Below are 72,089 nucleotides of genomic sequence, written 5' to 3' on the forward strand. Positions count from 1 at the left end.
CATCCTTATCTTGTTCCTTTGATCTTCGAGGGAAAGCATTCTATATTTTATATTAAGTGTGATGTTAGCAGTAGGTTTTTCATATATGTCCTTTGTCGGTTTGTAGAAATTCTCTTCTATTTCCAGTCTGCTGAGAATTTCTTTCAGGAATGAATACTGGACTTTTATAAATTTTTTTCAAACCTGTTGAGATGATCACGGGACTTTATTTATATAGTTTAATATGGTGAATTACACTGATTGATTTTTGTATGTTAAACCAACCCTGTATTCCTGGAATAAACCCATTTGATAAGAATGTATCATACTTCCATAAATATTGTTGGATTGATTTAATAAAACTTTAACAGTTTTTACTCTATGTTCATGAAGATATCAGTCTATTGTTACCTTTTCTTGAAGTGTTTGTCTGATTTTAGTATTAGTATGAGAGTAATGCTGGCTGCCTAGAATTAGTTGAGAAACCTTTTCAGTTCAGTTCAGTTGCTCAGTTGTGTCTGACTCTTTGCGACCCCATGGACTGCAGCACGCCAGGCCTCCCTGTCCATCACCAACTCCCAGAGTTTATTCAAACTCATGTCCATTGAGTCAGTGATGCCATCCAAACATCTCACAATGAAGAAACCTTTTAGTCTCTTCAATTTTCTGGAAGAGTTTGTGTAGAATTTGTATTGTTTCTCCCTTAAATGTTTGGTAGAATTCACCAATTAAGTCATCTGGGCCTGGAGTTTACAGTGAGGGAAGGTTTTTAACAAAATTTTAATTTCTTTAGCAGAAATAGAGTTATTCAGGTAGCTTATTTATTTATTTTGAGTGAGCTTTGCTAGTTTGTACCTTTCAAGGAATTGGTCCATTTCATGTCAGTTTTCAAATTTATTAGTAAATACTGTCCACAGTATTATCGGTAAATTTTTATTATCTATATATTCTATAATGATATTCCTTCTCTTTTTCCTGATGTTAGTAATTTGTATATTCTCTTTTCTAATAAGTCTAACCAGAAGTTTATCAGTTTTGATTTCTCAAAGATCCAGTTTTTCGTTCTTTTTTTGTTTTATTTTGCTATTTTTCTTCAGTTTTATATTGATTTCTGTGTTGATCTTCTGTTTACTCTCTTTATTCTGCTTCTTTATCTAGTTTCTTAAGGTGGAAACTGAAGTTGTTTTGAGATCTTTCTTTTTCTCCAATATAAGCATTTCATGCTATAAGTTTCCTCTTAAGATCTGCTTTGTCAGCATCCCATAAATTTTTATATGTTGTTTTCTTTTTAATTAAAATCAAAATAACTTAAAATTTTTCTTTTTAAAACTTTTTCTTTCATCCATGGTTTATTTACTAGTATGTTACTTGGCTACTCCATATTTGGTATTTTTCCAGATATCTGTCTGTTTTTAATTTCTAATTTAATTCTATTATGGTCAGAGAATATATTTTGTATGACTTGAAACTTTTTAAATTTATTGAGACTTGTAGTTTGTGCCAGAATACAGTCCATCTTGGTGAATATGCAGTGTACATTTGATTATCTTTTTGTTAACTTCTAGTTTAATTCCACTGTGACCTGAGAGGAGGCATTGTATGATTTCTATTCTTTTAAGTATGTTAAGGTGTGTCCTATGGCCCAGAATGTGATCTATCTTGGTGAATGTTCCATGTGAGCTTGAGAATAATGTGTATCCTGCTATTGTTGGAGGAAGTAGTCAACAGATGTCAACTATAGCCAGTTGATGGATGGTGCTTTTGAGTACAACTATGTCCTTACTGATTCTCTGCCTACTGGATCTGTCCATTTTGTTAAAGGGGTACTGAGTTCTCCAACTATAACAGTGGAGTCATCCTATTTTTTTCTTGCAGTTCTATGTTTTGCTTCACACGTTTTGATACACACACACTAAGGATTATTATGACTTCTTGGAGAATTGACCCCTTTATCATATGCTATACCCTTTTCTATCCCTGATAACTTTTTTTGCTCTAAATTCTGCTCTGTCTGAAATGTAACTACTCTCACTTTCTTTTGGTTAGTGTTAACAAGGTGTGGGGTTCCCAGGTGGCACTAGTTGTAAAGAACTTCCTGCCAATGCAGGAGACATAAGAGACATGGGTTCGATCCCTGGATTGGGAAGATCCCCTGGAGGAGGGTACAGCAACCCACTCAAGCATCCTCACCTGCAGAATCCCATGGACAGAGGAACCTGGTGGGCTACAGTCCATAGAGTCACAAAGAGTCGGACATGACTGAAGCAATGCAGCAGCAGCAGCAGCAGCAAGGTGTATCTTTCTCCATACTTTTAATCTATATGTGTCGTTATATACAATATAAAGAGGGGTTTCTTATAGGCCCCATATAGTTGTGTCTTGCTTTTTAATCTACTCGGACCATCTCTGTCTTTATTTAGTATATTTAAATCATTGCCATTTAAAGTATTTATTGATATTGCTGGATTAATAACAACCACATTTGTTAGCATTTTCTATTTGTTGCCCTTGTTCTCTGCTCCTATTTTTGGCTTCCAGTCTTTTTCTGCCTTTAATGGTTTTAATTGAACATTTTATATGTTTCCATTTTCTTTCTAAACATACAAGTTATATGTCTTTTTCTAGTGGCTGCCTTAGAGTTTGCAATATATAGTTACAACTAATCTAAATCCACTTTAAAATAACACCACACAACTTCATAGGTAGTGTGAGTACATTATAGTAACAAAGATACTTCTTCCCATTCTTTGTATCACAGCCATCATTCACTTCACTTATACATTAAGTATATATAAATAACTCCATAATCATATATAATCTACTATATTGTTGCTTTATTTTGAACAAACTGTTACCTGTTAGATCAATTAAGAATAAGAAAAAGGAAAGATTTTCTTTTACCTTCACTTACTCTTTCTCCAGTGCTCTTCCTTTCTTTATGTAGATCTAAGCTTCTGACCTAATTCATTTTACTTCTCTAAAGAACTTCTTTTAACATTTCTTGCAAGGCAAGTCTACTGGCAACAAATTCCCTCAATTTTTGTTTTTCTGAAAAAGTCCTTATTTGCCTTCATTTTTGAAGGATAATTTTTCAGGATACAAAATTCTAGATTTATGTATTTTTCTTTTCCTCTTAATACAAATATGTCACTGCACTCTGTTTGTTTGTTTGCACGGTTTCTGATGAGAAGTCTGCTGTAATTTTTATCTTTGCCTTTCCATTGGTAAGGTGTTTTTTCTCTGGCTTCATTCAAGACTTATCTTCAGTTTCTGCAATTTGTATATGAAATACTTCAGTGTTAATTGTTGGAATTTATCCTGCTTGGTGTTTTATGAGCTTCTTAGATCTGTGGTTTGGTGTCTGACATTAATCTGGGAGAAATGCTTAGTCATTGTTGCTTCACATGTTTCTTGTACTCCTTTCTTTTTCTTGTCCTTCTGGTATTCCTGTGACACGTATGTTACATGATTTGTAGTTTCTCCATAGTTCTTGGATAGTCTGTTCTGGTTTGTTTTTTGTTTTGGGGGTTTTTTTGGTCTCTCTTTTCTCCTTACTTTTCCATTCTGCAAGTTTCTATTGACATATTCTCAAGTGTAGAGACTCTTTCCTCAGCCATGATAAACCCAGTCTACTTAGTCATCAAAGGCATTCTTCATTTTTGTCACAGATTTTTGATCTCTGGTATTTCTTTATGATTTTTTCTTACAATTTCCCATCAATTCTTCCATGCTGCCTACTTATCTATCAAAGGCCTCAACATGTTAATCGTTGATGTTTTAAATTCCTCTTCTAACAGTTCCAACATTTCTGCTATATCTGATTCTGGTTCTGATGCATGTATTGGCTCATCAAACTTTTTTCCTCTTTAGCATATTTTGTCATTTTTTATTGATAGACATGATACACTGAGTAAAGTGAATTGTTGTAAATAGGCCTTTAGTAATGTGGTGGTGAGGTGTGGAGGGAGAGGAAGGGTTCTAGAGTCCTGTGATTAGGGATTGGTCTCTAAGTGAGCCTGTGCCTCTGTGAACTTTACATGTACTTACTAGTTTCTCCTCTACACCATTAGGTGTGGCAGGATGGCTAGCAGGAAGTGTTAGCAGGAGTTCCATATTTTCGTTCCCCCAGATCATCTGATAAAACCCTAGCAGGTTCAGTTCAGTTCAGTCGCTCAGTCATGTCCGAACCTTTACGACCCCATGAATTGCAGCAGGCCAGGCCTCCCTGTTCATCACCAACTCCAACTCCCGGAGTTCACTCAGACTCACGTCCATCGAGTCAGTGATACCATCCAGCCATCTCATTCTCTGTCGTCCCCTTCTCCTCCTGCCCCCAATCCCACCTAGCATCAGAGTCTTTTCCAATAAGTCAACTCTTCGCATGAGGTGGCCAAAGTATTGGAGTTTGATCTTTAGCATCATTCCTTCCAAAGAACACCCAGGACTGATCTCCTTTAGAATGTGGTTAGGTTCTGATAAAATAGTTTCTCTTGAGCTCAGGCCTCATAATGAAAACAGTGGGACTTCCCTAGTGGTTCAGTGGTTAAGAATCTGTGTGCCAATGCAGGGGGCCCAGGGCAACTAAGCCCATGCATCACAACAGTCATAGCCCACGTGCCCTAGAACCTGTGCCCAGCAACAAAAGAAGCCACCACAATGAGAAGCTCATGCACTACAACTGGAGAGTAGCTCCCACTCACCATAGAAAGGCCACAGAAAGCAACCACAGAAAGGCCAAGTACAGGAATGAAGACCCAGTGCAACCATAAAGAAACAAATAATTAAATTTTAAAAACTAAAGAACAGTGTTCTGGTAGATTTCAAAATGGTTACTTTCCCCATACCCATGAAGGAAGCAGGTGGGGATTTTTCTCTGATATTTATTGTGAGAATGTAACACAGAATAACAACTCTGACTCCATATCAGATCTATTTCATTAGCGCCTACCTTTGTGCTCTCTTGCCTGGGCTTAGTCTGCTGGTTCCGCACCTTTGTAAAGGAAAGTTGATTATAGCCTGAAACACATAGGACAGTCCCTTCTCAAGGCTCCACCTTCCAGGATTGACCTTTAAAAGAATAACACTTCTCATTCATACAGAGATAAAAAGTTGCAGGTTTGAGAATAACATTTTTCTTGTTGGAAGTTTACACGAACCCAACGAACAGATCTATGTGGACATCTGCGAGAACAAAGGATTATCACATCCTCTCTGAGTCTGGCTGACATCAAGGAGTCTACAACAACCAGCCGCACCCCTCCCATTTTAGTACAAAACAAACCTGAATTCTAACTCAGGTAAGATTGTTCAGTGGGGCACGTGTCTACCACCTTGTCAATCTGCTGGGTTTCCTGAAAAAGTCACTATTCCTTGTCCCAACACCCCATCTCTTGATTCATGGTGAGCAGTATGAGCTTGGACTCATAACAAGAACCTGGTCCAACTGCTGGAGGTAAAACTCATGGAAGTCTGAAGGTCATCCTATGATTCTGTCCACCTAGAGTTTTTAACCCTCATGCTTGTCCACACTGAACCTCCAGACATTTTTCTGACATCTGTGTAGGTTCCTACAGAAGCTGTGATTCTATGTATCCACCCGTCTCTCCAATTTGGGGGTAGCAGTTTGCCCTGTAACCTCACTTCTCTGACATACCTAAGAAGATCTGCTGATTTTCAGTTTGTTCGGCCTTTTAATTGTTAGGATAGAGTAATGACTTCCAAACTCCTCACACACTAGACCAGAAACCTGTTAGGCTTTATTTTATCTAAACTGTTCATGATCTTTCTTTTCTGCTTTTTTCCAAAGTAATAATTTTTTAATGATCCACTTTATATCCCTTGTTGGCTTATCATATTTTTATTTTACCAGTTGTTTTGGGGTAGTATATATCTATTACACAGCACATTTGTGTGATGTTACCTCAGAATATATTTGTTTTCTCACCTCCAGTATTTATGCTATTCTAGCATATATTTTATGTATATATCTACATATATTTTACATATAATGCATGGTTACTATTTTTCTTTAAATTTTAATACTTTATTTTGAAAGCATTTTTAGGTTTATAGAAAAACTGTACTAGAAAGTACAGAATTCCCATATACCCTCTCTGGACTCCCACCACCAGTTTCCCCTATTATTAACATTTTACGTACGCCATTAATGAACCAATCTTGATACATTTTTAAAAAGCTAATGCTCACAGTTTACTTTAAGGCTCACACTTTGAGTTGAAAATTCTATGGGTTTTGACAAATGCATGTTACACATCCACCATTACAGCATCATTTAGAATAGTTTCACTGACAAAAATGTTCTGTGCTCCACCTCTCCTCCTCCTCCCCCTAACCCTTAACAAACAATGCAGTTTTCACGGTTTTAGACTGGCTTCTTTCACTTAGTAATACTCATTTAACATCCCTCCGTGTCTTTTTGTGGTTTGATAGCTCATTTCTTACCACTGAAAAATAATTCTATTGCATGGATGCACCATAGTTTTGTTTATCCATTCACCTATTTAAAAACATCTTAGTGAAGTCGCTCAGTCGTGTCCAACTCTTTGCGACCCCCATGGACTGCAGCCTCCCAGGCTCCTCCGTCCATGGGATTTTCCAGGCAAGAGTACTGGAGTGGGTTGCCATTTCCTTCTCCAGGCGATCTTCCCAACTCAGGGATTGAAGCCAGGTCTCCCGGGATTGCAGGGGGACGCTTTACCCTCTAAGCCACCAGGGAAGCCCTAAAGACATCTTAATTGCTTCCAATCAAGGCTTCCGATATTAACATTCATTTCCACATTTTTGTGTGAACATAAACTTCAACTACTTAGGTAAATAGGAAAATGATTGCTGAATAGTATGGTGAGAATATATTTAGTTTAATAACAAACCACCAAACTCTCTTAGAGTGTCTATACCATTTTTCATTCCCAACAATTATCTTTTAAATATATTTAAGTAGTAAGAATATATAGATATATACACATATACCCATACATGCCGTTTCTAGCGCTCTTCATTTGTTTGTGGATATCCAGATTTTCATCTGGCCAGTAGGAGGTGCTCTGGGTTCCGGTCCAGCGCCCAGCTCTGCAGGATGAAGGGATGCATGTTATCCCAGGATGACACTAGGTGGCGCTGTGGGACTGCTGTCGGGATCCAAGCCCCAGGAGATTGGTCTTCCCAGGCGACACAGCCCTGGAGGAATCCTTTCCCACCTGGTCCTCTGGGAAGCCAGGGCGGCCCCTCTCCCTGTTTCGCTTCTCTCGGAATGATGTAGCTCATGTCTTCCCTTTTCATGCAGCTTCTTTGTTCCTTTTCCACCGGCCCTGCAGGCAGAGAATCGCCACCCTCCCTCCTTCCCGCAAAGACATGAGGTCTCTGAGGATGGAGGAGACAGTGGGAGCAGACAGGAGCAGCGGTTCTGGAAAAGCCAGAGACACATCTACTTCCTAAATGCCCAAAGCCCACATCCAGGCATAAGAACCCTCTTTCTAATTCTGGAGGCTTGGTGATTAATTTCTGCAACCCTGTCTTTGGGGAGACTTGCTTTTCTAAAAGGGTCTGTTCTGAGGAGCCAGAGGGCCACCTCCTCCCACCTGGCATCAAGGAACCCTACTTCCACCCACAAGGTTGGCTGTGGAGCTTTCAGTGTGGATTAACAGAGAGTGGGGGTTGGGGAACGTCAGCCCTGGAAGCAAGTGCAGCCTCCACAAAGCGGGTCATTTAGAATCAGTCAGCATGACGACTCCTCTGAGGCTCCTGTGCAGAGCTGGGAGAGGAAGCCCTGTGCTGGAGGGCTGCAGTGAGGAGTGAGGGTGTCTCCTGGACTGCTCTGTCTGCTGGGAAACTCCGGACACCTATGTGATGTGGTCATCACAAAACAGTAATGAATTTGGACAGCCCTGAGACATGAACAAAGTGGCTGGTGAGGGCAGCTGAGGGCCAGGGAGGCCACAGAAGGGTGGAAGGGAGAGGTGGGTCTTAAGCCAGGCAGTCAGGATGAAGGGGCTGGGGGTGAGTTCCCAGTAGCAGGGGGATTGCAATGTGTACGGTGAGTGGGGCTTGGTCCATAGGCTGGAAGGGGAGGACAGAGCCTGAGATGGGGCCTGAGTGCCTGGCTGCTGAATCTGAACCATCAGAGAACTTGCACCCAAGAAGGGCAGCCCTTGGAAAGAGCCGTCTGACAGCAGTGGAGTGAGGGATGGGAAGGCGGCCTGGAGGCTATGGTGACTGGTGCACTTTTACTCTTCTTAATTGTGATTTTGGAGACACTGTCCCTCCTCTAACCTTTCCTGACTACGGAAACAGGCTGGAGAGTCGAGGCCTGCTGGGCTTCTCTGTCTCTGGGGGACAGGACTGGCCAGGAGGCGCCAGATGACCCAGGGCTGTTCACGCACATGTTCCCATCTGCACTGACTCACGGACAGTATCTCTAAGGCTTCAGCCCTGCGTCCCAGCAAGGCAGGGAGCCCAGCTGAGGCCTGTCTGGGTTGTCTCAGGAGACAGGCTGGTTATGGAACCCATGACAGTGTAGCCCAACACACACACCCCAAACACACACACACACACACACACACACACACACTTGATGAAATTGGGCTATTTCTGCCCTGAGGGAAAGCCATACAAACCACAGGGCCACATGATGTGCCCTGGGTTTCACCTCTTCTGCCACCTACCAGAAGGCACTGCAGCCACTGGCCCCTCCTGCGCAGTGTGGCAGGACAGCCTTCCTTGGTATCTCCTCCACAGCAGTCTTATTGCTGAGCCTTGGAACTATTGGCCACGAGACCTTGGCTGGCCAGAGGTCTGGGGCAGTGGGCTCTTCCCCTGGGGAGGCAAAGGAGGCACCTGAAATTGCTTGCCTTTCCCAGCCCGTGGCTGATAATTTTTCTGAAAGACCAGCATTCCCATCACTGTTGGTGATAAAATGTCCCTTGAATGTTAACTCTGAACCCCAGCAACTCTGACCACAGGAGGAGGGGCTGGGCTGGCCTGAGGATATATTTGAGAGCTACCTCCCTGGAGGAAACCTCAAATTTGTTTCTTTCTGTGCATCCTGGGCCTGTCTCCTTCATGGAGAAGACAGGAAGGTGGCAGACTCAGGATGATGGGAGACTTGATTGGTTGGGTTCTGGCTTAGTGAGATTTAGGTTCTGAGCTCTGGGAGCAACTCTTGGTGTCATGTGACTTTGCCTCCCCAAGGGAGGCAGGCAAGACCAGAAATGAGGCAGAGAAGCCTGTGTGTGCACGGGACAGCCCCCTACAAGCCCTGTGCTCAATTTCCCCGTCTGTAATATGGGGACGACAGCACACAAAGGCACTTCATGGGGTCATCGTGGGGATTAATCAGTAGATGTAAAATAATTTGGAAAAGTGCAATGCACCATTAAGTGAAGGTAGTATTTATGTTTTCCAGTGGAAAAAAGCAACAGTATCTTCTCACTGCAGAGAAGTAAAACCTCAGTCTTCAGAGCCAAGTGAGTCCAAGAAATGAAGCCAAAAGCAAACCTGGAAGGCAGTGGCTGGAGTTCTCCGTGAGGAGGCCTTTGAAGTGAGAGCTGTCCCTCCCTCCAAGGGCTCCGGCAGCTCCCCGCTCCACGCTTGATGAAAGGGGAGATGGGCTCTGTTGTGGTTTGACACATGCCCCAGATGTCAGGTTGCGACTCCACTTGGCAGTTAGCTCCCCGAGGTGGCAGCTGTGTGGAGAGGAAAGGCCTGGGTTTGGAATCAGGGTGCATGTGCCAACGCCAGCCGTGCCCCACGCAACTTCTCTGTGCTGCCTTCTTTTGTGAATAAAATGGGTGTGATACCTGCTCAGGCCACCTCAATAGGGCTGCCAGGTTTAGCAAATGCAAATCAAGGATACCCAGATCAATGTGAATTTCAGATAATATATAATCTGAACATATAATCTTTCAGTACAAGCATGTCCCATGCAATACTTGAGATATACTAACACTAAAAAAATTATTTGATGTGTACCTGAAATTCAAACGTTCCTGTATTTTATTTGGCAACTCTAATCCCTTGGGAGACTTTACTGGGGGTCACCTGGGTGAAAGTGCTTCAAACTGTAAATGCTTTGAAAGTACATGCTGGGAGGTATTCTGAAAAGAGGGTGGACAGTTAACTTTGGTAACCAAAATGGCCTTTTCTCTTGAAATTCCTAGGGCCTCCTTCCTGCAACCACAGCCAGCCCCACTGCAGGGGAATCTCTTGCTCTCTAAAGGGCTCTCCCGCCCTTCTAACCCCTGCTGTCCTCTGCTCTCATGTCTCCTTCGTCCCCACCCACTGGAGAGGTTCCTTGGGTTCGTGGAGGCTGAAGTCATTTTCTGCTCTGAGTCCTGCCCACTGGGCTCAATCCACCTTGGGTTTGCTGTGACTTTGACTTCCATGGAGTGTGTGATGCAGTGAGAGGCTCCTGGGTCCATTCTACAGCCCTGGCTGGAGCGTGCACTCTGCTGTGGAAGCAGACTGTGGACAAGGTGCTTCTGTCTCAGCTTCAGAGTCCTCATCGATACAATGGGAGGATGCTAGCCCGAGCTCGTCTTAAGGCAGGAAAAGAAGATGACAGCAGAGCACCTAGGATGGAGCCAGGCCCCCCACGGGCACACAGCAGGCTAGTTACCACCTCCACCTGTTCACTCTGCCCTCCACCATGCCAGGCTGGCCTACTGGCAGTCCCCCAAGTGTTCCATTTGAGGCAAGGCTCTCACTCACCTCCCCTTATAAGTTTTCCCACTCTCAAGGGGTCCAAGCCATCAGCTTTGCCAGCTTCTGTATCCCCAGTGCCCATCTGTCTGCCTTCCCCACACTGCACTGGACACGCTCACTTATGATGGGAATCTGGTCACTGTTGTTGTCCCACACATGCAGCAGAGAAACAGACAAACTCGGCTGACATTGCCTCAGCCACACCACCAAGACTATTCCCTTCCCTGCCCACCCAAGACCTTTCAGCAGTTCAGTCACCTCAGGGAAGCAGGGCAGGGGCCCGAGGTGGAGATGGGGCTCTCTGCCGCTTCCCTGTGGGACCTCAAGTGGCTTTCAGGATGAAGTGCATCTGGAATGGGTAAAGGATGATGACAAGAAGGAGGATTCAGGGTCTCCTGCCTCTGCTCTTTCAGCCCCAAGTGCTGTGCTAGGCTAAGTCATTTCAGTCATGTCTGACTCTGCAACCCTGTGGATGGTAGCCTGCCAGGCTCCTCTGTCCATGGGATTCTCCAGGCAAGACTACTGGAATGGGTTGCCATTTCTTCCTCCAGGAGATCTTCCTGACCCAGGGATCCAACCCGAGTCTCTTAAGTCTCCTGAAGTTGGGGCCAAGTATCCACTAGAAAGGGCAGGGTGAAGGTTTAGGAGCCCTGGCCTGTCCTTCACCCCCACTGGGCTGCAGCATCTCCACACACATGCACTATCCTCCAGAACTGTTCACTCTTTCACCCAACACACAAACTTCTGGTGGGACTGGGGCACATGGAGGGGAAGGACACGTCACTGCTGTGGTGGGACCTCCAGGCCCCAGCGAGAGAGAGGGACGGAAATGAGGCAGATGCGATGCATGTGGGAAGAACCAGGATGGAGGGAGGCTCGGGTCCCTCAGGATAGTGTCGGGAGGATGGTGAGGCTCCCAACGGTATACAGACCAATGGGTGTGCAGAATAATAGAGAAGCTACATACGCATCGATCAGTTGACAAAACTGTTAAAGTTGGCCATCACAAATGCTAGTAAAGATGTGGAGCAATAGGAATGCTCACACCTTGCCAGTCAGAGGCTAGTTTAATAGAACTACACAAAAACCACAGGAGATGCCCATTCCCAGGACAGCAGGAGAAATTGCACTCCCAGGTCTGTGCCCCAAGCCAGCTGCATCAGGCCTCCCCTGGCCATACAGTGCACCATAGCCTGAGATCCAAACGGCCACCAGTGCCATCAGCGCTAGTCACGTGTGGCAGGGTCAAATGACTGAAGGCTGCACAGCTATGAAGATGCAGAGGAGTTAACAACCACATGCAGTAGCAGGGACGAACGTCACAACAGACACAAAACGGGACACGCGTGATTCCATTTCGACCAGATTTTAGCACAAGCAAAACAAAACCATGTTGTTTCAAGGATGCACATATGGGTGTTACAACCCTACACATCGAAGCTGTGACTATCCCTAGTCAGAACGGTAGCTTCCTCCGGGGCAGAGGTTTTGCACTGGGGTGAATTTGCCCTCACCTGCCCACAGAAGTATCTGAATTTCATGCGGGATGGGGGAGTGTGCTACTGGTCAGAGATGCTGCTAAACATAGGATGCACAGGACAGCCTGTCCCGCCAAACACACATCCCCATAGAATTATCCTGCCCAAATCTCACCTTTCTGCTCTGGAGACACCCTGATCTAGGGGACCAGGGTGGCGGTGGGGGAAGAAGGGGCTCACCCAGGATTCTAAAATCCTGCCAATGTACAAGGGTGGTCATTTTATATATAACCCAGGTGGTGCTAGTGGTAAAGAACATGTCTGCCAAGACAGGAGACTTAGGAGATGTGAGTTCGATCCCTGGATCGGGAAGATCCCCTGGAGGACATGGCAACCCACCCCAGTATTCTTGCCTGGGAAATCCCATGAACAGAGGAGCCTGATGGGCTATAGCCCATGGGCTTACAAAGAGTCAGACACTCAGTTCAGTTCAGTCACTCAGTCATGTTCGACTCTTTGCAACCTCATGGACCGCAGCAAGCCAGGCTTCCCTGTCCATCACCAACTCCTGGAGCTTACTCAAACTCATGTCCATGGACTCGGTGATGCCATTGAACTATCTTATCCTCTGTCGTCCCCTTCTCCTCCTGCCTTCTAACTTTCCCAGCATCAGGGTCTTTTCCAATGAATCGGTTTTTCACATCCGCTGGCCAAAGTATTAGAATTTCAGCTTTAGCATTAGTCCTGCCAATGGCTCAGATGGTAAAGCATCTGTCTGCAATGCAGGAGACCTGGGTTCAATCCCTGGGTTGGGAAGATCCCCTGGAGAAGGAAATAGCAGCCCACTCCAGTATTCTTGCCTAGAAAATCCCATGGACAGCGGAGCCTGGTAGGCTACTGTCCATGGGGTTGCAAAGAGTCGGACACGACTGAGCGACTTCACTTCAGTTCCTTTAGGATTGACTGGTTGGATCTCCTTGCAGTCCAAGAGAGTCTCAAAAGTCTCTCCAATGCCACAGTTCAAAAGCATCAATTCTTTGGTGCTTGGCTTTCTTTATAGTCCAACTCTCACACTCATACATGACTATTGGAAAAACCATACCTTTGACTAGACGGACCTTTGTTGGGAAAGTAATGTCACTGCTTTTTAATATGCTGTCTAGGTTGGTCATAGCTTTTCTTCCAAGGAGCAAGTGTCTTTTAGTTTCATGGCTGCAGTCACCATCTGCAGTGATTTTGGAGTCCCCCAAAATAGTCTGTCACTGTTTCCATTGTTTCTCTATCTATTTGCCATGAAATGATGGGACCAGAAGCCATGATCTTAGTTTTCTGAATGTTGAGTGCCAACTTTTTCACTTTCTTATTTCACTTTCATTAAGAGGCTCTTTAGTTCTTTGCTTTCTGCCATAAGGATGGTGTTATCTGCATATCTAAGGTTATTAACATTTCTCCCAGCAATCTTGATGCCAGCTTGTGTTTAATCCAGCTAGGCATTTTGCATGGTGTACTCTGCATATAAGTTAAATAAGCAGGGTGACAATATACAGCCTTGACATACTCCTTTACCAATTTGGAACCAGTCTGTTGTTCCATGCTGCTGCTAAGTCACTTCAGTCATGTCTGACTCTGTGCGACCCCATAGATGGCAGCCCACCAGGCTCTCCCGTCCCTGAGATTCTCCAGGCAAGAACACTGGAGTGGGTTGCCATTTCCTTCTCCAATACAGGAAAGTGAAAAATGAAAGTGAAGTCGCTCAGTCGTGTCTGACTCTTAGCGACCCCATGGACTGCAGCCCACCAGGCTCCTCTGTCCATGGGATTTTCCAGGCAAGAGCACTGGAGTGGGGTACCATTGTGTTGCTTCCTGACCTGCATACAGATTTCTCAGGAGTCAGGTCAGGTGGTCTGGTATTCCCATCTTTTTAAGAATTTTCCACAGTTTGTTGTGATCCACACAATCAAATGCTTTGGTGTAGTCAATAAAGCAGAAGTAGATGTTTTTCTGGAACTCTTGCTTTTTTGATGATCCAGTGGATGTTGGCAATTTGATCTCTGGTTCCTCTGGCTTTTCTAAATCCAGCTTGAGCCTCTGGAAGTTCACGGTTCATGTACTATTGAAGCCTGGCTTGGAGAATTCTGAGCATTACTTTGCTAGCTTGTGAAATGAGTACAATTGTGCAGTAGTTTGAACATTCCTTAGCATTGCCTTTTTTTTTGGGATACTGAGTGACTAACATGTTCATAAACTCTACATAATGGTTTATACCTTTAAAAGAAGCACTTCCTGTAAACAATCTGCCTGCAATGCAGAAGTGAAGCGAAGTGAAGTTGCTCAGCTGTGTCCGACTCTTTGCAACCCCATGGACTATAGATTGCAAGGCTCCTCCATCCATGGGATTTTCAAGGCAAGAGTACTGGAGTGAGTTGCCATTTCCTTCTCCAGGGGATCTTCCCGACCGAGGGATAGAACCCAGGTCTCCCACATGTGGGCAGACTCTACCGTCTGAGCCACAGGGGAAGCCACAGAAGACCTGGGTCTAATTCCCAGGTCAGGGAGATACCCTGGAGTAGGAAACAGCAATCCACTCCAGTAGGCTGCTGCTGCTAGACTGGACAATTTCATGGACAGAGGAGCCTGGCAGGCTATAGTCCATGGGGTTGCAAAGAGTCAGACACGACTGAGTGACTAACACAATAACAATGGTTTATACAAGCCAAGAATACTTCCAGAGCATGCAGTTGGGCACTTGCAGGATGAGTGGGGAGGTCCATGAAATGAGGTCAGCCTTGTTCTCCAGGTGAAACAGGAGGCCAGGGGCCAGTACTATTGCTGCGACACCCTTCGGAAGGCATTTCGAAGACCTAGGCAGTCTGACATGTGTCCTCAACACTCCTCCAAAAAACCAGTACACAGAGGGGCTCCCCATGCTGAGGATGAGCACCCTGCCCAGTGAGGTGGGTTCTCTGGGCTCCACTGCACTGTGGGGTACAGCAGGGGCAACAGGGGGCCAGGTGGACAGATGGCCTAGCCAGCTGCCTTCTCTCTGCTCAGGACGGTCTGAGTTTCCTGGGCTTCATCAAGGCATTTGGGGGGCTTTCAGGAAGTAGATCTTTGTGGTCCTTGGATTCCCCCAGACAAGGTCTGAATGTTTACAAGCCCAGATTAGTGAGGAAGGCAGCAGTAAAGTGTGCTGGAATTCAGACTCAGACCTGGGTTTGAATCTGTGCTTGCCAGTTATAAGTGTGATGACCTTGGGCAAGCTACTTGATTTTGTTGAAATTCAGTTTTATCTTGTATAAACAATGGAAAAAGAGGTGATTTAGTCATAGTGTTGGCAGAGAAAAAGATGAAATAACATAGGTAAGAAGCCCAGGTCATTGGAAAAGATCCTGATACTGGGAAAGATGGAAGGTAAAAGGAGAAGAGGGCGGCAGAGGATGAGATGGTTAGATAGCATCACCAACTCAATGGACATGAATGTGGGCAAACTCTGGGAGATAGTGAAGGACAGAGAAGCCTGGTGTGCTGCAGTCCGTGGGGTCACAAAGAGTTGGACACAACTTAGCAACTGAACAACAATAACAAAGATGGCCAGACTAACTTCAAGGGCCCAAGTAGCAGCTGTTAAGTGGTAGCCATCACTCTGGCAGCTGGGAACCACTGCTGCCATATTGAGTAGCACACAGGTGATGGCTGTTTTGGGCTCCACCAACCTGCTCTGTGTCAACTGCCATAGTCAGGCCTGTTTTCCTGCTAACATCCCCTTGTATTGACTAATTTAAAAACCACTAGCCCCATTAAGGAACCAAGGAAGGAATATGGCTCCAAGCCTGAGCCAAGGCTTTGGAAGAAGACTGGGAGCCAATTCCAATGGGTGGTGGCATAAGATCACACATTAATGGGAACTTTAGGGCCCCCTGGTTCTGCTTCCACCACCTTCACCTGCTCTCCAGACTCTAGCCAGTGTGAGAGCCTCTGTTTTGTTTTTACTAAAAAGATCTTGTGTTCTATTAGTTAAGATCCCAGCAGGCAAGATATGAAACACTCAAATTAAGATGATTTGAATGGACCATTCCAATAGACCATTCGAACATCAAACATCATGCACAGGTGTAGGGCCAACACAGAGACAGTGCAGACTCTGAAAGTGGGAGTATGGAATGGTCACCAGAACCTGGAAGGGAGGCCCAGACAGGACTGCCTTGAAGAACCTGTGACCTAAGTCCAAAGGTACCCATAGCGTGCAGCAACCCTACAGGATCTGCCAAAGAAAGAAATACTTCCACTAACCTTCCTCCTCCTTTTAATCTTCTGCTGGTGCCTGGCATTGGCCAAATCTAATAGGAAGACGACTGGCAAGGGTATGTCCATGCAGCTCATTCTAGGCAGCCTCCTGGATGGGGAAGACAGTACCCAGAGATATCCAGCACAGGGGTGTGAGGGGCTGTACTTGGGGACTCTAGTGATGGGTCTCTGCCTCATATGTAGATCTTAGGAAGACTTTGTTTCAAGTCTGAATGATATCTTTAAAATCAACTTTCTAAAGGTATAATAGAGACACAATAAAATGATCTCATCCATGTTAAGTAATACATTGTGATAATAATGTATATCCATTTATATACCCATATAACCATTGCCATGATCAACATACAGAACATTATCATCACTTTAAAGTATTCTGTGCCTGTTCCCAGTGAATGCTCCCTTCCACTTTGGCTCTAAGCAATTGATGGTCTGCTTTCTATCATTACAAAAATTAGATTCATCTTTTTTAGAGATTCATAAATGGAAGAATACACTGTAATTTCCTGTGTCTGATTTCTTTCCCTCTGTGTTATTTTGAGATTCATCCATGTTACTGTGTATACCAGCTATTTGTCAGTGTCATTCCTAAATTGGTATTCCATGTACTAATACGTCACAATTTATTCCTTCACCTGTTGATGGCCACTGAGGAAAAAGCAAGAGAGTTCCAGAAAAACATCTATTTCTGCTTCTTTGACTATGCCAAAGCTTTTGACTGTGTGGATCACAAGAAACTGTGGAAAATTCTGAAAGAGATGGGAATACCAGACCACCTGACCTGCCTCTTGAGAAACCTGAATGCAGGTCAGGAAGCAACAGTTAGAACTGGACATGGAACAACAGACTGGTTCCAAATAGGAAAAGGAGTACGTCAAGGCTGTACATTGTCACCCTGCTTATTTAACTTATATGCAGAGTACATCATGAGAAATGCTGGGCTGGAAGAAACACAAGCTGGAATCAAGATTGCAGGGAGAAATATCAAACACCTCAGATATGCAGATGACATCACCCTTATGGCAGAAAGTGAAGAGGAGCTAAAAAACCTCTTGATGAAAGTGAAAGAGGAGAGGGAAAAAATTGGCGTAAAGCTCAAATTTCAGAAAACTAAGATCATGGCATCTGGTCCCATCACTTCATGGGAAATAGATGAGGAAACAGTGGAAACAGTGTCAGACTTTATTTTTTGGGGGGGGGGGGGGCCCCAAAATTACTGCAGATGGTGATTGAAGCCATGAAATTAAAAGAAGCTTACTCCTTGGAAGGAAAGTTATGACCAACCTAGATAGCATATTGAAAAGCAGAGATATTATTTTGCTGACTAAGGTCCGTCTAGTCAAGGCTATGGTTTCTCCATTGGTCATGTATGGATGTGAGAGTTGGACTGTGAAGAAAGCTGAGAACCGAAGAATTGATGCTTTTGAACGGTGGTGTTGGAGAAGACTCTTGAGAGTCCCTTGGACTGCAAGGAGATCCAACCAGTCCATCCTAAAGGAGATCAGCCCTGGGTGTTTATTGGAAGGACTGATGCTGAAGCTGAAACTCCAATACTTTGGCCACCTCATGCGAACAGTTGACTCATTGGAAAAGACGCTGATGCTGGGAGGTATTGGGGGCAGGAGGAAAAGGGGATGACAGAGGATGAGATGGCTGGACGGCATCACCAACTTGATGCACATGAGTTTGGATGAACTCTGGGAGTTGGTGATGGACAGGGAGGCCTAGCATGCTGCGATTCATGGGGTCACAAAGAGTCGGGCATGACTGAGTGACTAAACTGAACTGAAGTTGTTATTGTGTGTACGCTAAGTTGCTTCAGTCGTGTCCAACTCTGTGCAACCTATGGACTGTAGCCTGCCAGGCTCCTCTGTCCATGGGATTCTCCAGGCAAGAATATGGAGTGGATTGCCATGTCCTTCTTCAGAGGAGGTTGTTTTTAGGTTTTTACTATTGTGAATAAAGCTTCTATGAACATTTGCATACATGAGAGACAGATATTTTCATTTCTCTCAGGTAAATACCTGTGAGTAGGATTGCTGGATCATTTTGTAAGTATTGTTAAACTTTATAGAAACTGTCAAACCGTCTGCTAAAGTGGCTGTACCTTTTTGCAGACCACCAGCAAAGCAGGAGCATTCCAGTTGTTCCACAGCCTCACCAACACTTGCTATCTTCAGTCTTTTTAACTTTAGGCTTCCTAACCAGGCGGTGGGGGGGTGGGTGCAGTGATATCTCACTGTGATTGAATTTTAATTGCTCTGTGACTAATGATATACAGCATCTTCCCATGTGCCTGCTGGCTATTTAGATATCTTCTTTTGTGAGGTATCTATTCAAATCTCTTGTTCATTTCTTTTTTTGTATACTTATTAGTGAGTTTGTTGCTCCCCATCTAGTTTGCTTTCTGGCCTCTTATCAATGCACTGAAGGTCAGAAGTTTTTGATTTTTCATTGAGACTCTTCTTAAACATGACTTTGGCCTGGGTAAGAAGGTGGGTTTCCCTCAGCCGTGCTCTACTCCAAGGTGGAGAGACACACATGTCCAGGTGTTTCATTCCATCAGTTCTCACAGGACTGCCTGGCTGGAAAAACGGCTTCCTGTCTGATGAGAGGAACCCAAGAGAGTGCTCTGCTTCTTCCTTCAGCTTAAACAGACACAAAGTGCTACACTGGGGGCCCTCAGGTGCCGAGGCTGCAGCACCCAGACAAAGTCCTCCTTGGGCACTAGGCTTTGGTCCACGACACCCTTCACAGGCATCTCCTTCCTAAACCCTCATGACCACCTGTGTGTGAGGTCACTGTCCCCACTGGGCAGATGCAGACACTGAAGTACGAATGGGCATGTCCATCCAGCAATCCCACTACTCGGCATATACCCTAAGGAAACCAAAATTGAAAAAGATACGTATATCCCAGTGTTCATTGCAGCACTATTTACAATAGCTAGGACATGGAAGCAACCTAGATGTCCATCGACAGATGAATGAATAAAGAAGCTGTGGTACGCATACACAATGGAATACTACTCGGTCATAAAAAAGGAAGGCGTTTGAGTCAGTTCTAATGAAGTAGATGAACCTAGAGCCTATTATACAGAGTGAAGTATGTCAGAAAGAGAAATATAAATATTGTATACTGACTCGTATTTATGGAATCTAGAAAGATGGTACTGATAAAATTATTTTCAGGACAGCAATGGAGAAACAGACACGGAGAACAAACTTAAGGACACGGGAGGGGACGAAGGAGAGGGTGAGATGTATGGAGAGAGTGACATGGAAACTTATATTACCATATGTCAAATAGACAGCCAATGGGACTGTGCCTATATGACTCAGGGAACTCAAACAGGGGCTCTGTGACAATCTAGAAGGGTGGGATGGGGAGGGAGATGGGAGGGAGGCTCAGGAGGGAGGGACATGGGTGTACCTATGGCTGATTTTTATTGATGTTTGACAGAAAACAACAGAACTCTGTAAAGTAATTAGCCTTCAATTAAAAAAATAAAGTGGCAAAAAAAAAAAAAGAGATGAAAAACATCTTTTTGACAGAGCCAGTTTCACATAAGCATTGTTAACCAGGAACTGCAGAACTGAAAAGGCAAAAGGAAATACTGAGATATCACAGAAGTAGTAACAGCAGGGATGTGTAAAGAACTCTTGCAACCCAATAACAAGAAAGCAATCCAATTTCTAAAAATAGGCAGAGAATTTCAACAGACACTGCAAGGAAAATATAGGAATGGCAAAGGAGCACATGAAAAAATGTTCAATATTGGTAATAAACCCCAGGGCTGGGGAAACAAAGATGAGACTTTGGGGTTATAAAGACCGAGATACTTGGAGGAGGGGCCTCTGGGGTTGGGCCCCAGACCTTAAGGGACACAAGGCCTGTGTCTGGGCCTGTGGAGGAGAGAGACAACTGGAACTAGCATTCGCTGCTGGAGTGCGAGGCCACTACTGATGGGAGTGGGGAGCAAGTCTCTTCCTCCTCCAGATGGGCAGGCTCACTTTGGTGTCTGTTCTTGGCAGAGCCTAACCGAGAGCCCCTGGAAGGGCACAAACTTGACTTATAGCATCCCACAGGGCAGTTCTGGAGCTGAGAGACAAGAGCTTAATAAGCAGTAGCATAGATAAAGCCCCTTGTCCAGGGAATACAGCTAGTAAGTGATGGAGTTTTGACCCAAGAGCATCTGACTCAGGCCAATGACCAACTGGAGGTGCCAGGTGCCAGCCCTGGAGGTCAGAGGAGACTCTGAAAAAGCTGATGTGTTGGGCAAGGGGGCCAAGGCAGAGGGCTGGGCAGGTAGCTCCACAGAGCTCCCAGTGGGTACCTGGGACCTGCCCTGAGTCCTGAAGCACAGAGCTAGGGCCGCTGGGAAGCCAAGCTGGAGCTCAGTTATGGGGTTGGGTGGGGTATGCAGCGGGCACAGTAAATGCTTGTGAGCTAAGCCCCCATTCCAGCCTAGATGATGGTGATTCATGTCCTGGCTCCAGGCTCTACACCAGAGGGTCATGAATGGCCCAGCCTGAGATGTCTGGATGGCCTGAGCCGGGGCCTCCACCGGGGAGCCAGAAGAGCAGAGAGCACGGAGCTGGGCAACCTAGCTCCCCAAGACACAGTACCCTCTTCAGCTGAAGTCTTCCTGAGGCAAGGCTGTTAGGGGCCCTGATGAAATCTTTATTTGCAGTTTTCTCCTGAGACTAGCCTCTCTGTTGTAATGGCTGCAAGCCAGCTACCACTCCCTCCACCTCTATGAGTCCTTTATTCTCAGAAGTTTCCAGAGGGTGGGGTCGCACCCTAGAATCCAAGGTGGGCGGAAGAGCTGTAAGATGGGGAGTATGGGCTGCTCTACTGGTCATCTGCAGGCAGATCCAGCCTCAGTGGTCACTGGCTAGACACCCCCCCCAGCTCTGCCACCCACTTGCTCCACTCCTTCCCTTCTGATCCACACAGCCATGCAGCTGCTGAGCTGCACATATGGCAGCCTCTGAGCCAGCCTCCACTGTGAGCCCTGAACCCCAAGCTCTCAGGCCCTCTGACAGCACCACATCTCTCTAATGAACCCACATGTCTGATCTGTGAAGACTCAAGTGAGCGGCCCCAACTTTGGGCTCAACAGCCTTGGGCTCAAATCCTAACTCTGCTGCAAGCTAGCCACGTGAAGGTGGGCACGGCACTCAGCCTCTCTGCTCTTCCTTGCTGTATGTGTCACACTAGGGGACACTGGTATGTGTAGCCTGGTGGGAGGCCAGGCGTCACAGCTCTGGCGCAAGCGCCAGGTGTATGGCTGAAGCTCACGCAAGGGCACTGTGGTAATCAGAGCTACCTTCAGATCTGGGACTTCCAGGGCCTCTGTTGGTCCTCTGCCATCTCCTGGGTCTAAACACCAGGTATAAATGCTTTCCAGTTTCTCACCTAGCCCTGCAGTTTCCCCCTTGTCCACGGTTCCACACCATTTATCCCTGCCAGTCACAGACCAGATGAATTCCCTGGCCCAGCCTAAGCTGCTGTGGTCCAGTTCTGGACAACAGTCACTGACCCATCACAGACACCTTGGGCACAGGGCCCATCCAGGTGCCTACCTGGTCAGCAGCTCTGGGCCATCCCTCTCCCCACCACAACTAGGGGCTGTCAGCCTGCAGCCCCAGCTGGCTCCTCCCCGCTTCTGCTCCAGCACCCATGGGCAGCAGACGTCTGCCGCCTCCACTTTGATCAGGACTGGGGGGTGCTCAGCAGTTGGTTTGGGACCATCTCTATGATGCATTCTGACAGCCTTGGCTAAGCATATGCTTTAAATCCTCAAGAGAAGGAGTCTTTTTAAGTGGAGAGGAAGCCCACCACATACAGCCTTCAAAGGGCTCTCTGGACAAATCAGGATGCGTGAAGAAGACCCCTGGCCCTGTGTCACCCTATTGCCTGTGTGCAAGTTCAATGTGGCTCAAGAGAGAAGATTCTGGGCCTGTCTTCCAGTCCAAATGGCAACACTGGAATCGGGTCACAGCCTTTCTTAGTCTTCCCACCCCAGGGTTCAATGTCCTGAAACTGTCCCCATGCCCAGTTCCTTTGAGCTGGTCCCCTGATTCTCCTTCATCATCTGCCTTAAGCAGAACTTGCATTTCTTCTAATGGCTTCAGAAGGAGTTAAATAATTTGTTACTGACACACCTGGAAAAAATGAGATTTCAACTCTGTACTTCTGAAAAATCAATGATATCCAGCCACGAGGACTTGGACAGCAGGCAGAAATTTGCAGACAAAGAGATTTCACCTCCTTCTTCTTCTGTTATTAGTCCTCCTGCTCCCGTCGATAGGAACACATCACTGAGAGGCAATGCCACCTTGGGGTCATGGCTCTCTGGCTGACAGCAGGGTCAGCCGCTCCCCTGACGGCACTCAGAGCCAGGCCGGGCCTCCAGGAAGGCAAGGAAGGAACCTTCCCTGGAGCTGGCGTGTCCTTCTGTGTTTAATTTTCCCACAAGTCAGCTCTGATTAAGGGGGACGGCCTCATGTTTCGTGCAGTCAGAGCCAAGTTCTGAGAGCACCTTGCAGGGGCGGGGGAAGCCCCCTGGCTGGCGCGTGGGGGCCTGGGGGGTAGCTGCTCACCGGGTCACCCCCGGCACACACGTCTGCTACCTATCAGAGCTCATCGGAGCAACGACCCTCCGGACGCTGAGATCATCTGACAGCTTCCTCCTAATGAGACCCAGGGCTGCTCCCAGGCTAGATTCAGGAGGCTGGGTGGAGAGGAACCCCCACCAACCTGGAGAAACATCCCCAAGAGAGGCAAGATGTCCTCCCATAAGCCTGTTTCTTGTGTGAAATGGACCCAGCACCCCAGGAGCAGTCACCTTGTATTCCCCTTTCTACCTAGGATCGCTGCTCCTCAGGTCCCTCCAGGTGAAGCCAAAACTCTCAAGGCCTACTGTTCCTGACACTTGGCATCTCTGTTGCTGGTTCACTCCCAATGACTTTGGGCAGCTGCAGGAGGAGGCAGGTTCAGTTCTCACCTCCAAGAACCTGCAGTCCCCCTGGAGAGTCATAATCAATGCCCACAGAACCAGGAAGACCCGTGTCACCACAGAAAAGGGGAGTTCTGTGCACAGTGGCGCCCACCTAAAAGCGTACATCAGACCGTGCATCTTCCTCCCAAAGATGCTCTCCTGCATCTCATTTCACCTGAGAAAAAAAATCCAGAATCTTCTCCAAGACACTCTAGTCCCTGCCCAGGTGGGTTCCGGCTAGGGTGATTTTCTTTAATTTTTTCAAATGCAAACTACAAGAGCTGGGGCCAGCTCTATTGTCTGGAATTCCCTTTCTCCAGATCATCATAAAGCTATGCCATCTCATCATTAAAGTTTCAGCCCAAAATGCCATCCCCTCCAGGCATATTGTCACCCTGCTTATTTAACTTATATGCAGAGTGCATCATGTGAAATCCTGGGCCAGATGAACCACAAGTTAGAATCAAGATTGCCAGAAGAAATATCAAGAACCTCAGATATGCAGATGATATCACTTTAATGGCAGGAAGTGTTCTTAACGCCTCTTGATGAAGGTGAAAGAGGAGAGTGAAAGGCTGGCCTAAAACACAACATTCAAAAACTAAGATCATGGTCCCATCACTTCATGGCAAATAGATGGGAAAAAGTGGAAACAGTGTCAGATTTTATTTTCTTGGGCTCCAAAATCACTGCGGACAGTGACTTGACTGCAGCCGCAAAATTAAAAGATGCTTGATCCTTGGAAGAAAGCTGTGACAGATCTAGACAGCATATTAAAAAGGCAGAGACATCACTCTATCAACAAAGGTCCAGACAGTCAAAGCTACGGTTTTTCCAATAATCATGTATAGATGTAAAAGTTGGACCATAAAGAAGGCTGAGCACTAAAGAACTCATGAGTTTGAACTATGGTGTTCAAGAACTCTTGAGAGTCCCTTGGTCTGCAAGGAGATCAAACCAGTCAATCCTAAAGGAAATCAGTCCTGAATATTCATTATGGTGAATACTGATGCTGAAGCTGAAGCTCCAATACTTTAGCCACATAATGCAGAGAGCCGACTCATTAGAAAAGACCGTGATGCTGGGAAAGACTGAGGGGAGGAGGAGAAGGGGGTGACAGAGGATGAGATGGTTGGATGGCATCACTGACTCAAGGTCCATGAGTCTGACCAAACTCCAGGAGATAGTGAAGGACAGGGAAGCCTGGTGTGCAGCAGTCCATGGGGTTGCAAAGAGTCAGACCTGACTTGGCGAGTGAACAAAAGACCAACCCCTATACACAAGGCTCTCTCCCCAGGCACTCCTGGTAGCTCCAACTCAATGTAAAGGCCATGATATCGTTCCTACTGATTGCCTTCTGAATGATCTCACAGACTTTCCACTAGAATGTAGCTCCACAAGAGCAGGGACCCTGTTTATCTTGTTCTCCACCATATTCTAGAATGCAAGGATGTTTGATGAGTCTAACAGGGGAGACTCATTAAATATCCCATGAATATGTGATGGAAAATGGAATAAGGAAATCTATATACAGCAGCTGTTTTGAAATGCTCCCAACCACCCACATCAGCACCCAAGTGCTGTAAAAGTGACCTCAGTTCCTCCATCTGACAGCACATGGGAATGAGCCTCAATTCGTTGTACATAAATGGGACTGATTAAGCATGGACCACTTGGTAAGGATCAAGTGTGACACATAGTAAGTGTTCCACGACTTGGAGCTTCATCTCCACCCCGTCATCACCATCACCACCACCGTCTAACTGCAGTTCAGCATGGACCCACTCTAAACCCTGTTTGTTGTCACTGAGCACTTGCTATGTGAAGCTTCCTTTTCTGGCTCCCTCTCCTTGCTTCATCTCACTTGAACCACTAGCAAATACTGCTGGTTTCCTGGCCCAACCTTTCTCCCTGCTAATAGAACTCTGATTAGCTGACAATAGATGTCCTGATCTTAAGAAAAGTGGATGCAGAAATCGGCCTGAGGAGTGGGCACATAAAGCCATCTCTGGTCAAGCTTCTGGAAGAAGTTTCCTTACCAGAAAAGAGAGGCACATGAGTTAGACTTAAATAAAGTTGAATGAGAATGTGATATCTGGAGTTGTAGCAGCTATCTTGTGACTGTGAGGCAACATGCATACAGGAACAAAAATGTTAATAACGAGCTGAGGACAAGAAAATAGAGAGCTAGACAGAGCCTTCTTGCTTGATGACATCTTAAAGCTACTGAGATGACTTTGAATACATGCTTCTTCAGTCTTCCTGTTAAGTATCAACATTTTCTAGGTCATCCTTAAGTTAAGCTATTACTTCAGCCAAAAGATAAGATAGCAAAGGTAGTTTTGGGCCATCTACAGAGCTCTAATCTGGCAGTCCTTGCAGCAGTGTGTACTCCAGTGGCCACACATCTTCTCTATGAGGCACCAACTACCCTGGGCCTGCTGGAGAACCCATCCTCGCCCTCCCTCCGCTCTCTGCCACTGAAGAAAGGAAGCACGCTGGAGAATCTACAGTAATCAGAATGGGAGAACAGGGAGCATAGCACACCCTCCTCCCACTTGAAGGGAGAAGGATGTGGGGTATACCTGTCCTCAGAGGCCTACTTCTGGGCATTTAAAATGATCAAATGATTTAAAATAATAAATGGTAAGCTCTCTGAGAGAAGAAAAGCAACTTCATATGTGAGATACTATGCCTGAAGCATACATTTATGACCAAACATGAGATTAATCTTGTTTCATCTTTACATGTTACACACTGCCTATAACCCCAAAGTGAGACTTTTATATTTTCTGTGATAGATTTCCTCTAGCAGGAGAGTGGAGGGAAACAGAGGTGACTGAGTTTAACAATGAGAGGAATCACAGTCTCTCAGTATATAGTCTTTATCTCTCTTTTTCTTCCTAAATCAGCTTTTAAAAGTAGGAGAAAGCTTGAGTCCTCCTTTAGTGGAGGGAGGGTCCTCAGGAAAGACAGTGATAAGGCCCAGAATTGTTCCCTCTGCATACTACTGCCTTCTTCTGATGGTGCTTTGGGCTCAGAACTCATGGTTTTTCCTTCAGCATCATCAGTGCCTGCTGGGGTTCCCTACCTCAGCCCCTGGTCCAATCCTCAGTGATGCTGTAAGCCTGTGTCTCAGCCACGTGCACCATGTGGCCCCAGCTCAACCTTCCCATCCTGGTCTCTCCTCTAGGGTCACCTTGACCCTCACCATGGCAACCCTCTGGCTGCCACCCCTACCCCCCCACTGCCAACCTCCCACATTTCTCAGTGGGAGCTTGTGAACAACTCCAGATTCCTCTAGAGGAGGCGAAAGAGACCATCCACCATTTGCATATTTGCCCTGAGCGTGTGATCAACATGGCTGAACTAGACAAGAAAAGCTTCCTGGAGGAGGAGAGCCTGAAGCTTAGCCCTGAAGGGTGGTAATCCATGGTTGGCATGCTCAATGACTCAGAGGCAGGATTGAGTTTGCTGAGAACACGCTCTTGCCCTGAAGTCTCCCTGATGAGCCTCTACCTAAACCTCCAAGACTCAGAACCAAAGGTCTCTGACATTCTGTCAACATCGCTGACATGGACTCTGTGTCAATCATGGGAAAACACAAGCCGTCCTCCATCAGAGACTCTAGATATCCCTACCAGCTTAGACCTGGCAGCCACAGGTTTGCACTGCAGCGGCCCTAATGCCTTGTAGCTAAGGCCTGATCCTGTGGTTTTGAGTAAAAATGACCTCCTCATGGCCCTTTAAAATCCATCCCCTGGGCTTTTTTTTTTTCCTTTAGCTGCAGCATGAGGAATCTAGTTTCTTAACCAGGGATCAAACCTAGGCCTCTTGTATTGGGAGGGTGGAATTCTAGCCACTGGACTGGCAAGGAAGTCTCCTCCAGGCTTTCAATCAGTTGACCTTGTGCCCCTCAGGAGGTCTGCACTTCTAATCTTTGGGAGGCAGACCCAGCCTTGTCCTGATTCATGCTTCCATATTCATCTCTGCTGTGTGGCCTTGGCAAGCTTCTTCACCCCTCTAGGCTGGTTTCCTCACTTCTGCTGTATTTCTCCCAAAAGTCTGAGGATTACAAGTGTTCACACACATCACACATACAGCACAGAGTACGAGCTCAGCTAATGGCAGTTACTGTATCTCTTCCCACCACATCACTGAGGCAGGTCCTCGTCCTTTTTCCCCTGTGAGCAAGCCTGTGCCAGGCTGCAAGCAGTCGTGACAGGTATATCACAGAGGAGAGTCTCTCTCTCGGCTTCCCAGGCGGCTCAATGGTAAAGAATCTGCCTGCCAATGCAGGAGACGTGGGTTTGATCCCTAGGTTGGAAAGATCGCCTGGAGGAGGAAATGGCAACCCACACCAGTATTTGTGTCCACGGAGAATCCCATGGGCACAGCTTGGCAACAGAGCATACACGCACATCTCTCTCATGGAGGCATTGCTGTCCCCAGACCTCCAGGCCCTCTGCACCCTGCTGGGACTCTCCTGCTTGCTCTTTGTCCCTGTGGGGAGCAGCAGGGCACTCTGGGAATACTCGGCCTGTCTCGTCACCCAGAGTTCTGTTGTGCCCAGAACCCTCAGCTCCTCCGACTTGCCTCCCTGCTCTTGTCTCCCATCTCTCCCCACCAGTATGGGCACACAGCCACATGCACACACGCTCTCGTACATGTACACAGATGCACATGACCACTGGCTCTCTCGTGCACGGAGTGACCTTCTGGAACCCATGTGCTGAGGACTGCCCACACTAAGATGCCTCAAACACACAGGGGGAAATGGGTTTAAATGGCATCTAGAGATGAAGAGGCCAGTCCCCTCACACCAGGAGAATGAGAGCCGGCCGTGTGGGTGGCTCAGCTCAGAACAGTGCAGAGGTGAGGGATACTGGCTCCCTGCCATACACAGGAGGGTTCAGATCATGTCCCCTTCACTTACTAGTCATGCGGCCTCCAGCAAGTTACTTACCCTCCCTGAGTTTCCACCACCACCGCCTCTGAGCTCTGAAGACATAAGGACCCACCTCTGAGCAGGGCTGCGAGACTCAATCCAGATAATGTGTATAAAACACCAAGCACACAGCAGGCATATGGCGAGCAATCAACGAGCAGAACAGCTTTTTACTATCAGAATCAGGCCCTCTGAGAACAGGAAATAAATGAAGGCTGGAGGAGCAAACAAGGGCTGCGTGGAGGGCCTAGACACTGACCCCCCTTGCAAAGAGGTCAGGAGCTAGTACCATGCAGGTGTGGGAAATGGAATTCACACAGGCAGTCCTGTTTGGCAAAGGGTTTGTCCTGCGGGTTGAAGGGCTTTCAGAGGATGTTCTAAGCCTGGAGGGAATCCTGTTTAAAATCCTCTCCCAAACTCCTTTGAAACTGGTCTGAGGCCTTGGTTTCAGTGAGCACATCTGGGAGTGTGACAAGGTCCCAGGCCACAGGGCACAGTCCTACTGAAAGGCCCAACACTACACACATCACAGGGGAATCCTGAACAACGGACCCTGGGGCCCACAAACTTGGTCAGGATCCCAGCTCCCCACTTACTGGCCACCGGACCTTAGACGAAGCAATTCATCTCCTTGATGGGACAGGCAAACAGCAGGTGCTCAATGATGGTTTTCAGTAGCCACCACTCCAGTATCAGCCCAGCTCCCGGTTCTGCTTCCCGCCCGGGATTTAACCCCCACTCTGAGGATCGGGCCCCACGTGGTCACTGTCCGTGGTGTGCCTCCCCTCCATGTGAACGCTAACGTTCTACTCCTCTCCGGAAGAATTCAAAGGGCCCTGGAAACTTGTTTATTAGGAAAAGCTGTGGGAGTCTGTCCTGCTTGGTGGAGGCGCTGACCTCTCCCATCCTTCCCTGCATATTTCTCCCCAGCGACATCTTTTCATGTTCCCTGGCTCACTCGGGTGAGTCACAGATCTGTAAATCCCGACCACAGAAAGCTTGGCAAAGTATGTTAGGTGTTTATTGGGAGGGGAAGGAGGAAAATGATCAAAACATTGGCCGTGGCTCTCATCTCTGAAATTTGCAAGACCAAGTTTTAAAATCTGTGTTGGAAGCATCTAAACCGACTCATGGAGCACTTCTTTTTTTTTTTTTAAACCACAATAAGGATAAGACTGTATCTATTCTTCAGTTACAATCAGATCTTTAGGCTGCCTTTGTATAGTGCCAGATATCCAAGTGAAATACCAAGAAATGCAGTTCTGTTTTCAGTTTCCCCATTTAGACAGAACCCTGGTGATGCAAACACAGGCTGTAGTTCTCTGCATACTCCCATGCCTTTGCTGATGCTGTTCCCACCGTCTGTAACTCCTTTCCACAAACACCAGTTCAGTTCAGTCGCTCAGTCGTGTCTGACTCTTTGCACCAGAGGGGAGTGTTTTTACTCCATTTGCCCTGGAGTAGTAGCCCTGGGCTAGGTCCTGGGACACAGAGATGAACTAGGCACTGATCTCAAGAATTAGTGAGGAAAAGAAGCTAATGGAGGAGGAGGCCCAGTCTGGGCTTTGATGGATGAGCAGAAGTTCTCCAAATCAACAAAGAAGGGAAGACCCTTCTCATGTGAGCACATCAACTCATCCTCAAAGACCTGGATTCTGTCTCCTCCTTTGGGAAGTGTCTCCTCTTGCTGAATTGGTGACCCCTCTCTGTATCCACACTGACCTGGCACACCCCCTCCCTTGCCCACTCCTTCCTGAGTTGTTTATCTGCCTGGTGTCTAGACTGGGGGCTTGGCTAGTAGACATCATTTCTTCTCTGCTTCTGATGGCCACTCCAGACCTGCCACAGGGCCGGTTCGTGAGATGTTTGGTGGTGTTTTTAAGCTGAGCTTCACCACTGTCAGGAGGCAAGAACTGATGCGGCCACAGGGCATTCTGAGAGCGCTGACTGCTGTTTTGTCAGAGAATCTACACCTGAACCCCACCCGCCAAGCCCCTGTGGCTTCAAGCATCTGAGCCCTGAAGGGGTCTGGGTGGGATTAACCCCTGGATCCCAGCCTCATTCCAGCATCCGTGGTTTGGGGGTAGTAGTGGGGGGGGTCCTATTCAATCAAGGAAGAAATATGCTTTGAAATGAAAACGCTTCTCTTTCTGATCTGCCTGGTTCTCCTTTCTCCAGCCTCCTTAGTATGCATGAATTCAGCCCCCATTTCGAGACGCCCCCTCAGCATCTTCTCCATGCGGATGGGGTTGGAGCAGGCTCCCTCCCCTTGCCCCACTCTGGTTCTCTCCAAAGACAAATTGCTTACATCTGTCAAGGCTTTTCTGATTAATAGAAGAATACGCCATGGGATGTCATCAGGGGTTCAGAGGGTTTTGATCAAAGAGGGAGGGGGGCCAGGCCACACATCCCTGTTGGTTCATTTATCAGGTCAGTTCAGCACCTTTCCTCCTGAGTGCCCCTGGCAAAGGCCTGCCCACCAGGCCACCATCAGCTCCCACGCCCTCTCTGGAGCAGAGAGGGATGCAGAGAGGAAACAGTGCTCCAGTGGGGGAGCCAGAGGCAAGGAGAGAGGGAGAGGAACCAGTCTAGGGTGGCTTGGGTATTGACCAGGGCAATGGGTCCCAAGATCTTCCTCGTTTCCGGGCAACCACTGGGATGAGCATCTCCCAGGCGATTCCCCAAAGCAAGGGATGAGAGCGAGGGAGGAAAAAAGAAGGGGCCAGAGGATGAATGAATAAATCAAAGAGAGAATGTGGGAATGAGGGATCTAAGAAAAGAACAAATGCAGGAGGGGAGTGAGGGTTGAATTAATGCGTCACCAAGCATCTGAATGGGCACGAGAATTTACAGTCCTCACAAAAGCTGGTTTTATAACACAGAGTCATCTGTCATTTTTTCTTCCATTTACCCACTGGCTGGTGTCAACAAGACATGGCTTGGAGGAGCAACAGGAAGGCAATTTGGGAGAAATTCAGGCTCCCCCCTGGTCAGTGTATCTAACAGCCTCTGGGGGCTGGGTGAGGACAGATGATGGGGGGCAGCACAAGGCCTGGCTTGCCTCTCAGCTCAGCCCCCTCCTGTACAGCCCGGTCCCCGAGGAGTGGCTGGTGTCCATCACAGGCTCCGCGTGGCCTCAGCCACGAGGTCACTGGCCACCATTCCCCCAAAGCTCACCTCTGCAGAGACTTTGCGATGGCAACCACAGAGAGCCTTGTAGGGTAAGACTTCGGTCGACTTTGGAGGCTGCTAAATTAGGCTCTGAGGATTTAGATTAGCCTAATTTAATGACACGGATGACTGGCTGGATTGAAGTTCTTGCTATAGCTTTTTTTTTTCTTTCAACTTGCTCAACAATTATTCCCTCAAGTTAGTTGCAGATGCAGCCTGCCTGGCAATTATAATCCATTCCTTACTGAGCAGTGAGGAGACCCAGGATGCTGGCCACATCCACACGCAGACCGCCCAGGCAGGGGGGCCACAGCTGGAGGGAGGGCAGTGCCACCGGCCGTGACTGTGCCACAACGTGGAACTTGGGAGGGAGGGCCCAGAGCATCATGCTGGGCTGGGCTAGCTGTCCTGGAGGCTGGGAGGTGACAGATATAGCTGCATGGTTCATGACCGGGGGGTGACCCTCTCCACCCCTGCTCTCAGCCCAGAAGGAGCATCCCACACAGACAGGCAATGCACAGGCATGCTGTCACAAAAGACAGATGGACACAGCCAGGATGAGACACACACAGATACTCAGTCACAGACAGACACAGGCATACAGACCTACAGACACAGACTTAAACCACAAGGCCGGACACCCATACACAGAGACGCACCATGACCATCGACCCTGATATCCCCCTGTTCTAAGCCTAGTCGGGGAGGTACGTGGGTAAACAGGCCAGGGCATCATCTCATGTCAGGGCTGTGATGGAGGGGGCTGTGGAGTCTGGAGGAGACAAGGGTATCTCTGAGTTCCTCCCAGAGAACGCATGCTAAATCACTTCAATTGTGTCTGACTCTTCACAATTCCATGGACTGTAGCCTGCCAGGCTTCTCTGTCCATGGAATTCCCTAGGCAAGAATACTGGAGTGGGTTGCCATGCCCTTCTCCAAGGGATCTTCCCAATCCAGGGGTCGAACCCATGTCTCTTATGTCTCCTGCATTGGCAGGCAGGTTCTTTACCCTGGAAAGCCAGGGATTAGGTGAAAATGGCAGGAAGGCCATTCCCAGTGTAAGGAGGAACCCGGGTCAAGACCCAAGTACAACAGGGAGAAGCTATGTTCAGAGAAGGGTGGTTCACACAGTATGACCTGCCCACAAAGAGGGGCCAGGAGCCTGTGAAGGGAGTCATGCTGGTCCCACCGTCCCAGCAAGTCAGCCTCAACCTACAGGCACTGACGCTGCTGTGATTCACATTAAAAACACCCTTTCCCTCTGAGTAGGGGGCCAACTGGGGGCTTCCCAGGACTGGCCAATTGCACTGGCTGTGGCTGCCAACCTTTCTCACCACTGCTGGTTTCCAGTCCCTTCAGAGGCTGGATCAGCCCCCAGAGGAAGGGTGCTTTCTGGAAACACTCATTGCTGTCTGTGGGGCCACGGCCTCACACCTTGCCTGAGCCCGGAACCAGGCTGCCAACAGGGTTTCAGAATCTGCAGTCTTGATTTCATTTGTCCAGGGCACATGCAAGGGGCTCTGCCAGGTGTGAGGCCCTACATGATGGCCAGTTCTTAGAGGGATCTGTCGCTCACGTATCAAGTGAGCAAAGCCAGGGAACTCCCCGACATCCATGTCCCAGGGACTTGGGCCCTAGTCCAGGCTCTCCCTGGAGGGCCCACTCCCCACACTCTTCCCTACCTTCCATCCTCCCCCTAGAGAACTCTTACTTGCCCTTCCAGACCAAGCTGAAGTATCATCTCTTCCAAAATGCTCCTCTGAACTCCCACCCTTGCTGTCCCCAAGGTAGTTCCTCCATGCTTCCCTCTGTCCAGCCTTATCAAACAGCAGACTCATTGTCTGGTTACTTGGAGGTCTCTCCAGAGACCCTGAGAGCTCTTCTTCTCTGGGGTCAGCTTCTTCTCTGCAGGGTCAGGAACTAGGTATTAGCTATCTAGTGCTACATAACAAACTATGCCCAAACCTAGTGACTCAAAACAACGGTTATGGATCAGTTTGCAGGTTTCCAGAAGTGAGAATTTTAGCACAACAGGGACATCTTGTCCACAGCATTTGGGGCCTCAGCTTGGGTCTGGAACTGTCAAAAGATCATTCACCATGGCTGGTGAGGACCAGCTGGGTGCTTCCATGTGGCCTGGGCTTGCTCTCAATATGATGTCTGAGTGCCAAGGACCAGCATCCCAGGAGAGAGAGAGACAGACAGACAGGAAGGAACTATCATTCCTATGACCTAAAATTGGAAGTCATATAACATCACTATTCTGTTGATTAATATGGCCTCACATATATATCCAGAGTCAAGGGGAATAAACACTTCTTGGTGACAGAAGAAATAGTCACACTGTAGGAAAAGCTCGTGGGGTAGGATAAACACTGAGGTGTGGCCATGTTTGGAAAATACAGTTTGCAGCAATTAGTGACCAGCAGGTGCTAAATGAAGGGTTAGTGAGTGAATGAATGAGTGAAAGGAATGAATGAATGAATGACTCTTGTTCTGCACTTCACATCTCTTCTCTGTCCTCACGCAATGCTCAGTTAAGATGCCAACCAACTCTGACAAGCCTCAGGGAAAGTCACAGCCCCTTCTTTCATTCTGGAAGCTAAGAGGCCATGAAACCGCTTCCCAGTTCCGAGTTCTCAGAATTGTCCAGTCACTGTGGCTTCAGGGAACAAGGCCATGGAGAAGAGGATTGGCGAGGCTGCCGGGGGTGAGAGGGGTGTAATTTCCTTGCTAATCCACAGACAGGGTTTCAGGAAGTAGGCCTATAAAACTAAAATACTAGGAGAAAGTTTCCTTTGAAAGATCTTCAAGGTTTTAATAACTGTCTCCAGTTACTTAATATTCTTAGGAGAAAAAGTGTTACTTGTACAAGCTGATTATATTTTCTGAGCTTGAATTTTTCTTTTTCTCTCTTATTCACCTTTCCAGGCACCCTCTGTTCTCATCTTCCTAGAGGTAACCACTGTTCAGACGGTGACAGAGGGAGTGAACTGGGGTTGACTACTTTAGAAAGTAACATTCATAGTAAGATCTAAAGGAACAAGACGAAGCTATTCAAAGAGGCAAAGGAAAAGTGTAAATAAAGTACACAGGTCCTGAAGCAGGAATAAGTTTGCTATGTTGAAGAGAAAAATCGGTATAATAATAGAATAGGTGGTATAGGACACAGCATGCGTTAAAGGAGGGGAATCAGACAATCATAGAAAGTTCTATAGTACAGGCCACAGTGAACTTTGGATTTTACTCTAAGTGTGATCAGAAGCACAGAAGAATTTCAAACAGAAGGGCAATATTATTGAGCTTGAATTTTTATTACTGTGTGCTTCCACAGCTTTTCTTACTAATAACAGAACTGAGATCTTAAAAGGTCAGGCTCTGGAGAAGGAAATGGCAACTGACTCCAGTATTCTTGCCTGGAAAATCCTAAGGACAGAGGAGCCTGGAGGGCTATAGTTATTGGGGTCGCAAAGACTCAGACATGACTGAGCACCTCAACAACAACAACACCTTGTTTTCTTTGAAATCCTAACTCTATAATTACAATCACTGTATCACAACTAGACCTGCTGTCTTGCTCTTTGCTGGCAGGTTGATACCACACCACTGCTTTCATCAATGACATTTCTGCTGCTATTTTCCTTAAGAGGCATATTGAAACAAAAATGGGATCAAGGTTCCCTGGTGTTAACACCTTTGAGGAAAGATTTGGCTAGATCTTTGTTTTTTGGGCTCTAAGTGACTAGGGAATGTAGGTAAGATCCCTCCCAACAGTCACCCAGCAATTCCGTCTTGTGAGCTGGTTAAAAAATATTTTCTTGGGGGACTTCCCTGATGGTCCAGTGGCTAAGACTCCGCATTCCCAATGCAGAGGGTCCAGGTCTGATCCCTGGTCAGGGAACTAGATCCCACATGCCACAACTAAGAGTTCATATGGGGCAATTAAGACGCAGCACAGCCAAATAAATAAATATAAAAAGATATACATACATCTATATATACATATTCTTGTACATATTCTTAACCCATCAGAAACCTGGAACAAATAAAATATTTGATATTTAAAATAAGGCCAGGCTCTAGTGCTTTACAAGCACTGTTTCTGTAACAGGGCAAATGTGATTCACGCATGGTCATCAGAGACTCCCTCCACCGGCCACGGGATGGTAACCAGTGGGAAAGAACAGAAAAGCCTTTGGTGAGGGAGGAGCAGGCTACCGGGAGGGTTGAGGGGAAGAAGAAAGCAACTTTGAGAATCTTTCTGGTGACGGAACAGACCTCCTGTGACACTCTTGAAGAGATACAGTGGAGACTGAGATGCTTTTCACCGTGACTTTTGGCTCCTGGACTGAGCTTCCTTGCACGTGACTGCACAGAATCCGAGCCACAGGGACACTGGAACTTGTAAGGGTTGCATCTCATTTGGACCTCACAACAAGGAAAGAAACAGAAACGCTCATCCTTTCCTTTCAACAGCTGAGAAGAGTCAGAGGCCGACCTTAAACAACATGCCTAAGGTCACAGCACTGAGGACTGGCCAAGCCAGGGCTGCAAACCCAAGCTCTCTGATCTGAGGCTGATCTCTTAGTGATATGACCACTGTGTGAGACCACCTCTTAACCGCCCTAGGTAGGAACTGGAGAAGCACAAACATTCCACGAGAAAGCCGGGCCAGGGGTTATTTCCCTGGTGGGAGAGAAGGGGCTTCCAGTCCCTACCCTACTCAGGTGCCACCTTCTCTAGGAGTTACCTGTGAGTACCCCAGCTCACAACATATAGAAACAGGTGCTGATCTTGTCACCTCTGCCTGGACCTTATCTCCCTGTGTGCAGAGACCACACCTGCCCCCTTCTCTCCCCCTCAGGAACAGCCAGCCCAGCCCCAAGCACATGGGAAGGGTCCACTAGAATTCTGGACTAAGCTGTGGGGAAGGGGCAGGGATTAATCTGAGCTTTAGAGGGAGCTTTTAAGAAAGTCAAATCTGGTAAGACAAATTCCAACATCCCAAATTTAGCCTCAGCTGCTCTAATGTTCTCAGCTCTTCCTTTTGTACTTGCTTTGTTGAATGAAAGTCTGGGGCATCTGTAAAATGAACTAGGATCATATGATAGAGCCAGGGTTCCTGTCCCTTCCAGACCCAGGCCTCCTCTCAACTACTCATCACACACACACACACACACACACACACACACACACACACACACACACACACACACACACACACACACACACACACACACACACACACACGTTCTAAGTCATGTTTCTGAGGGCCCCACTCTCAGTAGCAACCCCCAAACTTGTTGGCCTGACACACACAACAGTCTTCTCTGAGAAGTGGGATCTGGATCCACTTCTCCGTCCTCCATCCCCTCTCATCACTCTTTGCTTTGAGTCCTAAGGTAAGTTGCTTAACCGCTCTGAGCCTCCATTGCTGCAACTTAGAACAGGGGTAATAAGAATGCCTGGCATGGGACCTCCCTGGTGGTCCAGTGGCTGATACTTTGCGCTCCCAAAGCAGGGGGCCCGGGTTCGATCCCTGGTCAAAGAACTATGTACACATGCCGAAACTAAGAGATTACACACCACAATAAGAAAGAAAAGTCCCACATGTCGAAAATCCCAAAGGTGGAAGATCCTGGGTGTGGCAACTGAGACCCAGCACAGTCTAAATAAATAAATAAATATTTTACAAACTTCCCTGGCGGTGCAGCGGATAAGAATCCTGGCAACGCAGGAGATGTGGGTTCAATCCCTGGCCCAGGAAGACTTCACATGCGTCGGAGCAACTAAGCCCATGCGCCACAACTATTGAGCCCAAGCAACAAGAGAGGCCACCAATATGAGAAGCGTACAGACTGCAACGAAGAGGAGATGCAGCCTTTTGCAACTAGAGAAAGCCTGAGCAAAGCAACAAAGATTCAGTGCAGTCAAAAATAAATAAATCTTAAAAAATGAATGCCTGGCACATGGTAGTAACTCATTCAAGAATTGTAGAATGAATGAAAAATATGAATATCTGCTTTGTAGGGCCACTGAAGGGGCAATGCACACAGGGGGCACTCAATAAATAGTAGTTGCACTATTATAAAAGACGTGGAAGGACCGAAAACACTGCAGTGAGAGTCTGTGTTGCCCCAAGAGTCTTCATGCCTTTCACAGCCAACATTCCTTGCTGTTTCTGTATAACCACATCTCCCTGTGACCTAAGCATCATGAAGAAACAGTAACAAACAAACAAAACACAAAACCAAAACAACCGGCACCAAGTATCTCCATAACTGTCCCCTGTGACCACACACATGCCAAGCATAGCTTAGCGAGGCTGGTCCAGCCACCATGGACAGGGAGAAGTGGTGATGAGATCCAGCCAAGGAAACCTGCGACTGCTCCTGGGGGGTGAGGCAGACTCCAGCGTGGGCACCAAGGCAGCCAGCGTGAGCGGGGTGCCAGAGAGGCCTGCGTGTACATCTGCCCAGCTAGTGCCAGGGATACAACTCTGCCCCATATGTAGGGAGGGGGCTCGGGAATGAGCTCAACAGGGAAGCACTGCGCCAGAAGAGGACCATGCAGAGGTCAGGTTTCCAACCCATGGAGCCACCATTAACCCACCCCCACCACCACCACATGGTGGCTGTTGCTTCTCCACTGACACTTGGGGGTCTTGCTCTGCACCTGGGGCTCTCCTCCCTGCCCTGCCCCACTGCTCATGGTCAATTTCCCCAGGGGGCAGGCCAAGGGCTGGGGCAGGTCCCAGGTGGGCTCCAACTGCCCAACCTACCAATATCTGTGTGTACATCTGAGTGGTTCTTGGGGAAGGACCCACGATGACAAGACAAGCACTCAACAGAAAGGTGCTACCATCATTGCTGATGCAGTCCAGCCCTTCTGGAGCCCACCCAGCTGGGGATCACAATCTCCTGTGTGCAACTTCAGTCCACTCACTCCCTAAGCCAGCGGCCTGCGACACGGACTTTATCTGGCTTTGCAGAAGGGACAAGGAGAAGGATAACTCTTGGCCAGCAGAGTCACCCTCTTGGTGGGCCTGCTCCTTCCTTGGGAGTCAACTCGGAGGCCTGGAGGATCTAGGCCCTCCCTGAGTAACCGGCAAAGTTGGCTTGGCTGGCTGTGTGCAAAAGTACCCACCAGAAAAGTAGCACCCTACACCCCCACCCCTCTACACACATAGCTCTCTCCAGTAAGGGTGGGCTGAAGCGCAACCCCATGCCACCACACCAGGGCACAGAGTCTTCCAGGTCAGTTCAGCGCCTGGGCACCGATGACTGCTCCTTACTCCTCCCCTCCCTGGGCCTGTGAAAGTAGAGAGGGCTTGGGGCTGCCCCATCCTCCCAGTGTGGACAGGCACCAACCCCAGAATGTTCACTTCTGTTCACTGTTGTGGCTGGATGGTTGGTTGCCTTTTTTTTTTTTTTTTAAATCAACTATACAGATAGAGCTAAATCTGTAGAAAATTGTGTAATCAGAAAAGTGCAGAGAGAGGCAAACAGCATTATGGGATTTTCCCTTCCAGTCTTTAACCCCCCTGTTCTTTTTTAAAAACACAATTGAAATCCTAAGTATTTCTCATTCTGCTCTTATACCTAGCTCCCCCTACCCGCACTCTTGGGCTTCACCTAATATCAGCAAGATTTCCCTCATCTCACCAAACTCTCTTTGTAAACACCATTTTTAGAGGCTGCATGGTCTTCCCTCACTGACTGACCAGGGTGTGTATGGACATTCCCCTCATGTAAGCTTTGTTCATTCGGTTTGTGGTATTGCAAAAACAATGACACGGAAAGCTCTGCCTGCATTCCAAAATGTTTCCCTGGAATAGATTCCTAGAAGTGGCACTGTTGGGTAAGGCGTGAGGATATTTTTAGGGCTCTTGGTCTCGGTTGCCCAATCACCTCCCAGTTTCCACTTGATAAGCAGAGCCTTCAACACGCTGCGCTTGGTGCCAGTGACCCAGGACCCCCGACCACAGACCTTGCTGCTCTGAACCCATCATCTTGCCACCACTATCAAGGGTGTCTAAACCCCAAATAGCCTCCCTTCTCCCATGCCCCCAAAGGCCACCTTCCCCCCCCACACACACACACAAAAACTGTGCTTTATGACTATGCCAAAGCCTTTGACTGTATGGGTCACAATAAACTGTGGAAAATTCTGAAAGAGATGGGAATATCAGACCACCTGACCTGCCTTTTGAGAAATCTGTATGCAGGTCAGGAAGCAACAGTTAGAACTGGACATGGAACAGACTGGTTCCAAATAGGAAAAGGAGTACATCAAGGTGGTATATTGTTACCCTGCTTATTTAACTTATATGCAGAGTCCATCATGAGAAATGCTGGGCTGGAAGAAGCACAAGCTGGAATCAAGATTGCTAGGAGAAATATCAATAACCTCAGATATGCAGATGACACCACCCTTATGGCAGAAAGTGAAGAAGAACTAAAGAGCCTCTTGATGAAAGTGAAAGAGGAGAGTGAAAAAGTTGGCTTAAAGCTCAACATTCAGAAAATGAAGATCATGGCATCCGGTCCCATCACTTCATGGCAAATAGATGGGGAAACAGTGGTAACAGTGTCAGACTTTATTTTGAGGGGCTGCAAAATCACTGCAGATGGTGATTGCAGCCACGAAATTAAAAGACGCTTACTCCTTGGAAGGAAAGTTATGACCAACCTAGACAGCATATTAAAAAGCAAAGATATTACTTTGTCAACAAAGGTCCGTCTAGTCAAGGCTATGTTTTTTCCGGTGCTCATGTATGGATGTGAGAGTTGAACTATAAAGGAAGCTGAGCGCCAAAGAATTGATGCTTTTGAACTGTGGTGTTGGAGAAGACTCTTGAGAGTCCCTTGGACTGCAAGGAGATCCAACCAGTCCATCCTAAAGGAGATCAGCCCTGGGTGTTCACTGGAGGGACCGATGTTGAAGCTGAAACTCCAACACTTGTGCCACCTCATGCAAAGAGTTGACTCATTGGAAAAGACCCTGATGCTGGGAGGGATTAGGGGCAAGAGGAGAAGGGGACAACAGAGGATGAGATGGCTGGATGGTATCACCGACTCGATGGACATGAGTTTGGGTAAACTCTGGGAGCTGGTGATGGACAGGGAGGCCTGGCGTGCTGCGATTCATGGGCTCGCAAAGAGTCGGACACGACTGAGCAACTGAACTGAACTGAAACGTGTTTGGAAAGCATTCTGGGCCGAGGAGATTAGAATAGCCATTCCAGAACCCCTCTGTCACCAGTGAGCCGGGGACTTAGGCCTCAGGTTTTCACAGATCACAAACAGCACCTGAACCGGATCATCCCCAAGGCCCCCAGCCAGTGGCACAGGAGTACAGGAGTCAGGGGTCCTGACTGGGCTGTCCAATGGCCTAGGCTCATGTCCCAGCTTTCACCATTTGCCAGCAGCATGCTCTTAGGCAAATTATTTAGTAAAAGCCCCAATCCTATATTCTGTAAAACGGGAAGGAAGGAAATTAAATTACCTCTCAAGGTATTATGATGGTTGAACGTAATTATATACTGAAAAATCTCATACTGGGAAAATAAGAACAGTGTCTGGCAGAGAGGAAATACAACACAAAAGGTTTGATACTATTGCATTTACAGACATGAACACAACCAGAGGGGTCCTCTATGGTTGATATGAGCAGTCAGGAGAGGGTCAGAGCTCCCAGCCCACAACAGCATGGTAACCTGGCAGCTACCCTCCCCATCTCAGTCTGACCAGAGGTCTGGCTGCGCTGCACTCCTCGGGCTCTGAAACACGATGCTTCCCTGGGAGGGGAGTTGAAGGCCGCTACACCAGGTGGTTATCAAGGCCTAGGCTGCCAGGAGGCCTGGGAACAAACATAATCTCCGGAAAGAGACTGAACTCACTCTGGGGAAGAAGGACACCAGGCTCTGATAAGCCTGTCAAGCAGATGAGAGGAACTGTACCTGGGTGCTTGGGAAGGACCTGGCTGATGCGGCCCGCAGGCATCTCCCTGGGGCTTCAGCAAGTTGGAAGCCAGATACTTAAACCTAGGTGGTGGAAGGTGGCAGGGAGACGGGAACAGAATCCTCTCTGTGGGCTGGGGATGGAGAGAAAGAGCCAGGATCAGAAATGTGCCTTATCACCAGGGTCCAGCCACAAGCCCAGCATCCAGCCACGGGGCGCAGCCAGGGCCTTCCGGGTGACTGGGTGGCTGGATCAGAGTGGCTCATGCTCTCAGGGGAAGGCATCATGGTTTGAGCCAATGGGTGTCCTAAGCATCCTAGTGAGTTTGCTCAGCAGTAACAGGAACGCTGCTTCCAGGACAGGACGTCCTTATGGGGGAGCCTGGATGGGAGTGACCCTCCACATTTTACAGATTCCAATGGGAAACTGAGGTTGAGAGCAGTCGGAAAAGGTGCCTGACCTGACAAAGTGAATCAGGGGTCAAACAACATGTGAACACAAGTCTCCCACGCCTCCTTTTCCTGAGCAGGGCTCATGGCTTCATCAGCATGTCACAAAAGGGAACAGGAACCCCAGAAAAGGTGGATGTGTTAAAGTCGGCAGCATAAATCAAGTGAAATGATTCTATGTCACAGGAATTAAGTTTCTGTGGCAAACTCTGTTTCTTAGTGGGGAACATCAGAAAGTAGCTGCTAGGAGGTATCTTCTTTCTTGCTGGCTGGAAACTCAACATTCAGGCAACAGCCATTAATGTCTACTTCAACGGGCCCTGTTACCTAGGGAGGTGCCTCTCTCTCTCTCTCTCTCTCCCAAGAGAACCCTGGTTTTGCTCAAGTCTCTATCTCCCTCATGTCTGGCTCCATCAAGGCACGATCATTAGTCTAAGCCAACGGTTCCCAAACCGTGCACCAAGGCCCCTAAAGGAGGAGCAGTGAATTCACTCCAGCACCAAGTGATAACTGACATTTTTGAGGGAAATGCAGTGATGTCTGAGAGAATAATGAGAACTGCCAGCTCAAGGCACTTCACAGTTTTCACATCAATAACGCCATACCTTGTAAAGCCATGTTCTCAGTGATTGCCACCATAAAAGGTACCACACGAAATCTATATAAATAGGAAAACAGGATGTGGTGTCCAATCTAACGCCTAGTTTGAGCAGGTATGCAGTGCCCATCAGGTACACACAACCTACTAGTAAATAGTTGTGGTTAACTAGCCAAAAAGGACCTACTGTATGGCACGTGGAATTCTATTCAATATTATGTGGCAGCCTGGATGGGAAACGGGTTCAGGGGAGAATGGATACACGTATAAGTACAGATGAATCCCTTCACTGTTCACCTGAAAACTACCACAACACTGTTAATTGGCTGAATACAAAACAAAAAGTTTAAAGTTTGAAAAAGACAAAAACAAAAATAGTTGCAGTTAATTAGAAATGATGACATAAAAAGACTTTTTTCAGTTTACTTTTCAAATGGCTACTGAGTTGTTAGGCCATAAATACTTATTAAATTGTTTATACCTAATTAATAAGGAAAACTGTTTGGTATTTCTTTATTAAAAAAAATTTTTTTGGCCAAACACGTGGCATGTGGGATCTTAGCTCTCCAACCAGGGTTCAGACCCATGACCCCTGCAAATGGAAGCTCGCAGTCTTAACCACTGGACCACCAGGCAAGTCCCTATTTGTTGTTTTGTTTGTTTGGTTGGTTGGTTGGTTGGTTGAAGATGCCATGGAAAACTACTGAGGCACTACAGGTGCTGTAATTGAGAAAGTCTGGAAACCTCTGTGCTGTGCTTAGTCACTCAGTCATGTCCGACTCTGCAACCCCATGGACTCTAGCCCGCCAGGCTCCTCTGTCCATGGGGATTCTCCAGGCAAGCATACTGGAGTGGGTTGCCATGCCCTCCTCCAGGGGATCTTCCCAACCCAGGGATCGAACCCAGGTCTCCTGCATTGTAGATGGATTCTTTACTGTCTGAACCACCAAAGAAGCCCTGGAAACCTCTGCCCTAAGCTAAGAATTGGCCACTTCTGCCTGGCACCTGTCCATGGGGGCCACTGTCCCCACCAGACTGAAGATAAGGACACACGTGGTATGGTTGGGGAACTGACTCTCTCATTCTCCTGCAGGGTGAAAACAGACTGGATCACACACACAAGTGCTACCGGGGAGCACCTTGTGAATTCAGGGAGCCTCCCTCAGCCTGGCACCTGTACGGAAGACAGCAGAGCAGAGGGACAGGAGACCTGAGCCCCCGATGCCATCCCTGAGCTGCGGGACCTGTCCCCCCTGCCTCTAGCCTTCCTGTCATGGGAAACAAGACTAAAGTATGTGAGCCAGACTGTGCTGCTTGCAGCCCATAGCATTCCAAGGTATAAACACAGTCATAGTGATTCAGGCCGTGTCGAGAGGACCTGGGGATGTGGAGAGGGGCAGCAGGGCCCTGCCCTCGAGTAGTCATGGGGCAGGGGAATCGCCAGAAGACTCCCTGCGGTCAAGGTCTATACAAAGCTCTCCTGGGACGGGGCCCGGAGGACTGCTCTTCTCAGGGAAAGAGTGAGGGCAGCAGGTGCAGGAGTCTTTGAGGGGGCACTCTCTCCTGGCACCAACCATGCACGTGCCACTCTGCACTGAGCTCCCTATTCCCACGTTTCCTTCATTTACCAGAGCTCCTTGAGGGGAAGAACTGAGAACTCATATAGTGCAACCTCAGCCAATAAGCTCCTCTGCAACAGTGCATTAAGCAAACAGAAAGGACTGTAGGAATTAAATGAAGGATGGGGTGAGGGAAGAGAGAGGGCCTCCAGGAGGAGAGGCCAGCATGGGTAAATGTGTGGATGTTTATTGACATAGTAAGGGCCTGGCCGCTGCTGATGCTGACCATCAGTCCCTTCCCTGGGGCAGCTCACAGCTTAGTGCCTACAAAGGCTTGATGGAGGCTGTATGTCTAATTCCAAACGCAGGGCAAAGGAGGATGCTCCAAGGGAGAATAACAGGGAGCCTGCTTTAGACTGGGGGTCAGGGAAGGCCTCCTGAGGAGGTGACACCCAAGCTTCAGTGTGAAAGCACGAGGAGCCAGCCAGGTGAAGCGGGGAAGTACACTTCAGAGGGGAAAGCGCAGCAGAGGCCCCAAAGTGCAGGCACTCAGCAAGCGGAAGAACAGAAGAGAACAAGCCGGAGCTGCCAGACTTAGTGGCACCCATGTACACAAGTCAAATGTGAATTTCAAGTCACAAGTCACAAGCCAAATGAGGAAGCAGACACTTCCCAATTTTAAGTATGGGTTGGTCAAAAAGTTTGCTCAGATTTCTCTATACAATGTATCATAAAAACCTGAATGAACTTTTTGGCTGACCCAATATGTCCCAGAAATGGTATGGACCTAATAGGAGCAGAAGATATTAAGAAGAGGTAGCAAGAATATGCAGAACTATACAAACCAAGTTCTTAATGACCCAGATAACCATGATGGTGTGATCACTCACCTAGAGCCAGACATCCTGGAATGCGGTCAAATGGGCTTTAGGAACAAAGCCCACCACAACAAATAAAGCTAATGGAGGTGATGGAATTCCAGCTGAGCTATTTCAAATCCTAAAAGATGATGCTGTGAAAGTGCTGCACTCAATATGCCAGCACATTTGTGGCCACAGGACTAGAAAAGGTCAGTTTTCACTCCAACCCCAAAGAAAGTCTGCGCTAAAGAATGATCAAACTACCACACAAGTGTACTAATTCCACATGCTAGCAAAGTAACACTCAAAATTCTCTAAGCCAGGCTTCAACAGTACATTAACTGAGAACTTCCAGGCAAGCTGGATTTAGAAAAAGCAGAGGAACCAGAGATCAAATTTCTAACATCCACTGGATCATAAAAAAAGCAAGAGAATTCCAGAAAAACGTTAACTTCTGCCTCATTGACTACACTAAAGCCTTTTACTGTGTGGTCAGTGACACAACAAACTGGAAAATTCTTAAAAGAGATGGGAATACCAGACCATCTAACCTGCCCCCTGAGAAATCTACGCAGGTCAAGAAGCAACAGTTACAACTGGACATGGAACAACAGACTGGTTCTAAATCGGGAAAGGAGTACATCAGGGCTGTATATTGTCATCCTGCTTATTTAACTTATATGCAGAGTACATCAGGCAAAATGCCAGGCTGGATGACGATCAGTTTTAAGCAGAGTTGTGGCATCAGTAGAGCCAGTGTGGCCGTGTGGGTAACTGCAGGGACCGAGATCCAGAAAATCTGGTTCTGGTCTGGCTCCGCCACTGGAAGCTTCATAGTCTCCACTGAGCTATCAAGCAATCTGTCTGTTTCCTTATCTGTAAAATGGGCGTGATGCTACCCCCCCTCCCCACCGGGTTGACGTGTGCACATCCGTTAGAAGAGTTGCCACACCTGTCAGCTCTCACTGGTACTGTCTCTAAAAGATCACCCTGGCTCTGTAGGGAACATTGCAGCGAGAGGGAGGAGACCAGAAATGAGGCAGGGAGGCCACAGAGGAGGCTGTCCTGGGGGAGTGACGCTGACCGTAAGGTGGAGGTGTGGTGGAACAGGCTCCACATGCATATCAGGGAGGCATGAAACCAGGCGCTCCCTCTTCCCCCGATTGCCCTGGCTGCCCCGGGGAGGCAGAACAAAGCCATCCTGCCCTTCCAATGGCCATTAGGGCGAAGGGGGGCCCTCACAGACGCCAGGAGCCTTGGCCAGCCAGAGAGTGGCCTCTACCCTCCAGTGGCCTTCACACTTCTCCTTTCCTACAGAGGCAGGAGTTGGCTCTGGGAGCGTCTATCTCCATGGATCAAAAGGCACTCTACATGCAAACCAAGAAGGAAATTACAACAATGTGAAGCAAACTTGCCTTCTATTTCTGGCACCTTGGTAACTTTAGAAAGTCCTGAAAGATTTACATGGTTTGTCAGTTAAGGAGAATTCCATCCGCCTTTCAGAGTGAGCCACGCCTGCCGAGCTCCTGCCCAGACACTCATGCATTTGAGACGTGCATGACTGCCAAAGAGGGTGCAGATGGGAAACCACAGCTCACAGCTCACTGCAGAGCCTCAGGCCCAGAGACCCTGGCCAGCCTGCCAGTGCAGCCCCTCTCTGCTCCCTGTGGGTCATGGCTACACTCCAGCCATGCTGCTGCTGCTGAGTCGCTTCAGTCGTGTCCAACTCTGTGCAACCCCATAGACGGCAGCCCACCGGGCTCCCCCATCCCTGGGATTCTTCAGCCATAGTGGCACTCTTATCTGGGATCCAACAGGGGGCGCCAGAGACTGCTTGGGACAGTGAACACAGCCCAGCCAGGAAACTGGCTAGAAGGTTCCAGACCTGGGATCTGATCCCAGGAGCAGCAAAGATGAAGATGACCGCACACTCACAGTGAGCCCCTTCTCCCCATCTGCCTTACAACAAAAAGCAGAGAGATATACGCTCTCAAATGACTGGACGAACCCACCCTGGACACACCTTCATCCCCACATACACAGAATATTATAACAGCTTCCAGGTTGCCTCCCAGCTGAGATTGACTAGCAATGTCTGCTAGGGGACAGGAGGTGGGAGTGTGCCAGGCTTTACTCATTCACAGACAGGACAAATCCTGGAAAAGAAAGTTACCAGTGTTCATTAGTTCAAAGAGTTACAGTAGTCCCTGCAGCTCCAAAAAAGCTAAGCCTGGTACTGAAGGCCCTGTGCAATCTGTACCCCACCTCCCTGGCAACCTTGATTCCCACCAGTCACCTGCTGGCCTGGCTGCCCCTTGGTGGGCCTCCAACATGCCTTCAATAGACCCAATGTAGGTCTGGTCTCTAGGGTCTGCCTGATGGGAACACATTCTCTTTCCCTTTCCAAAGCACTAGCCCCAACTCAAGGCCAGGGACCCATCTGTGATCAGAAGGCCCAAGCAACCCACCTCTGATCGACTTCTGTAGCACCTAACCATGTGTGGCTTTTCTAAGCCACTGCTTGGTTAATGCCTGGAGAATCACTTGCCTTTTGTGCACGTGAAGTTTGCTCATCTAGACCATAAGCTCCCTGACGACAGGAATGCTGCTTTGTACTTCCCTGAAGAAAGGAGGCAAAACACTTAACTCTGTGCCAAGAACATTCCTGGGGATTTTCACCCATCCTTCCACTCAAGTCTGCTAATAATCTCATGATGTATGACCACCTTCATTTTACAAATGGTGAAATAAAGGTTATATGACTTATCCAAGATCACATAGCTAACAAATGCCAGGAGCATGGATTCAGACTCTGAACCCCCTGATTTCAAATCCAGACCTCTTTTGCCCTGTTCCAGGATTCCTCCCACCGAGAACTACATTTCCACAGAGGACTCTGAATGGGGCAGTGCTGACCTCCAACGGAAGTGCCTGACACTCAAAAAAAGGTTATGGTCTGATACAGGTCTCATGGCTGAGCGGGACATGAGGAGGCAGATGGTGGAGGGGCTTATTGGGTGGTGGATTTCCCCAGCTCTCTACCCATCTAACTTACCAGGTGTCTGCCAGTTTCACCTGTTGAAGCCTAACCTGGCTGGTAAGCCACCCAGACCATGCATTTCCTTCTTTCTTTCTATCCACTCCCTCCTCCTGCTCCCAAGCTCCAATCTTCCACCATCCTGGTGATTCAGCCTTGAACTGCCTAGGCCACACCGCTGCTTCAACCACACGGACAAGTCAGAACTACCCGTCACTTGTGCCCTCGGTTTATCTTCAGAAGAATGACGGAAAGGACCTCCACTGCCCAGGATGATTGTTTTGACAGTTTTTTATTGTGCATAAAATTGCATCATTGTTTTGTTTAACATTGAAAGGAGTTAAACTGCTATGAACTTAATGTGCCACCCCCTGTAAACCATTAGGTCCCTTCTGTGTTCCTGACTTTATAAGTCTGTTTCCCTCAGAGGAACATCTGTTGTATACTTAAATGACCTTAGTTCAAAGGCACGATCAACAAAAAATTCTTAACTCCGCTAGGAAGCATTTGAGGGTATCCGTTACTGCACACTGGTCGCGGTATTAGGGGCTTCTCCGCCAACAGCTGTGCACATCTGCCCGCGCAGGCCAAGGCCCCTCTCTTTCTGCACATCATTAAAGATGTTCAAGCCCGCTTTTCGGCTTCATTCCCGCTCTGACCCATGCAAGCAAGTCTCGCCAAAATCTCCATTTTATGGGCATCGATAGCCAGGCCCGTACTCACATATAATTTCTACCCTGCGTGCGGAGGGAGTGTGATGAAAGACGAGCAAGGGGTGTTCTGCTAATCCTTGGAAAGAACATGAATGAGCATTAGGAATTTCGAGCAACTTGACAAATGTAGGAAAAACAGATCGTCCTGAGCCAAACACAGAGGAATCTGAGGAGAAAAACGAGCCTGTTGCTGAGAAAGATTACAAGGAGACACCATCTTGGAGGCCATAAAAATCCTATTGGAAACAGAAATGGCCAGGCAGTGGGCTTTCTGGCTTTCGCCTTGATTAGCTCATCCTGACGTTATCCCCATTTTCCAGATGAGTTGACAGGCACTGAGAGCTCCTGACTTGACGAGCGGAGGGCCCAGGCATCTGCCTCCTGCCACCCGGTCTACGGTGGCTGCTGCGTAGGTTAAAAGAAACCTGGCTCAGCTTAGAGAAAGGAAGAAGTGATGGTGAGGGACTTTAAACATCTCTTCTTCCAGTTCATCTGCTTTGGGCGTGGCTCTCAGTGAGTCTCTATGGAGTTAGCTGACAGTTGCTATTTTTCTTACTGTTTGGTCAGATTTTCCAGGGGATGTGACTTTTTGAGGATGTGCTGATGGCCACTGCTCTGAGTCTCAGGGACATTTTGAGCTCAGTTTCTCCAGGAGGCTGAGGACCGGTGGGCTGTGCAGGTTGGCCTGGCTCTGGGGCCGAGCTGTCCAGCCTGGCTAGGGACTTGTCCTGGAGAAGAGGCAACTGGGCCCCAGCTCAGGTTTCAGGCTTTGTCTGGGGGCCCTTCCCTAAAAGGGTCATCAGGTTTTCACACACATGGGAATCTTCATGGGTTGTTAAAACTTTTCTGGAAGTTGGTGGATTTCTGCAAGGCTGGTTCACAGAATGATGCCTTCTTGCAGTTGGGAAAAGCACTGCTAAAAATAAAGGAGAGTTTGGGTTTCACCTTATTTGGAGAGGCCTGGCCTGCACAACCTCCCTCTTCCTATGTTATCTTTTAGAGAAAGTTGAAGAGCTTTATTCACGCACATACACACGCGCACACATGTGCACACACACACACTGTCTTTAAAAGCATAGATCAAATTCCATTGGCAAGAATTTCAGAGGTTGCTGGAATCTCTTCACTGGACCACAGTGTTAAACAATATTTATTCTCTGATGCTGGTAGCATGGGGATTCATCTGGGTCTGAGGAACCTCAAGGGGTTTGTCTGGTTTGGTCACTAAAATGTTAGTTGAAAGAGAATAGGACCCATAGCCCTGTTACTCTTTAATTTGTCCATTCAGTTTATCAGTCAGCCAGCCAAAGATGGTCAAAGCCCATCTGTGTCAGGCCCCATGATGGGCTTTAAAGAAACAGAGATGAACTGAGTCAGGATTCTACTCTGAAGGAACCGAGGCAACAGTGACTGGAAGTGGAGATGGGGAGGGGAGAGCTGCAGACCACAAAAGCCTCCTGACCTGGCCTGGGGATAAGAGAGGGGCTGCCACAGAGGAGTGTCAGGGTCCAGGTGAGAGCAGAGACAGAGAAAAAGAGACTTCCGGGAGGAGGAGCAGCACTGCAAGGGCCTGGGGCACTTAGAGGATTGTAAGCCGCTCCCTGGGCTCAGCCGGCCCTTGTAGGATGAGGCAGGCACATCCGGACACGTGGCCAGCACTCGGGTGAGGTGAGTGAAGACTAAATAGATAGGATCCCCCACTCCAGTACTCTTGTCTGGAAAATCCCATGGGTGGAGGAGACTGATGGGCTGCAGTCCATGGGGTTGCTAAGAGTCAGACACAACTGAGCAACTTCATTTTCACTTTTCTCTTTCATGCATTGGAGAAGGAAATGGCAACCCACTCCAGTGTTCTTGCCTGGAGAATCCCAGGGGCAGGGGAGCCTGGTGGGCTGCCATCTATGGGGTCACACAGAGTTGGACACGACTGAAGCGACTTAGCAGCAGCAGACCCTGCCCTTGTACAGTTTCCCTCACGCCCCTCTAATCCTGGCCCTGTCCATGTCTTTGTTCAAAATCTTATTTATCATGGATTTTTTTGCATCAATTTTGATTCTAAAAAAGACGGCACTAAAACATTATCTATCTTGATTATTGGGCTTATGGGTGCTCTCTTAAATTTTGTTCCAGAGGTGAACATCTTTCTCTCCTTCCCCAAGAAAAGGGGCTTGTGAAGTGGGCAGGACTGCGACCCAGAGGGGGCCCTCTCAGTTCAGAATTTTGTCTTTCACCCTGAAGGCAGCAGGGAGTCACTGAAGATTATAAAGCAGGGAAGGAATGCCACTGGACGCGATGTAGAAAATCTTCCATGGAACTTCCCTGGTGACGCAGTGGCTAAGACTCTGCTCCCAATGCAGCGGGCCTGAGTTCAATCTTTGGTCAGGGAACTAGATCCTACATGCGACAACTAAAGATCCCACGTGCCATGAACTAAAAGATCCTGCACACCACAATGCAGATGGAAGATTCCGTGTGCTGCAACTACGATCAGGCGCAGCCAAAGAATTAAATATTTTTAAAAAGAAAAGAAAATCTCCCAGCAGCAGCAGCAAGGTGGAGGGGGTCAAGGAGGTGGGGTGATTGGAAGCAAGAAGATGGTGAGGAGTCAGTCCTAGAATCCTAGGTGAGTGGTGATAAGGGCCCATGTCAAGGCTAGGGGAACAGGGTTTGAAAGGAGGACCTGGAGGGGAGCAATACACCCTGCAGTCTCTCCAACAGCCCCAGCACCCAGCTTCCCTGGCTCCCCTGGACAAAAGAGCAGACAAAGAATTCCCAGGCCCTCTGGTAGGGAGAGCAAGATGTGGGGCTTGGAGCAGCCTGATGACCTGGCTGTAGCTGCCTAGGGCTGCATCAGGCCCCTGTTATGCCCACCCCACAGGGGGTGCTGCCCTGCTTCCTGTGGAGTAAAGGCCCCCGTAGGGCTCCCACCCCTCTCCCGCGCCAGCACCTACACCACCCCCCACAGCCTACCCAGCAGGAGCCAGGGGCCCAGGGACTGCAAGCAGGACAGCGGTCCAGTGGCAAGGCTCTGAGCCCCACACACAGGCATGCAGACACACAGGCAGGCAGGTGGGAGGAGGTCTGGTCCCCATTAGGAGCCATTTGCTTGTGGTATCAGGCCAGTGGGGCTGCGGGCTGGTTAACAGGCATGGCCGCTGGCTGCTGCCTTGAAATTGCACTGATTAAGCTCTAATTTCCCCTGCTCCATGCAGGGGGCCCTGAGGACTGCCTAATGCAGGGTGGCAGGCGTGGTAGCTCAAGACAGTACATCCCTCTTCACTAAACACACAGTTTCTTCTCTCCAGCCAGTTCCTACAGATAATGCAATTTACTGTCCCTGACGTCTGATTATATTTCACCTCCTCCAAGAAGCCTTCCTGCCCTGCCCTGACCCTAGGGCTCTGCCATCAGACACATCTGGGTCCCTTCCTTCTTTGTCTACGTCCCTCCCCCTACCATGAACCTCTCAGCCTCTCTCAGACACAGTTTCTGTAGCAGGAGAGGACTCCGCAAGGCAGACATGGGGTGACAATGCCAGGGTGACATAATGAAGGGACACTTTGCTCAGGACAGCCCTGCCTTTCTAAGAGCAGGCTTGGCCTTCACATCCAGATGGCCCCTCCACTCCACTCCCCACTGCCCTCCCAAATTTGACTTACTTCTCTGAAACCACAGAGGAGGAACCTGTACCTTCCCTCACCCACCCCCCCACCACCCCCTCCCCTCCCCACCCACCCCGCCCCGCCTCAACAACGAATCCAGACTTCCAGACCGGCCTTGTAGTTCCCACCATACCCACAGGAGAGGAAAGTGGAGATAAAGCCTGCTGGCCAGGCGATGACCTTGATGGCGCTCCCACTGGGGTGGTGGTGGGGGTGGCCTGGGTTTCCGAGGTGCCCATTTGTAGCTGTGGAACTTGAGGCAAATCCTCTACCCCTCCACCAGCCCGGTCCTCTTTGCTCAAGAGCTGGCTGCCTCCTTGCTCTCTTCTCTCTCCCCTCTCCATCACTGACCTCCCAGTAGAACCTCACAGCCAGCTGGGCTCTCCTCTTCTCCCTTCAGCATTTCTCTGGCTGCTGCTCGTCATCTTCTTTTTCTCCACTAACCCATACCTCCCAAGCTTCTAGCTCTTTTCCCTCTTCATTCAACAATACTCATTAAATAGTCAACATACATTTTTTTTAAGGGCCTGCTATGTGTCATGGACTCTGCTGGGTGCTGGGCATGGAAGGGTGGGCTCACACAGGGGATGTTCTAGTGGGTGTTCTCCTGTCCTCTGTCATTTACTGACTTGTCTTAGGAGACTTTCTTGGGCTAAGAGGGAGGTCAGGGCTACTCTATAACCACAGAGGGGAGCAGACAAAGCCAGGCCTCTGGAAGACCATCTTTTCCTCTCTCCCACATTTGTGCAGGGATGCAGAGGCCCCTGTCTGCCCTTCTCCTCCTCCCCCTTACCACCTTCCAGCGGTTGTTGCTGCCCCGATAAGGCTGGGAGTGAATGGGGAAGAGGAGACCTCCTTTCTCAGGCAACTGCTTCCTTGGGCTAGGATGCTGACTAGCCAGAGAGGAACACGAGGAGCAAGGGGCCGGGTCACCGCCGAGTCAGGCCCAGAAGGCACTGCTTCCCCCACTGGCCTGGCCGCCAGCCGCCAACCGTTTCAAAGGGCCTGATAAACAGCTTGGCGGCCTTGTCTCCCCCACAGGCTGCTCAGGAGCACGGCTGGGAGAGGCAGCACCCAGGGTAAGGTGTTCCTGTGCTGGGTCAAGGTGCTCCAGGCTCCATTCTGGGCCCCCAGAGCTGGCCGCCTTCTGGCAAACAGCTGCGATCCCCGCCTGACCCCACGAGGCCCATCTGTTCACAGTTAAGGGTCAGCGCCCATCCAGGAAGTGGGGCCCAGCAGCACACGCTCAGACCCCCATGCGTGTGTTCCCAGGCCTGGGTACACCCGGGTACACACGTGACACCACACAGTCACCCACATGTGTCCCCCGTCACAGAAACACATATACACGCTCACATCATTGAGAACATGTTCAGTCCAGGAATCATACAGCCAAGTAGACTGGAGGAGGCAGGAGGAACTCTTTCAACTGAAAAATAAAATATAGGCTAAGGAGGTTCAGAAACAGCTTTGAAAGGAAAAAAAAAAAAATTGGAAGGAGCTAAGCCAACATCTTAGTGCTCTTGATACTATCGGATTGAACTGAGCCAACACAGGGCTCAGTCCTGCTCCTCAGAGGGGTGTTTCCTCAGGGGCACACCGCCCTGCACCCTACAGGGCCCAGCCGTGCATTCTATGAAAGTCAAGACCAAGCCTCAGCCTCCACTTCCTTTTTTTAAAAAAATAATTGATTTATTTTAATTGAAGGATAATTACAATATTGTATTGGTTTCTACCATACAGCCACATGGATCAGCCATCACCATTTCCTTCTAAGGCCTGTGCCTCTGAGCACAGGTGGAGTGGACATGGGCTTCAGGAAGAGGCCCAGGTGTCAAGAGGCCTGCCCAGCTCAAGGTGGCTAGTGCAGCCCCTTTAGGTCCCAGAGCAGAACAAAGCCTCTCCAGCTCCTCATTTCACAAAGGCAAAGGCTGCCGAGAGAGCGGCAGAGGCTGTCAGCATAGCCCAGCAGGCCTGCAGCAGTTAGGATGGTAACCAGGACCTCCTCGCTCCTCACCTCTCAGCCTCTCCTCCTATAATTCAGCTGGCCGTCGGGAGGCTCTCGCCTGGAGCAGCAGCATCAGGGGGCAGAGGTGGCCCTGCCCTGGGCATGCCCAGGTCTATCTTGACCCTTCCATGAACAGGCTCTGAACTAATCCCATGGTTGGTGGCCACTTACCTGAGTGTCATGAGGCGTCCGGGAGTATGGTAGCCCAGCACACAGCCTCTGGGGCCAGACTGCCTGCATTCAAGTCCTAGTTCTGCTACTGGCCAGGGTGTGACCACCACTCTGTCTCAGTGTATCCTTCTTTAAAATGGGAGTGATAATCCCATTCAGCAAAGTCCTTGTAAGAATTCAATAAGAGAGAGTTCCCTGGTAGCCTAGAGGTTAGGACTCAGGGTTTTCACTGCAAGGGGCCAAGGTTCAAACCCCGGCCAGGGTTCAGTCCCTGGTCAGGGAAGTGATCCCACAAGCCATGGGTGGGCCAAAATTAAAAAAAAAAAATTCAGTAAATATGTAGGTAAAGTGACTGGGACCCAATAAAAGCTCAGATGTCACTATAGTACACAGATTCAACCCTGATTCGATCATTGTGAGCCCCCTTCACTTCCTTTAGTGTACACCGCCCAGCTCTTCCAGTTCCCTGGAGGGTGGAGAGCAAAAGGACTTCAGGCAGTGGTTTTAAAGTGTAAGCCCCAGACCATTGGCATCACCTGGGAACTAGTCAGAAATGCAAATTATGGGTCCCACCACAGACCGATAATTTAGATGCTCTAGGATAGGGCCCAGTGATATTTTAATGAGCCCTCCAGGTGATCTGATGCCTGCTCAAGGTTGAGAAGCCCTGGTGAAGATGTACATGCCACTGGGCAGCAGGTCCGACACCTGCCTTGTGTCACCTGTTTATGGCTTTGCCCACAAACACTCACCACTGGGCCCTGCACTTGATCACAGCACTGTGGTCACCCCACCTGCTCCCATCCTGCAGGCACCAGCCTTGCGCCACCCCCCACCACCTCCACCGCCCATATGCTGGGGCCTTGCCTGCTCCTGCCTCCAGCCACGTGCACCCCAGCCTCTGCCCCACACTCAGCCTGTGTCCAGCTGGGCCTGGCCCAGCCCTGGAGGGGGAGACTCAGGCACTTGACTTCAAAGCCTTGTCAGAGGGAGCCTGGTTTGCAGTGGAGGTCAAAGATAAACCAAGGAACAAATTGGCCAGAAAATGTGTGTTGGGGAAGCTGTTCAGAGCTCCGGGGGAGGTGAGGTGGGGCGGGGGTGCTGGGCTTGTTCCGCAGCCCTTCCTGCAGGAGCCCTTTCAGCAGTCCTGGCCACGCTGGACACCCTTCTGCAAGGCAACCTGAGGGGGAGCCTGGACCCAGTCGATCCCATTCCCACCCAACCCCCATCTGAGTCTAAACTGCATTTGTTCTGGCCTGATCTCCTGCATCCCCACTCAACAGAAACATGTGCTCAGAGCTGGACAGACGCTTGCCTGGACCCAGGAGCAACCTGGTGGAGGAAACACAGCCAGGTGGGAGTAGAACAGAGTCTAGTGGACCCAGGTGTCCAGGGCGGGCACTGCCCTTGAGACGGCATGGAGCCGCCTGCGCCACCCACTGCCCTCCCGGGTTTCAGGCATCTGTCCTTCCCCAGGGTGCCACAATGCCCTGCGCTGCTGTGGCTGTGTCCGTAGCCCAGGCCCCCATCTATGTTCCTCTATTACAGGGGTGCCCCTCAGGAGCATGTGACTGGGGTGAAGACCTGTGAGTTCCATCCTACACCAGCGCAGGGCACAGCTGGTAGGGTGGGGGATCATGCTAGTGTTAACTTCCCCCCCACACACCGAAATCTAACATGCTTGGCTATGGCTGGGGGCATGCCAGGGGCTGACAAGGACTCTGGGCTTGGTGGGGCCAATACAAGAAAGAGGGCTGCCCCCCAAGTATCAGTGGGAGGGAGTGGGGCCCAACCATGTACTGATACCTTTGTGTGCACAGGTTATTGTGCTTAACCCTGGGGCCCTGTTGCCAAGGTAGGTGTTGAGGTCCCCCTTTCACACAAAGGCCGCATGGGGCCCAACGTGGCTTGGTCAGAGAGCAGCTGGGAATGCAGCCTCAGTGCTCCCACTAGCCTTTGCTATGGCTGATGGGCAACAGGCGCTGGCTCAGCCTAAGCATTGACAGGGCTGGCACTGTCCTTGGCAGCTACATGGAAGCACTGGATCTCTGGCTGCTCGCAAAGCCCATGCGTGGCTATCAGGTCCAAGGTGAGCCAGTGAGGAGAGCTTATCACCAGCACTGTTTCCACTTTCAAATGGGAAAGCAGGTCCAGGGAGGTGTCCTGCCCAGGTCTGCCCTACTGGCAAGCAGGGAAGCTGGAACGGGAGCCCAGCTTAGACAGACAGACACCCAGGGTTCAGATAAGCCGAGATGTGAGTAGGGGCCAGGGGTCCTGAGGTGGGAGTGGGAGTGTGCTTTTGGCCCTGAGAGTGTGAACCAACATTATTTAAAACAAACTGCAAACTGTACAGTGCAGCACAAAGCATATGACACACACCTGGCCAAGTCCTCACCCCTCTCCAGAGGCAACCACTGTCATCAGACGCTGCAGCGCCTTCCAGAGCTTTTCTCTGTGCTTACAGATATCCACAAGTACCTCAGGGTTTCCCGGGTGGCTCAGTGGTCAAGAATCCACCTGCCAATGCAGGAGACGAGGTTCAATCCCTGGGTTAGGAAGACCCCCTGGAGTAGGAAATGGCAACCCACTCCAGTATTGTTGCCTGGGAAATCCCATGGACAGAGGAGCCTGGCTGGCACTTCATCATGAAACAGGCACCTTCTGAGGACTCTGCCATCTCTCACTTCTCAGAACTGACCAGTGGACAGAGGAGGGAGACCAGCAAATTGGCTCAGAGGCCCCACCCAAAGTCCTGGATCAACTGGGTCGAGGAGCCAAGCCAAGAGCCTGTCCCACACCTGCCTGCACCAGGCATTTCCCTTAAGAGGCCTGCAACCCAAGGGAGAGACGGACCCCACAGGCATATCTCCTGTCCTGGCTGCCAGAGCTCCTGGCAGGAAAGCCATCCAGAGCGGATGCCGCACACTCAGCATGCCAGCATCTGCCAGTGGCGTGACCTGGCCTGAATCTCCCCCAGTGAAGAAAAGAGAGATGGCCCCTATCCTCACCTACTCTGGCTGTCTTCCTGCAGGCCTAGAGAAGGAAACTGCCATGTTCTGCCAGGATCTTGCCTCCAGAAGGCTCCCAGGGTCTTCCTCCAGGGTGAATGGCTTCCTCTGGCAGGGCCCATGGGGCATGTCAGAGGCTGCCGTGGGGTGAGGGGTGGGGTGAGTGGAGACAGCTGCTGCCCCTCTGTTGTGGGGCTGGTGGTGAAGAGCCGGCGTGCAGATAATTGGGGTGACGTCCTGGTACACTGACGAGACCCACTTCCAGATGGTGCTGAGGGCCCACTTAGAACAATTAGCCAGGGGAGATGACTCCACCTGCTATTTTTAGAGGGTACCACATCTGGAGGTGGTATCTTTCGGCTGGAGGCGTCTGCACCAAAGGCTGGGGGATTTGCATCATCTTCCGTGATGGACTCATCACGATTTCTCCACCATGTTTTCAGGCCTTCAGATGACAGGTCATTCTGGTGTTCTGTGCAGGGGGCCTGGCCCTGGGGCAGACTCTAGAAATATCCTCCAATCACTGCTCAGTGCTGTGCTAAGAGCAGAGGACAGGACCTGGGCAGACCGGCTTCCTTTGTAGACATGAATTCCAGCTCTGTCCACAGGGTGTGGTGCTGAGCAGCTGGGCAATCAGGCCTCCTGCGTGGCTAGGGGTGCTTATCTGGGTTTGTATCTTGGGATCTGTATGTTGGGGATGCAGCTGATATATCATCCCAGCATCCCCAGAGAGCAGGCCACAGATAGTGAGACCCAGGGATCAGACGGGGACTTGGGGAGTCAGACAGATGTGAGCCGAAGCCCCAACCCAGCTGTGGCGTTGGAGAGGCAACGTCACCCCCTATACCTCACTTTCCACCTGTAACAAGGGAGGAGACCTGCTGCAGAGTAGAGCTAAACCAAACATACTGCAGAGGAAAGTGTGAATTTACACACCCTGACCCTAGGGGACAAAGCAGTGCCTTTCTTGATCTCACAATCTAATTTGGCTCTTGATCCCTGAGTTCATTGCTGGTGAGCAGTCATCCAGCCATTTCACAGGAGACTCAGTCTCTGTGGGACTTTCTAGCTCCATTCTCCGTCAGCGCAGCAGTCCTCCCCTCTCTTCCTTCTCTGTCCTCGGGGGCGGGGTGGGGGGGGTGTGTGTGTGAAAGCTCCGCCCACCAGCTGCCTCTCTTGAAGGCTGCTACTGGCCCTGGAGGTTCCTTATCTAGTCCTTGTTCATTGGCCTCTGGCCATGCTGTGACTGCTGGTGCCACTGGTCTCAGCTCACCAAGTACGTGTGGTCACTCAATGTCCTTCCTTGTTCTGACTCAGGATATCTCCAGATCTGCCCACCCTGCTCTCACCCATGTGGGGCCCAGCAAATTCAGATGCTCCCTCGTACCACCTCTGGCGTCTTTCGGTGTCCCCTGCCCCACCTCTCTCCCTTTTCCCCTCATCACCCTGCTAACCCTCACCTCTCATAGCCATGCTTGTTCCTGGCAGGCTGCCCTGGCTACCAATCTACTCCAAACAGCATCCTCCTCTGCAGCAGCCTGGCAGCAGACCCCACTCGGACAACCCATCACGCACAGGACTCTGGGAGTCTGTGGGCACCCTCTCATGTCTCACACTGGTGGACCCTGTCCTGTCTTCCAACCTTGTAGGACTGGGCCCCCAGCTGTGCCCCCTATGGTGAAGCAAAGGGAGTGTTTCTATGACCTTCTTCATACTCTTTGGTATTCTCTAAAGTTTATAAATCAACACAGATAACTCAATTTTAACAAAAGTCTTTCTGATTTTTCTTAAAGATAAATATGTCTTTGACAAATAGGTATCCCTTCACTCCCTGGTCAGAAAGGTAGGACTGAGCAGTGGTTAAAATTAAGTAGAGCATTTGATTAAACTTAGGAGAAGGAAGGACATAACAAAGATAAGAGCAGAAATAAATAAAACAGAGATGCAAAAAGCAACACAAAAGATCAATGAAACTGAGAGCTAGTTTTGTGAAAAAATACAAAACAGACCTTTAACTTGACTCACCAAGGGAAAAATAAGAGAGGACTCAAATAAAATCAAAACTTTAAGAGGAGACATTGCAACTGACACACACACAAAACAGAGGATCCTAAGAGACTACTATAAACAATTTTAAGCCAACAAATTGAACAATGCAGAAGAAACTGATAAATTCCTAGAAACATACAAACTACCAAGACAGAATCATGAAGAAATAGAAAATCTGGACAGACCAATTACTAGTAAGAGATTAAATCAGTAATCAAAAACCTTCCAGCAAACAAAACTCTGGGACCAGATGGCTTCACTGTTGAATTCTACCAAACATTTAAAGAACAATTAATACCAATCCTTCTCAAACTCTTCCAAAAAAATAGAGGAGGAGGGAATATTTCCAAACTTATTTTACGAGGCCAACATTTCCCTGATACCAAAACCAGACAAGGACACTACAAGAAAAGAGAATTACAGGCCAATGTCCCTGATAAAGATAGATGCAAAAATCCTCAATAAAAACACTAGCAAATGGAATTTAACAACACACTAAAAGGATCATACACCACGATCAAATGGGATGCATTCCAAGGCTGCAAGGATAGGCCACATCTGCAAATCAATCAATGTGATACACCACATAGAAAAAAAGGCTGAAAATCATACAGTCATCTCAACAGACACAGAGAAAGCACCTGACAAAATTCAACATCTGTGCATGATTAAAAAACACTCTCACCAAACTGGGTACAGAGGGAAAATATCACAACTTAATAAGTGCCAGGTATGACAAGCCCACAGCTAACATCATATTAAGGCCAAGAGCTTTCCCTTTAATATCAGGTACCAGACATGGATGCCCACTCTCACCAGATTTATTCACTATAGTCAGGAATTTCTAGCAAGAATAATCAGGCAAGAAAAGTAAATAAATAAAAGACATCCAAATTGGAAAGGAAGAAGTAAAACTGTCTCTATTTGCAGATGACATATTATATACAGAAAACTCTATAAAGATGCAATCTATTAGAAATATTAAGAATACATGAATTCATTAACATGGCAGGATACAAAATCAATATACAAAAATCACTTGTACTTTGACACATTAACAATGAACTATCAATTAAGCAAACAAATTCATTTAGAATTGCTTAAAATAATCAAATACCTAGGAATAAATTTAACCAAGGAAGTAAAAGGTATGTACTGTGAAAATTATAAGGCAGTGATGAAATAAACTAAAGAAGATACAACTAAATGCAAAAATATTGCATGCTGTAGTGGAAGAATTAAGAGTTAAAATTTCCATACTACTCCAAACAATCTACAGATTAAATGCAATCCCTATCAAATTTCCAATGGCATTTTTCACAGAAACAAAACAATCCTAAAATTTGTATGGAAACTCAAAGACCCCAAACAGCCAAAGCAATCTGGAGAAAGATGACCAAAGTTGGAGGAATGACCTTTCCTGATTTCAAACTACATTACAAAGCTACAGGAACCAAAATAGTATGGCATTGGCATAAAAACAGACAAATAGATCAATGTAACAGAATAATGAACTGAGAAATAAAACCAGCCATATATTGTCAGTTTATTTACAACAAAGGAGCCAGGAATGTAGACTGGGGACAAGACAGCCTCTGCAATAACTGGTTCTGGGAACACAGGATAGCCACATGCAAAAGAATAAAACTGGACACCATCTTACATGATATGCAAAAATCAACTCCAAATGGTCTAAAGACTTGAATGTAAGGTCTAAAACCACAAAACTCACCAAAGAAAAGAGGCATAAGGTCCTGGATATTGGTCTTGGTAATGATTTTTTGGATCTGACACCAAAAGAAATGATATAAAAGCAAAATTGAACAAGTAGAACTACATCAAGCTAAAAAGCTTCTGCAGAGCAAAGGAAACCATTTATAAGAGGTTAATATAAAAAACCTTTTACAATTCAAGAGCAAAAAAACAGATTAAAAAATTTTTAAATAACAAAACACAAAACCAAAACAGTCAATTATAATTAAAAATGATCAAAGGAAGTGAAAAGGCATTTTTCCAAAGAAGATATACAAATGCAGTCCCAATGGAGAAGTGTGAAGTTTCCTCAAAAAAAATTTAAAATAGAACTACCGTATGATCCAGCAACTCTTCCTCTAGGTATATACCAAAGAAAACAAAATCACTATCCCAAAGAGATTTCTGCAGTGTTCTCTACAGCATTATTTATAACAGGCAAGACACTGAAGCAAAACCTAAGTGTCCATCAACAGATGACTGGATAAAGAAAATGCAGTACACACACAATGGAGTATTACTCAGCCATATAAAGGAAGAAATCCTGCCATTGTGACCACACAGATGGACCTGGAGGGAAATAAATAAGTGAAATAAATCAGAGGAAAGCAAATACTGTATGATTCCATTTATATGTATAATCTAAAAAAATAAAAGTAAAAATTTGAACTCATAGAAAAAGAAAACAGAAGCAGGGGTTGGAGGGAAATGGGTAAATATAGCCAAAGGTACAAACTTCCAATAATGAGATTAAATTCGAGGGATGTAATGAACAGCATGGTGACTGTGGTTAACAACACTATATTTATACTTGAAGGTTGTTGAGAGTATATAGGAAAAGTTCTCATTATAAGAAAACGGTCTGTAACTATGTGACGTACTGGATACTAACTAAACTTATTATGGTGATCATTTTGTCATATATACACCAAATGATTATGCTATATACCTTAAACTAATACAATGTTGCATGTCAATTACATCTCAAGATTGGGGGAAATAAACAGGTTACTCAACAATCCCACTTTTATGAAAAGAAAAAAAAGTATGTATTAATTACATTGAATCTAAGGTATCATTGATGATTAAATGCACCATTTTTATTCACCATGAAGATACAAACCAAAAAATGCTCCCAATTAAACCATAATGAACCATAGATTACAGGATACATCATGATTTCAGAGATATTAAAATGACATGGGTATCCTCAAATTGGTAAAATACTATACTGTCATTTTCCTTTCATTCATTGTAAAATAAACGCCCTCCCCACCACCAGCGAAAAAAGTGTGGAATTTCAATTCAAATCCCCACTTGGCTCCTTATGTTGACCTGGGTGGATTCTTATCCCTCTTCAGCTTCAGTGTAGCAGCTCTAAATGGGAATAATAACCATGCCCCCTCCTAGGACTACTGGGAGAGCTAACTGCACTCAGCACAGCACCTTGCACTGTAGAGGGCTCAGTAGAGGACAAACAAGGCTGTCACTACTACTGTTGTGCTTGTCCCACTGACAGAGCCAAGCCAGATGGACTCATTCCCAAGAGAATATGGCCTCTCACACTCCCTCCAACTAGGCCCTGAGCACTCTCCATCCATTTTTCTGTAAAAAATGCCATTGTCCTCCAGATGAAATAGGCCACTTTAGGCCAGGGATTTGTCTTTGCAAGAGACAGAAGGGAGACAGGAGTCTAGAAGCACCAAGGCAGGAGGTGCCCTGGGGGCACACAAACACTTGTTAGAAGCAGCCTCCTGGGGGTTCAGGACCAGAGGCCATGGGCCTCCAGGGTGTGGCCTGGAGAGGGAGTGCCAGGCAGGCGCCAGTGGGATCTATACCCCCCAGGCTGCTACCCACAGTGGGTGCACAGCTGAGCCATCTCTGAGAGCCTGACATCACCCAAGCCAGGACCTGGCCCCAAACAGGAGGAAATAAAGAATTACATTCTCACCCAAACCCACTGGAGCTGCCAAACTTGGGAAGCAGAGACCCAGAAGTGGGCGGCACAAGGTGGAAAGAACTTCCCCACCAATTCACACCTGCCAGTCACACCTGCTCTAATATCATCCACTCTGGGGGTAGGTAGAGCTTGTGAGCCCTGGAATCAGATGAAAAATCAGAAGCTCAGAGACCATTTGTCTGTCACAATACAAGTGGGGGTGGGGGAACTGGAGTCCATGGGCACACTGGCCTTTAGGTATGTAACTTTCCCACCGAAAAGCCAGTCAGTAATGTGTCAGCAAGAAGGTGAGCATTCACTAACAGGAATATAAGAGATGGCCATTTTTGTCAGGCAAAACTTGTAAAATACCCAGTAGTTGCTTGTTTTAGCCAATATTTAGGGTGATATGCCAGAGAAGGCAATGGGAACCTACTCCAGTACTCTTGCCTGGAAAATCCCATGGATGGAAGAGCCTGGTGGGCTGCCATCTATGGGGTCGTGAAGAGTTGGACACGACTGAAGCGACTTAGCAGCAGCAGCAGCAGCAGCCATACACCACATTGCCCTCGATGCTCCAAAACTGAATTCAGAGACACCTTTTAGCCACCTCAGTTGAGTCACATCCTTTGTTTTCAGAAGCTCAAAGGCACTGGTAATTCTTCATTGTGAAATATCTATACAAAAGAGTGCATTAACAAAAGTATATAACAACAGAAACAATAACAAATGTATATATACTTAAAAGTAATGTCTTTGATGTTCCGCAGTTTTACCAAAATTTACGTGGTTGTGAATTTCTACTTGTTTGAAATTTCTTGCGTTTCTTAGATCTGAGTTTTGGTGTCTTTTAGCAATTCTTGGAACATGTCAGCCATTATTTCTTTGAAGACTGCCATTGCCCTATTATTTCTACAATTATCTCCTTTTGAAACTCCATGGAAATATGTTAGCTCTTCACACCTATTCTTTATGTCTCTTAACTTTGCTTTCCTCTTGTCCATTTCTTTGTCTGGATTGCATACTAGCTTGTTTCTGAAGAATTATCTTATCAGTGCATTCATTTTCTCTTCAGCTGTATCTAATTTTATTGTGTCTACTTCTGTGTCTATTGTAGATTCATCTGCTGAATTTTCCACTTCAATTATCGTATTTTTTCCTAGAAATTCTTTCTGATATTTTATAAATCTGCACTAAAAATAACATCCTTGGAATTCTCTGATGGTTCAGGGATTAAGACTTCGGTACTGTCACTGCCAAGGGCCTGGGTTCAATCCATGGTTGGGGGACTAAGACCCATGTGCTTCACAGTGTGGTTGGAAAAATAAATAAAAAACAAAAACAAACAAAAAAAACTGTCGTGTGCTAATATTCCAAACCTTTTTCTTATAGCTTAAAGCACATTAGCCATAGTTATTTCTCACGTCTGCTTGCTTTAGTATCTTTAGTCCTTGTAGGTCTGCTTTTGCAGTCTGTTGTACCTGCTGATTCTTATTCACGGTGCCTGTTTCCTGGTATGATTCTGGGACTTTTTGACTTGAACTGAAATGTTCCTTGGAACTATAATCTCCCAAGAAATTCTTGAACCTGGGCTGAATTTGGCCTCCTGCAGAGAGAACCTGTCTTTGCTTTTGCTGGTCACTTGTGGGAAGCATTAACACAGGACCATTTTAAACTAGACTCTCTACTTCAAGATTTCAGATTACACATGAACGTGTTGTGAGAGTCAGCTTTTAATTACCAGAAGGGGTATTTTCTCCTACCTGCACAGGGCCAGGTTGTCCTTGCTCTCACTTCTATGGAGTAGAGTTCATTTCCTAGTTACCCTTATACTGATGGTGTAGCCTTTGGGGCCTCGCTTTACATGGAGATTGTTTAAACTGCCCACTTGGGCAGGCTCTAGGATTTACCTATATTCTCCCATTCCCCACTCAGCATCAACAGGGAGCCTTAAGATCCTGAAACAAAAGCCAGCACTGTGCCCCATGCCTATGTCCACACTCTTCATTCAGTTTCAATCTCTCTGATTCCTTACTTTCTTGTCATCTCAGTAGTATAATTTTAAAACCATTTTATCTGATACATTGTTGTTTTCATCTGAAAAGTTGTTCAGGACATTTAAGGCATCACTGGGACTCCCTGGCAGTCCAATGGTTAGGACTCCATGCTTCCACTGCAGTGGGCAAGAGTTTGATTCCTGGTTGGGGAACTAAGATCTCTCAGGCTGCAAAGCAGCCAAAAAAGAAAAAAAAGGCATCACTGCTTCAGAAATGAGACCTCCACATTTTGGGTAAAATATAAAACGTTCCCTGTCTCAAAGATAGATTTAAGCGAATATGAGACCTCCACAGACATTTTGGGTAAAATATACAATGTTCCCTGTCTCAAAGATAGATTTAAGCAAATTTGGGCTGCTGGCAAATATTTTTCTAAAATACCACTTTCCCTTCTCTTTCTTCTTTTCACTAACTCTCCCCAATACTTAATTCTCATTGTTGCTCTTTCCCTCCCCTTGATGGAAATGAATGAATAAACCAACTACTGCTAACGTATTAATGACTTAAAACAGTTGATCCCCATCCCTTGGAATATCACAGATCATACTTACTACGTGACATATTAGGAAGCATCTTAAATTTTTTCTTCCTTAAAGATTTACAATCTGATTTATTTGTTTATTTATTTTAGGGGGACTTTCACTGCTTTTTAAAAAATTAATTTACTTTAATTGGAGGCTAATTGCTTTACAATATTGTAGTGGTTTTTGCCATACATTGACATGAATCAGCCATGGGTGTACATGTGTCCCCCATCTTGAACCCCCCTCCCATCTCCCTTCCCATCCCATCCCTCGGGGTTGTCCCAGTGCACCAGCTTTGTGTGCCCTGTTTCATGCACTGAACTTGGACTGGTGACCTATTTCACGTATGGTAATATACATGTTTCAATGCTATTCTCTCACATCATCCCACCCTCACCTTCTCCTACAGAGTCCAAAAGTGGACTATATGATTTATTTTTAATTGAAGAAAATTGTTTCACAATATTGTGTTGGCCTCTGCCATACAACAACATAAGTCAGCCATAGGTATACATGTGTCCCCTCCCTCCCACCCCTCTAAGCTGTCACAGAGCCCCAGTTTGAGTTCCCTGAGTCATATAGCAAATACCACTGTTTATCTATTTTACACATGGCAGTGGCACCCCACTCCAGTACTCTTGCCTGGAAAATCCCATGGACGGAGGAGTCTGGTGGGTTACAGTCCATGGGGACGCTAAGAGTCGGGCACGACTGAGCGACTTGAATTTCACTTTTCACTTTCATGCATTGGAGAAGGAAATGGCAGCCCACTCCAGTGTTCTTGCCTGGAGAATCCCGGGGACGGGGGAGCCTGGTGGGCTGCCGTGTATGGGGTCGCACGGAGTCGGACACGACTGAGGCGACTCAGCAGCAGCAGCTGCAGCGTATATGCTTCCATGTTCCTCTCTCCATTTGCCCCATCTGGAGAGGACACAGTTTGAGTGAAGGAGTGACTCTGATTTCAATTCCAGAATACTGTCAGTCAGGGACTGCCCCCACACACACTCCCCTCCCCCTGCCCTTAGGCATAAAGACCACTCCCTTGAGAGAGCCCCCTCTGTGCTCTAGAGACCAGGCTGTACAAGGCGGGTCAAGGAATGCATATGTTCAGCTGTGAGCTGGGCAGCCACACCCACAGGTTCCTGGGGGCATGCAGACACCTCACCCAGCAGACCCGCCGTGGCCATGGAAGGACACACATTAGCACACCAGATCTTGCCAAAGCTGCCAGCACAGTGGATGCTGAGCTCACGGCACGTGGCTTTTCACAAGCCCATGTACACAGCCTGCTCTCCTCCCCCAGCTCTGACCAGCGCTTTCCATCCTCTTGCTCCTGGCAGGGCTGGGGGGCATCAGCGAGGTAGAGTGACTGATGGATGCAGGAAGAAAAATGGATTCTAGTGTTCTTAGCATGGAGAGCTTTTAACTCTAGCTTCTGAGTCCTGCTTAAAGTACATGCATGAATGTGAGAGTCAGGCGGAATGTACAAGGCCCTCACATGGCCTCTGGTCCACACAGAGATGAGAGCCCCCAGTACTCTCCATCCCTGTGGGGAGCTGCCCTCTCTTCCGCCCTGGCTTCCTATACGAGGCAAACTTGTGGGTCCCAGACAGCTGCCCTATCTGCTCCTTCCCCAGTAGGAGGGATCCAGGGATGTAATCTTGGCAGACTTCCAGCATTCCCTTAAGGGACTTTAGCACTTCCTCTCACATGCTCTGAAGCTGTTCTATTTATACATTGCTGCATAATGAACCACCCCCAAACTTAGTGGCTTATAACAGCAATTATCATTAATTTTGCTTATGAATATGCAATATAGGTAAAGCTTGGTGGGGAAAGTTCATATTTGCTCACCAGCTGGGGCAACTCAACAAGGGCTGGAGGATCCACTTGCAAGATAACCTTCAAGGCTGGAAAGTCACTGCCACCTGTTGGCTGGGGCTTCCTCATGGCATGGTGGCTGGGTTCTGAGAATAAATGTTCCCAAATGTCCAGGCAGAGATTTAAGATTTAAGATTTCCTATGATCTAGCCTCAGAAGTCCAGGACTGTATCCTCAAGTCACTAATGGCCAACCCAGACTCAAGGAAAAGGCAGTTAGACACCACTCTCAGTTAGAACAGTAAGAAACGATAACCCTGTATGTGAGACAGCAAAAGAGACACAGATGTATTGAACAGTCTTTTGGACTCTGTGGGAGAGGGCGAGGGCGGGATGATATGGGAGAATGGCATTGAAACATGTAAATTATCATATGTGAAACGAACTGCCAGTCCAGGTTGGATGCATGATACAGGGTGCTCGGGGCTGGTGCACTGGGATGACCCAGAGGGATGGGATGGGGAGGAAGGTGGGAGGCGAGTTCAGGATGGGGAACACATGTACACCCATGGCAGATTCAAGTCAATGTATGGCAAAACCAATACAATATTGTAAAGTAAAATAAATAAATTAACTTTTTTAAAAAAAGAACAGTAAGAAAGAAGATGTAGCCATCTTTCATTTACTACACATGAGTCTGGGTGATCAGGACTGTTTCAGAATTTCAGAGTGTGTGCAAGAGAGAGAGAGAGAGAGAATTGGGAACAGGCAATCATTTATCCATTTCTTCAACAAGCACTTTTGAGCATCTCCATAGGGTCATTCAAGACATGTCCACACTCTCCAGGAGCTCCCAGTCATGTGGGAGAAGCAGACACAGACAGATGAATGTGGATATTTATCCATTCAGTCTACATTGTTTGAGCACCTATTAAGCACCAGGTCTGGTGCTGGGGTACAGGACGACCAAGCTGGGAGGCCCTGTCCTTATGAAGGTCACAGTTTGTCAGAGCAGACGGACTTAAAAGCTGCTATTACAATGAGTATTGTGAGGGCTCGGAGCAGAGCTGCATGGGGCAGGGATGGTCTCTGGCAGGTAGGTGTGCTGCTGTCTTGCTGGGAGAGGGGTGTTCAGCAGAATCCTTCAGTAGGCGTCTATGCAGATCAAGTGGGGGAAGCAAGTGGGTTGCTGGTAGAGGGGATCATCCACATGAAGGCTCATGTGCAAGAAAGGGTGAGAAGCTCTTCAGGGCTTCAGAGATATTCAGCGTGGTGTGTGCTTGCATGTGTACAGAGTGGATATATGCCTGGGTGTATATATCCATGTGTGTGCACATGGGAAGTATGTGAGAGTCTGTGTGTGTACGTGCGCATGTGAGTGCATGCGTGTGTTTGGAGGAACACCAGGACCTCCTCCTCTGCACCTGGCCTAAGATGAGAAGTGTGCCCACTCTCAATCCAGAGGTCTAGGGAATAGCACTCTCACTCTGCTGCCATACATCTCAAGGGCACCCATGGCCCATCTCTTTTTACATGCTAGCCTGTAGTGGACAGATGCCACTAGCTCCCCACTCAGGCACCTGTTGACATGCCATGATTGGCATGTAGCATGGAAAAGGGGAGACAAGCTCTGGGCCCAGCCTCAAGGTGACCAGTCCACCTTCTCCTCCAGCCTGCTGGGGCATCCTTGGGACCTCCCACCTTCTCTGTTGGAGCTGAATCTGACCCAAACTCATGGAAGTGACCATGCCTCTGATCAGACTGGCCTGCCAGTGGCAGCCTGGACCCGACCTTGTGCATCTCTGGGCTACAGAATTCTCCATTTTGAGAGAGGAGAATGCACCCTGTGAAGAAGAGGCTCAGCCCCACGTGAGTCAGGCAACCCTACCCCAAAGTCATGTATATAAAAGCTCTTCAAGACCCATTCTCTAGTTTCAGGTCTATATCCCCCTTGTGAGTGGGATGAGGAGCTAAAAAGGGGTAGGCAGAGGAGGTGGGAAGGTAAGGCATGAGGCGGGGTCTTCCTAGGTTCAGTCTGGTAGACAGCCCCAAGAGAAAGCTGCCCCAGTCCCGTTTCTACTTCGCCTACTCCTCAGCAGCACATCAGGGTGAGAAGCAGAGGGGACAGATAATAATCAGAGTAGCAATAACAGTCTCAAAACTATTCTAATCATTTTTCTCTTTTTGCCCTTCTATTACCCTACAGGCATTGTCCTTCTGTCTGGACTTGGTTCAACTGCATGTTGAACAACATGTGATCAAAAGTTAACATGACTTTCACTAAATAAAAGTTTCTCTCTCACACAAAAGAAATTCAGCATCAGGCAGCCTCGGTCTGGTAAAATGACTTCATAAAGTTGGCAGAGATCCAGGCTCCCTCTAGTTCACGGCTCTGCAACCATCTTCGTGTCCAAAGATGGCTGCTAGAGCTCCAGCCATCACATCTGTGAACAAGGCAGCTCTTTGTCTTTAAGTCGTTGTTTAAAAAAAAAAGATTTACTGAGGTATAATTTAAGATAAAATGCATATATGTTAAATAGTTTTGTAAATTCTGACATATTTAAATACCCATGTAATCACCACTGCAATTAAGACACAGAACATTCTTTCCCCATCTCCCTAGAGGGCTTCCCTGGATGGCTCAGATGGTAAAGAATATGCCTGCAATATAGGGGACCTGGGTTCAAACCCTAGGTTAGGAAGATCCCCTGGAGAAGGAAATTGCAACACACTCCAGTATTCCTCCCTGGAGAATTCCCTCGGACAAAGGAGCTTGGTGGGTTACAGTCCAGGGGGCCAAACCCAACTGAGCAATGAACACTTTCACTTTCACCTCCCTAGAAAGTTCTCTCATATTCCTGTAGTCAGTGTCCCCTTCGACATTTCCTATTTTAGAACTTCATACAAATGCAATAATTTACTCTTCCGTGTCTGAATTCTTTCACTCAGCATATTGCTTTTGAGGTTTATCCATGTTGTTGTTTATATCAGTGGTTTGTTCCTTTTATTACTGAGTGATACTCCACAGTTTGAATGGTCCATTGTTTATTCACATGCTGGTAGACATTTGTTTCTTTCTTCTCCATCCTTTTTAGGAGACTTTCTAGAAGTTCCATGTAACATTTCCTTTGGATTTCAAAATAGTCACACCTAGAAATGCAGCTCTTTAGTTGGGTGGAAGTGGGATTTTTTTCTATGAGGAAGAGGGGGTGGATGTTGAAGACAGGAGTGGGCTCATTTGACAGACTGAGAAACCAAGATCCAAAGAAGCAGTGATTCACCCAAGGTCACCTAGGTCCTCATGACACAGGTGGGTCAAAGCTCCAGATTTAGGGCCTTTTCAATCTGTCCCAGGAAGACCACTTCACATCCAGCAAGTATTCCCCTTGGCCAGTACCCACAGAGTCTCGGGTATGGGGTGAGAGCACCATGAAGGAGCTGGCTGGTGTCAGGGAGAAAGGATTAACACTGATGTCAGGGAGCATTTAACTGGGCATTCACTAACCACCAGACCCACATAAGAGTAAAGCCATCCAGTAGGCTAGTCATTCCTGTTAGCCCCATTTCTCAGATGAGAAAACCACATTTAGAGAGGTTAAGCAACTTGTCTGAGGTCACACAGCTAGCAAATGGCATCGATAGGTTCTAGACCTTCAGTTCTGTCGAAGGCAGGATCCAACCACCGAGAGAAATATCCTTTCCAAGAGGTAGAGGAGGTTCTGTCTTGAGACCGGTAAACAAACAGCCCATCCAGAGCCCTGGCTATGGGCCTCAGGGGTCTGCCACAGACTCCTACTCTCCTAATTCACTCAGGACCTTTTCTCATAACTCTGCTTTCCTCCATTTCATGCCTATAACGTATTAACATAAACAACGGTGCTGACAGCAGCTCAGTTCTAACTGGCTCATGCTGGAATCTGACTGATGATTTTCATCAGGGAAAAAGACTAAACAGGTTAAGATGATTAAATTTTCTTAAACCTACAGCTAAGCCTAATCAAAGCCATTTGTGCAGAGGTGTGTGTGTGTTTTCCTTTGCTGGAAGGTTGATTGGCAGTTTCGAATAGACGAGAATGACTGCTGGGGGAACTGAGTTAAAATAAAGCATTTTCCACAACTTCCAGACATGAGTACAGGCCACTTCCACTTCCCTGCCTAGGCTGGAAATATCATTTTCCCTGAAAAACGTCTGATGATGAAAATGAAATTCAGAGTCTACATTTCATCCTCTCCTGGTTTTCCCCCTCAAGTTGAATCCTTTTATAATTAGAGCTGTCTGTGTTGAAGGACCAGGGAAGGGCCATAGCTTCCTCAT

At 47.7% G+C, this 72,089-nt stretch overlaps 1 long non-coding RNA gene across 2 annotated transcripts; it reads right to left on the bottom strand.

The window, feature by feature from the left end:
• Positions 1-3,399: 3,399 nt before the first annotated feature.
• LOC121818566 (uncharacterized) lies at positions 3,400-29,177 on the bottom strand. 2 transcript variants are annotated; one of them, XR_009595513.1, is made up of 4 exons: positions 29,044-29,177; positions 9,493-9,680; positions 8,661-8,811; positions 3,400-7,068 (listed from the first exon to the last, which is right to left on the bottom strand). It is a non-coding gene; the product is annotated as an uncharacterized LOC121818566 (long non-coding RNA). The 2 variants fall into 2 exon arrangements; XR_009595512.1 differs by having other exon boundaries at positions 3,400-7,402.
• Between the last annotated feature and the right edge of the window lie 42,912 nt (positions 29,178-72,089).

This window comes from Ovis aries, chromosome 1, assembly GCF_016772045.2.
Source record: "Ovis aries strain OAR_USU_Benz2616 breed Rambouillet chromosome 1, ARS-UI_Ramb_v3.0, whole genome shotgun sequence".
Classification (NCBI taxonomy): domain Eukaryota; kingdom Metazoa; phylum Chordata; class Mammalia; order Artiodactyla; family Bovidae; genus Ovis; species Ovis aries.